General features: G+C 46.3%; 3 protein-coding genes across 3 annotated transcripts; all 3 read right to left on the bottom strand.

Moving 5' to 3' along the window:
• Nucleotides 1-5,612: 5,612 nt before the first annotated feature.
• On the bottom strand, nucleotides 5,613-39,012 carry LOC133381515 (zinc finger protein 420-like). The gene is made up of 6 exons (XM_061620704.1): nucleotides 38,969-39,012; nucleotides 36,748-36,921; nucleotides 35,375-35,519; nucleotides 30,162-31,934; nucleotides 23,785-23,789; nucleotides 5,613-9,896 (listed from the first exon to the last, which is right to left on the bottom strand). The coding sequence occupies exons 2-6, from the start codon at nucleotides 36,820-36,822 to the stop codon at nucleotides 8,382-8,384; spliced, it is 3,513 nt and encodes a 1,170-aa protein (XP_061476688.1). The 5' UTR covers nucleotides 36,823-36,921; nucleotides 38,969-39,012; the 3' UTR covers nucleotides 5,613-8,381.
• LOC133381513 (KRAB domain-containing protein 1-like) lies at nucleotides 14,021-19,032 on the bottom strand. Its single transcript, XM_061620703.1, has 3 exons — nucleotides 19,015-19,032; nucleotides 15,707-15,880; nucleotides 14,021-14,481 (listed from the first exon to the last, which is right to left on the bottom strand). The coding sequence occupies exons 2-3, from the start codon at nucleotides 15,779-15,781 to the stop codon at nucleotides 14,314-14,316; spliced, it is 243 nt and encodes an 80-aa protein (XP_061476687.1). The 5' UTR covers nucleotides 15,782-15,880; nucleotides 19,015-19,032; the 3' UTR covers nucleotides 14,021-14,313.
• A 12,453-nt stretch (nucleotides 39,013-51,465) lies between the features above and the next one.
• On the bottom strand, nucleotides 51,466-56,411 carry LOC133381508 (zinc finger protein 3-like). Its single transcript, XM_061620695.1, has 3 exons — nucleotides 56,242-56,411; nucleotides 54,871-55,015; nucleotides 51,466-52,308 (listed from the first exon to the last, which is right to left on the bottom strand). Exons 1-3 carry the CDS (start codon nucleotides 56,314-56,316, stop codon nucleotides 51,740-51,742), a joined length of 789 nt encoding a protein of 262 aa, XP_061476679.1. The 5' UTR covers nucleotides 56,317-56,411; the 3' UTR covers nucleotides 51,466-51,739.
• Between the last annotated feature and the right edge of the window lie 9,901 nt (nucleotides 56,412-66,312).

Here is a 66,312-nt window from a genome sequence, read left to right as displayed (position 1 = left end):
GATCCAGGAGGGCCCCACTCATACAGCGGGTTACGTTCCGGACCCCCGCTGTAAAGCGAAAACCGCTGTAAAGTGGATCCCATTGACTTACATTGACCAAAATGGCGCCCGGTGGCAAAAAACCGCCGTAAAAGCGGAACAAGCGCTGTAAAGCGGGGCCTGTCTACAATTCACAACTGCTGTATTAGCGGAACGCTGTAAAGCGAAGCGCTGTAAAGCGGGGCCCTACTGTACAGGCTCTTGGTTAGCCATCCTTCCTTAAAGGATTAGACCAGCCCTTTGAATTGGTCCTGGAAAGGAATATGCTGGCAACAGCACAATTAAGTGAGACTCAATTCAGCATTAACATTTTGATTTGCTGAGGAGATCTCACCTGAGGGTAAATGGCTGGAGAATTCAGTTTCTGGTGAGCCCAGGAGAGAAGAAGCAAGAATGGGCCACAAGTTGGATATACATGCAGGATATTCTGCAACAGGATATTTTAAAATGCTGTCTATCCCCCCCTATTCCAACCCCCAGGGTGTATAACTATCCTCCCATGGTGGGTTGGTGGCCACGAGTCACCTATTCTATCCCACTGTCTGCAGGCCAAAGGTGGACCCTCTGTTAAGGGTTAATTTCTTTAGCAGTATAGCACCTCCATGAGGGCTATCTACTTTAATATTTAGCATCTCCATTTACAATGGATGTCCTGAATCTGCCATCTCAGCAATGTAAGCTGATCATGCTCTCAGGAAGTGACCAGGCCAAGGCCGGGGACTGACCAGAAGCGTGACTCAGGGAATGATCTGGGAGAAACCGGATGTGTGCCATGCCTGCAAAACTGTAGTATTACCTTATTTGGAGTTCCTACTGTAAGCTTCCTGTAAGTTGTTTACCAATGGGTATAAAAGCCAGTGAACAAAGGCAGAGTTTTGGTCGACCCACCGATCCAGCATAGTGCTGAGGTGTTGAGTGCACTATTTCTTTTTGTAATAAAACTATTTTTTAGTTTTACTTCTAAACTGCTCTCCAGTGTTTTTCATTGACCAGAGCGAGAGACGGACAAGTTTCCCTTAACACCTCCATGCCCCAAATGTCCAAAGAGATGCAAAGGGAGGCCCGGTTGAGTCTCACTCATGCATACACGCACCAACGAGCCCATTGGCAGGTGAGGCAAGGAGGCCCCAAAGGGTTTCTCCCTCCCCCCACTGCACCCCTTTCTTTCTTGAACCAAGAAACAGATTATCTTCTCGATCATCCCAGAGTGCAGGACACGGAATAATGGGCTCAAGTTGCAGGAAGCCAGATTTCGGCTGAACATCAGGAAAAACTTCCTCGCTGTTAGAGCTGTACGACAATGGAGCCAATGACTGAGGGAGGTGGTGGAGTCTCTGACGCTGGAGGCATTCAAGAGGCAGCTGGACAAGTACCTGTCAGGAATGCAGGGGGTTGGACTCGATAGCCTTCTAGGCCCCTTCCAACTCTACTATTCTATGATTCTATCACTAAAAGGAGAGAGACAGTTGCAGAGCAGACCTCTTAAGAAACAGGATGGGAGGGACGGGTGTGTGCTGGGACAAGCAATGGCAAGAATCTACCCCGGAAAAGCACAGAGAAGGAAAGTCACGTGTGCTAAAGAAAGATGACAAAGATGGCTTTCTCAGCAAAACTGCTCTGTTTATCAATTCCTATACAGTCAAACAAGCAGCCTGATGGTTTGAAATTCCTTTGTTAGTTTGAAATTCAAGTGAAATGTAAGATTATTGTAGTTAAGTAAAGATTGTTTGCAGCACCATTTTTCTGATATGCAAAAATGAGGACAAAAGATTGAAAAGAAAGCAGAGCAAGGTTGGGCCCCATTGTGGGAACACAAGGAAAAAGGAAGCCGCCTTATGAGTCAGACTATTGGGCCTCTCCAATGGGGATTAAACCTGATAGCTTCTGCGTGCAAGTCGGATGCTCTGCCACTGAGCTGCGGTACCTTGAGACTTCCTCACTTCACACAGATGTTGACTGGGGCAGAGGCTGAGGGGGAAACTGTCTATGGTGGGAGCAAGAACCACACCAAGGATGGCTATTATGCCAGAATGAATTTTAGTCTTTCAGGGGCCACAAAACTCTTTTGTGTTTCTACATGATATCAGTATCAAAAGACGAATTGCTGGAGGGCCTGGATTCACTGGGAGATGGCGACACTTCCCGGGAGCCGATGTGGTGGGATAAAGGCCACATTCACATTGTACATTTATTCCACTATTAGTCTACTTTAAGCAGTCATAGTTCCTGTGACTAATATTAAGGGACTCTGCACTTCTGAATTTGCCACTGCACTACTGGTCTCAAGGAACAAAAGGCAGTAAAAGCAGCTGAAAAGCAGTTAAAAACAGCACAGAAAATAACAGCGGATCCATTTAAAAACAATAAGCAGGGCAGAGACTTGCTCATCAAGCTGGAAGACCTTGTTGGTGTGGTCGCCGTAGCGGTGAATTCCAGCGTTCCCTGCCTATCTGGTTGTACCCAGGTGTTAATGCCAGCCAGTAGGAAGAGAGAGACACTCAGACACAGGCCGTTAAGGTTTAAGAGTCTTTGACTAGACAGGTTTACAGACATGAACTTCTCTCTTAGCTTCTCCAATACAACCCCCACACTCTTGCTTTCGCTTTCAAGGTTTATGTACATGTTCACTGCCCATGCCAGCCACATCTGCTGTGCGCTGACCTTGACAGTCCTGGACACAGTTTAACCTCTTAAGTGTCAGTTCTTACTGTCTTTCTGGAAAAGTCCACACTTAGTCTCCTGAGCAGCCTACAGTTCCCACCTTTTCCATAAAGACATCACTTACATTTCAATTTCACTTTTCAACAATGTTTCATACATTACATTGTTTCACCACATGTACATTTCTTGTTACATTGCATTTCATGTCATTGCCTCATGTCAGCATGGGGAACAAGATGGTACCCTGTAGCACCCCACAGCACAACTGCCAGGGGACCGAAAGACAATCATCCAATTCCATTATCTGAGAGTGACCCTGGAGATAGGATCGGAACCACTGTAAAACAGTGCCTCCAGTACCCACCTCACCAAGTCATCCCAGAAGGATACCATGGTCAATGGTATCAAAAGCTGCTGAGAGATCAAGCAAGAGTAACAGGGTCGCACTCCTCCTGTCCTTCTCCCGATAAAAGTCATTCATCAGGGCAACCAAGGCCGATTCAGTCCCATAACCAGGCCTGAACCCAGACTGGGATGGGTCAAGATAATCTGTTTCATCCAAGAGTACTTGCAATTGCTGCGCCACAACCCTCTCAATCACCTTCCCTAAAAAGGGGGTATTTGCAACCAGTCGGTAGTTGTCATAAACCAATGGGTCCAGGGTGGGCTTTTTCAGGAGTGGTCGAATCAATGCCTCTTTTAAGGTGGCTTGAACTACTCCCTCCTGCAATGATGCATTGACCACACCCTGGATCCACTCGGTCAAGCCCCCTCAGCAAGCTTTCATAAGCCAAGAAGGGAAAGGGTCAAGAGGAAGTTGCTGGCCGCATCATCACAAGCACCTTGACTATGTCATCAGGCCGCATCAACTGAAACCGTTCCCAAGAAGTTGTTGCAGATGTTGCACTGGACACCTCATTGGGGACTACAGTAGATGTGGAGGGGGCATCAAGACTGCTATGGAGACGAGCAACTTTACCCTTAAAGTGCCTTGCAAACAATTCGCAGTGGGCCTCCAAAGGGTCTAAAACTCCATTTCCTGGAGTTGATGTCAACAGACCCCTGACAATACGGAAAAGCTCTACCAGACAGCTCCTTGAGGATGCAGGGAAGGATCAGAGCTACAAGTCTGAACTTCACCAGGAAGTGGTCTGACCATGGCAATGGGGTGACATGCACCCCCCAATCTTCTACTTTAATGCTTTTACAGACAGAAAAGGATGGGGGGGGTTAAACCATCCTTTCCTGTCATTTGCAAAGATCTTTGAAAAAAAGCACTTCAAATGAAGACTTCAATTCTCCACCAGGATTTTCTACTCACATATCATTGGTACACCAACCCCAGTAATGTCTACATTGACTGGCAGCAGCTGTCCAGAGTTTCAGGCAGGAGTCTCTCCCAGAAGGTCTCTCAGGTTCACTCCCTGATGGCATCTCTCCTACCTGGAGATGCCATTCAGGACTGAACCTGGGGGACCTTCCGCATGCAAGGCAGACGCTGCAATGGCCCTTTCCCTGCACTCACAACTTACTCAACTGTGCTGAGATATTAGGAGGCATTCCAGAATTAACCTTGAAACTTTTTATTGCCACATAGCACTGTTATATCAGAGCACCAGGGCAAGCCAAGGACAGAACAGTAGATTAAAGACTGGAAAAAGGGTCTTTCTAGGAACAAACTATTCATTTCTAAACATGCCATGTTACCAAATTAAAGAGACACATGATAAGTAAGACCTCCTGCCAGACTTGGTGTCAAATCCCTGCTCAGCCATGAAGCTTGCTGGGTAGCCTTGGGCAAGTAACTGTATCTTAGTCTAGCCTACCTCACAGGGGTGTTGAGAGCATACAACGGGGAGGGGAAGAACCACCTTTGAGCTCCTTTTAGAAAAAGCAAGGTATCAATGAGAATAATACTAGGAGGTTCCCAGCTACAACTGTGGTGGTGGCGGGGAGAGAGGGAATTCATATACAAAAGCTCCAGGACAGACCTGAACAATGGAAATTTGAATGTAAGAGGAGAGGGAAGCTCTAAACACTCTCTCTTCTCACTCTGACTGGTGGGGCAAAGGGAATGAGGGGGTGGGGAGGCAACAATTGTTGTGTAATTAAGGCTGCAATCCCATGAATTTACCGTGGAGTAAGTCCAATAGAACCCAATGGAGTTTACTTCTGAGTAGAAGTTATTAGGCTGCAGCCTAAACAATTCAGGACAGCCGTCTCACCTTTCTTCCTAGCCCCACAGCCCATTAGGCTCCAACTCTAACTAAATTTAGCTGGAAGCCCTTTTTCATTGCCTTCCTCTTCTCAGAAAGACAGGTTGAAAGCACTTCATAGCTGCGTAGGAGACAGAATGGAGACACACTGCTCTGCAACAGGATTTTTTTCTTTTGGTAACCCCCCCAACCACCCAAATTGAGTGTATGTCACTTGTGTTCTTCCAGTGCCTCTGTGTTCTTTATCCTTTTAGGTAATAATGATACTGAACAAATTAATGTGCATGCATGCAATAAGACACAAAACTTCCACATAAGCCACGTTCCATGCAATAATACATCTTTCTGAACAGAGCCCAGAACAACATCTGAGCCAGCCAAGTCAATCAAATGCACCAGTCATGCATAACTGGATGAGTCAATGCTCTGGGCCACAAGCTTTCACAGCAACCACTTTCACTTGCATACACACAAGCAAAGATTGGTGCTATGCGCTCCAATTGTTTTCAATGGTATATAGCCAAATATAACTTCAGTTAATTTAACAACAGAGACAAATTTCATTTGATGTCAAATTTAAATTGGTACTGCTGAAAGTTAAGGGCACACTTCTGTATTTTTGTCAATACTTTAATTCTCTTATGTTACTGTAATATATATTAAAGATGACCTTTCATTCCAACAATGAGCAGTAGTGTTTATTTATAAATTATACAGGCATCTACACAAAACATCTTGAATGAAATGTTGATAGTATGCAAATTTAACTGCAAAACAAATTGCTCCAATTAATATTATTACTTAGTTGGCAGCTCTAGTAATGATTAATGAGGTATGTGTGTGAAATGTGTATAGTACATTCTTGTTTTTCTTTCCTAGCAAGGTTTTTGTAGTAAGCTATACTAGTATTGAATGCAACTACAGGTAGCTTTTGGTGCTAGAGAATAGCTGCAGTTTACTCTTCTTCCCACTAGGAGCACTATAAGATCTGCTGGTCTCTGCAGAGACAGGATGATCCCTTCTTTTTTCAGACCAAAAAGGCAGCAGCCCAGGTATGCTATATTTACACTGGGGAGGGGGCTCAGTGGCAGCAAGTTGTGTCTTCTCTCATTACCTACAGCAGAAAGGCCATGAGTAAAAGGCAGCCGACTTGCCCCTCCAATCTCTCTCTCTCTCTCTCTCCCCAATTCACCAGCCCTTCGCAACCTGGTAGCAGCACCAATAGTGCTGCTTAGTGGACCTACAAACAGCAAGAAAGGGTATTGCTGATCACCCCAGAGGTTTCTGGGTCATCCTGTTATCTCCCATTTCTCAACAAAAGGAGAGGCAGCAACATGTGTGGTTGGTGAATTTGGTGGGTCCGGCTCGCTGGGAAGTCGCCATTCCAGGCTGTTTTACGTAAAAGCGTATTATAGCCTGGAACGGATATCGGAACGTGGTTTCGTGGACGTTTTGTGTCTTATCGCATGCATCCCATGTAGTCATGTGGGACTGGTGAATTTGGGAGGTCTGGCTCGCTGGGAAGTCGCCATTCCGGGCTGTTTCATTCTGTTCCGCAGGGCATTTTGGTTGTTAAAGGATTAATAAAAATCCCATCGGAATGGTTTTTGTTCCTAAATGTTGTTCTCAAGTGTCTCTAACACATCCCAGTGTTTTTGGCATCAATTTCTTTTATAAAGGGCCCATTCCATTTTCAGTCATTGGTGAGGATGCCCCTGGAAGGAACGTCTGCCTGTTCCCTCTGCTAGAGGTTAATGTAGAATATGCAAAAAGGATCAATATCCCCTAACAAAGGAGGAGGAAGAAATAAATAACCCCATCCTTTGAGGAAGTTACATCATGGTAAACAAACATATAGAGATATCCCCAATACTGGTTAGAGGGAACATCTCCCTATCAAAGGGGGGGCATGCAAGCTTGCTTAAATCCAGCAAGAATTGCTTCCATCTATAATGTGAGTAACTGTTGGATATGCTCCCTACTCCCTGTCCATGGGGAGGGAGGCGTTCCCCTTGTACCAATCCCTTTGACTGGAGAGGACATCACTGACACTGCCCCCATTTTTATTTATTTATTTGATTTATATCCCGCCATTCCGCCCAGAATGAGCCCAGGGCAGCAAACAAAAGCACCAAAAACTCTAAAACATCATAAAACAGACTTAAAATACATTATAACAAAACATCTTTAAAAACGTTTCAGCTGCAAGTCTGGCTTTTAGAACACTGACAGCTGGTTCTTACTGAGCATGCCCGACATTATCATTCAGAACAATGTAAAATTTCTTAAATTAATTAAAAATCAGCCAGGCATTTTATTTTTAAAACTGCAGAAGATGAAGTTCAGAGAATGGGGCAATGTCAGGAAAAGGATTACAGGTACTCTGTGAACATGGCTGATTTTTAATTAATGTCATCAAATTATGAGATCTCTGACAGAAAAAAGTCCAGGTCTTTTTTTTTCCTCATTTCATATTTTGAACTCTTGATTCTCTGACTGTTTTGTGTATTGCCATGAAAACTTAAAGGATTGTTAAGCAAGCGTTTCTGAGTTCAGGACTATAAGTTATGTAAGGTTTTGTTTTGAAATGAACTTATGGGAAGCATCAGAATGACGTGGGGGATATTTTCAATTTATCATTGCGGAATGCGAAAAATCCATGCTGGTTATAGTATACAGCCACTCTCATGGCTATATAATAATGTGGCAGGCGAATTAATACCTGCCTTTTTATAGTATAGAATTATGGGGAAAGCTTCACCTGTTGATATTCTTTCTGTTGGATATCTTATTATTGGAATGTTGAAATGGAAATGGACTGCCTTCTAGTCGATCCCAACTTATGGCGACCCCATGAATAGGGTTTTCATGATAAGCGGTATTCAGAGGGGGTTTACCATTGCCTCCCTCTGAGGATAGTCCTCCCCACTGCACAAGCCAGCCCCTTCCTTGTCCACAACTGCCAGCTGGGGGGCCACTGGGCTCCGTGGGACTATGCAGCTTGCCCACGGCTGCACAGGTGGCAGGGCACATAACCCCTGAGCCACTCCCTGTGGGGTGATCTTTAGCTGGCCCTTGACACCCAGGAGACACAAGCGGGGATTTGAACTCAGAGACTCTGGACTCCCAGCCAGGCTCTCCTCCCCACTATGCTATACCAGCTGTTATTTGAGTGTTCCCACTGGATTATTTTTCATCCTCCACTCACATCTGCAAAAGAGGCTAGGAATGTGCATTTGACACGAAGCGTATGTACATTTTATGCAAATTTGTGTCTTTGAGGAGAGCAGCAGAGGGCCCAATCTGCATAGAGTACTGAGCCCAGAAAATCCTGTTGGTAGCTTTGCTTCCCTGTGTGGATCCTTTGATGCACAGAAAGAGTTGAACTCTGCTTAAGCTCCTTCCACACTCCAAGCATTTTAAGGTTTGTCCCCTGTGTGAGTTTTGTGATGCAAAGTAAGGGTGTTACTCTGACTGAAGCTCTTTCCACACTCCAAGCATATATAAGGTTTGTCCCGTGTGAGTTCTTTGATGTACCGTAAGGGCGCTACTCCACTTGAAGCTCTTTCCACACTCAAAGCATGTATAAGGTTTGTCCCCTGTGTGAGTTCTTTGATGCAAAGTAAGGTCGCCACTCTGACTGAATCTCTTTCCACACTCCAAGCATGTATAAGGTTTGTCCTCTGTGTGAGTTCTTTGATGCAAGGTAAGGTGGCCACTCCGACTGAAGCTCTTTCCACACTCCAAGCATGTATAAAGTTTGTCCCCTGTGTGAGTTCTTTGATGCAAAGTAAGGTGGCCACTCTGACTGAAGCTCTTTCCACACTCCAAGCATGTATAAGGTTTGTCCCCTGTGTGAGTTCTTTGATGCGAAGTAAGGTTGCCACTCTGACTGAAGCTCTTTCCACACTCCAAGCATGTATAAGGTTTGTCCCCTGTGTGAGTTCTTTGATGCAAAGTAAGGTTGCCACTGTGACTGAAGCTCTTTCCACACTGCAAGCATGTATAAGGTTTGTCCCCTGTGTGAGTTCTTTGATGCAAAGTAAGGTGGCCACTCCGACTGAAGCTCTTTCCACACTGCAAGCATGTATAAGGTTTGTCCCCTGTGTGAGTTCTTTGATGTGAAGTAAGGTCACCACTGTGACTGAAGCTCTTTCCACACTCGAAACATTTATAAGGTTTGTCTCCTGTGTGAGTTCTGTGATGCAAAATAAGGGCGCTACTCTGACTGAAGCTCTTTCCACACTCCAAGCATATATAAGGTTTGTCCCCTGTGTGAGTTCTTTGATGCAAAGTAAGGTTGCCACTGTGACTGAAGCTCTTTCCACACTCCAAGCATGTATAAGGTTTGTCCCCTGTGTGAGTTCTTTGATGCAAAGTAAGGGTGCCACTCTGACTGAAGTTCTTTCCACACTCCAAGCATGTATAAGGTTTGTCCCCTGTGTGAGTTCTTTGATGCGAAGTAAGGTGGCCACTCCGACTGAAGCTCTTTCCACACTGCAAGCATGTATAAGGGTTGTCCCCTGTGTGAGTTCTTTGATGTGAAGTAAGGTCGCCACTGTGACTGAAGCTCTTTCCACACTCCAAGCATGTATAAGGTTTGTCCCCTGTGTGAGTTCTTTGATGCAAAGTAAGGTCGCCACTGTGACTGAAGCTCTTTCCACACTCCAAGCATGTATAAGGTTTGTCCCCTGTGTGAGTTCTTTGATGCGAAGTAAGGTTGCCACTGTGACTGAAGCTCTTTCCACACTGCAAGCATGTATAAGGTTTGTCCCCTGTGTGAGTTCTTTGATGCAAAGTAAGGTTGCCACTCTGACTGAAGCTCTTTCCACACTCCAAGCATGTATAAGGTTTGTCCCCTGTGTGAGTACTCTGATGTACCGTAAGGGCACTTCTCCACTTAAAGCTCTTTCCACACTCGGAACATTTATAAGGTTTGTCCCCTGTGTGAGTTCTTTGATATGAAGTAAGGTTGCCACTCTGACTGAAGTTCTTTCCACACTCCAAGCATTTATGGGGTTTGTCCCCTGTGTGAGTCTGTCTCTCCTCTTGTCTCTTTGCTCCATCTTGACTCCTCAGTTTCTGCTCCTGCACCTGCTCCTCAGCTTTTCCCAGTGATACTTCGGATGGTTCTTCCTCAGCCTTGACCCCCCAGATGTATCCTGATGGAATGAAAAGGAAAGGTGATAAAATGCTGTGGAGAAATCCTGTGAATATATTATGATTTGTACTTTGAAAACATATTTCTGGGAGCTCTGTTGATATCAAACTGTCAAAGCTCCAAGCCTTGTACAGAGTTATTTTAGCAATAGGTACTTGGTCAGAGGTTGTGAAAAGAGATGCAGAGAGAGAGAATTGTAACAAAAAACTGCTCTCTTGTTCCTCCATTTAAGGTGAACAGCCAAGTACTTATGCACAGCTGGAATCTACAAACCTAGGATGGATCCTGTCTGACAGGAACATGGTCCTTTCCACTGCCCAGAGGGCACCTCGCATCCCCTCCCTCCCTCCCAAAATGTTACCTGAAACATGAGATAGTGCTGGAAGATGAGACCCCCAGGACAGATTTCACTCGGCAAGCTACTGGGGAAGAACAAAGGACAAGTACGAGTAGCGCTGTGACTAATCACGCAGCTGGGTCAAAGCCAAAAGGAAGCCCAGAGGCTGATGTGCACAGATGCAAAAGGAGAGTCCGGAGTTGTACGACGCACACAATAGGAACATGGAATGTGAGAAGCATGAACCAGGGAAAGTTAGAAATTGTCAAACAAGAAATGGAACCTATCAACATTACAATACGGCGTGAGTGAATTCAAATGGATGGGAATGGGACATTTTCAGGCAACTACAAAATACTTAATGCAGGAAATGACAAATTAAGAAGAAACGGGGTTGCTCTAATAGTGAGAAGTGACGTAGCAAAAGCAATTAGGAGCTATAATGCAAAGTCTGAGTGAGTGATATCAATGAGATTAAATGGGAAACCTGTGTGTGTGTGAGGGAGGGGAGACAGACAGAGAGAGAGAGAGAGAGAGAGAGAGAGAGAGAGAGAGAGACTGTGTTTTGGAAGCCGCCTTCTGGTCCTCACTGTCTAGCTGCACATGAGTGACTCACATGAGGAGTCCAGAGAGGACACACATGACTGTTAAAATACAGTCTTGGAGAGGTGGGATCTTTTTCGAAAGTCAGTCATGTAACACTTCAGTGGAGAATATATATCTATTGTGACAGTGGGGTTAAGTCAGCAACAATATACATAATATTTCTTTGGGTTGAGGGCATTAGCTAAATAATTATAACCACAACCAAGCTAATCACCAGTGTGCAAGACTGAGCACGCACAGAAGGCACAAGGTGAGATGGAGGGGGGTTGAGTACAGCTAACCTGTTGTTCCTCTCTGGACTCACACACACACACACACACACACTTAGCACAGGGAGAGAGAGAGAGAGAGAAAGCCCTTGGTTAGGACAGCAGCAACAAAAGAGGAGCAGGGGTGGGATGGGGCGAGGCGGGAAACGTGGGTCAGTCGCATCATCGCAATGTTTCCCACGCAAGAGATTCAGAATGCTCTGAGATATTATTATTATTATTTATTTTATTATTTTATTCGATTCATATACTGCCCACAGCCCGAAGGCTCTCAGGGCGGTGCACAACATAGGATAAAATACAATAAAATCACAAAAACAGTAGAGCGTAAATATTAAAACAATAAACAACCAAATATACATTAAAAGCTTAGAAGATAGATTAAAATGCCTGGGAGAATAAAAAGGTTTTCACCTGGCGCCGAAAAGATAAAAGTATAGGCGCCAGGCGAACCTCATCGGGGAGACTATTCCATAATTCGGGGGCTGTGACGTCCTTCCCTGGCTCTCCCTGTCAGGTTCCTACCTGCTCATGGCTACCACCTTTCCTTAGGCACCACCAGGGACTCCACCAGTCCGGACTGTCCTTTTTTATGGTTTCTCTCCCCGCTCTAGCACAGATCTCAATAGATCTCCCTGCTAGGCAGCACCACCAGTCATGTTCTACAACCAATGTTCCCAGAGACCTTGCCTGAGTCTCTCTATCCGGTTACATTCGTGACTGCGTGCCTATGCTGTTCCCAACCCCCTTGTATCAATGCAGATAACTCATAACTCGGGGTTGCTCTGGATACTTATAATGTTATCTTCTCCTCTTCACCGCTGCCACCATTTGTTACTGTTTCCCTTCAGCCTTCGTTATTACCTTACCCTCCCTTCTGGTCTGTGAAACCCCAGCCAAGGATCAGGCCTTCACTAAACCAAAATAGTATTTATTAAATAACATTAATAACAAGATAACTTTGATAATGATCTACAAGCTTATGGTTTCATCTATTCCTGTGATATTTGACTTATTACTAATCCGAACTCCACCTCCCTCTTTCTCCACACTCTCCTGACATACACCAACTCACACCCACCTCCCAACTCCACCAAAACAACCCACTCACGTCCACCCAGATTCAACTGTCATCCTTCCATTTATACTCTCAGCCATCCAAACACCCAGCCAATCATCCAGCATTCTACTGCTCATTTACTACCCCTCCTCTTTCATTCCACTTACCACATATCTTCTATACAAACAGCACTTACCATATATACATTAATACAGGAACATCACAGGGGCAACAACTGAAAAGGCCCTAGATCTTGTTACAACCCTCCGAGCTTCTCTGTGAGTCGGAACTCGGAGGAGGGCCTTAGATGTTGAACGTAGTGAACGGGTAGGTTCATATCGGGAGAGGCTTTCCGCTAGGTATTGTGGTCCTGCGCCGTGTAAGGCTTTATAAGTCAAATCTAGCACTTTGAATTTAGCCCGGAAACGAATAGGTAGCCAGTGCAAACGAGCCAGAGCAGGTGTTATATGTGCAGACCGCCTAGTCCCCGTCAGCAGTCTAGAAGCTGCGTTTTGCACCAGCTGTAGTTTCCGAACTGTCTTCAAAGGCAGCCCCACGTAGAGCGCATTGCAGTAATCCAATCTAGAGGTTACCAGAGCATGCACAACTGAGGCGAGGTCGTCGCTTTCCAGATAGGGACGTAGCTGGGCTACCAACCGAAGGTGGTAGAACGCATTCCATGCCACCGAGGCCACCTGCGCCTCGAGAGACAGGAATGGGTCAAAAAGAACCCCCAAGCTACGAACCTGTTCCTTCAGGGGGAGTGTAACCCCATCTAGAACAGGTTGAACATCCACCATCTGGTCAGAGAAGGCACTCACCAACAGTGTCTCAGTATCTTGTTTGAAAAACGTAACATTGCAGGATTTCACAATTAGCATGGAAGACATATATAGCCAATTTGTATTGCATTATATTGCGATGATCATGATTTTTTTGGTAATATATAATGGACAAAGGGAAATCCTGTGCTTGACACAGTATCTTAATTATGAAAAGATTACGTAAAATAGGGGGAGGATTTTAACAAAAATGTTGCCAATTGCAGTAATGGCTGCAGAATCCATGCCGATTACAGCAATGGCCCATCGCACGAGATCGGTGCCTCTCCAAAGGGATAGCAAATTAGTGAATTCAGTCGGGATCCAATGCCAGGTTTGATTTTGTCGGATATTCTCCCCCATCCGGAGTGCGCACAGGTTTACGGAGGAGGCTTGCTAATGGCGTTCTTGCAGCTATTTGCATGTCAGGCTGTTTAAAGCTTTAAATGCCAAAGTAAGCATCTTGAATTGGGCTCAGAAAACAACTGGCTGAGGCAAGCACAGTGGTGCGCACCTTGATTCTCCAAACTGCCACTGCTGTTCCTCCTGCTTCAAAGACAAAACCCGACATTTGGGCAGAGAAAGGAAGAGGGAGGAGGCAGTGGGTGCTCCCAGGCTCCTGGAGCATCTTTTCCCACTGGGGGTTTACAGTACAAGTCACAGCGTGTCGATTATCTGCTGAGGATGCAGGAAATGATGCTCTGCTGGGGTTTGGGAGCTCCTGCCCTCTCCTTCTCCGGATGCAAGGTAAGATTTTTCATCCTGGGGCATCGGAAGGTGGCAGGGAGGGGCACTTTTCACATTCAATCATCCAAAAGTCCAAAGAACAGAGGAAGCTACATTATACCAGATCAGGGAATTTGTCCGTCTAGCCCAGCTTTGTCTACTAGAACTAGCAATGGATCTCCAGGATCTCAGGCAGGACAAGACCTTTCCCAGCACCTCCTACTTGATCATTTCACCCCTCTCGGAGCTGCCAGGGATTGAATCTAGGACCTTCTACATGCGAAGCAGGTGTTCTCCCTCTAAGCTGCAGTCCCTCCCCAAATATCCAGGGCCCAGGCACCCATTTCCATAATAGCATCCCTGCAGTGGAAGGTTAAATAGCACAGCTGCTAAATTCATACCTTCAACATTTATCAGTCAAGGGGGGAGAATATATTTACCCAGAGAGGCCACCGTCTCATAATTCTCCTCCATGACTTCCCTGTGCAGAGCTCTTTGGCCAGGATCCAGCAGGGCCCATTCCTCCTCCGTGAAATACACAGCCACCTCCTCAAAGGTCACCAGATCCTGGAAGGGCAACAGATGCTGGAAAAAGAAGAAGAGGCAGTTTCTCCAACATGCACCATTCACCCAGCCTAAAGCTTGAACAGCTTTCAAAGAGGACTGGACAAATTATAGAATCCTAGAATAGTAGAGTTGGAAGGGGCCTACAAAGCCATCGAGTCCAACCCCCTGCTCAATGCAGGAATCAAATCACAGCATTCCTGACAGATGGCTGTCCAGCTGCCTCTCGAATGCCTCCAGTGTCGGAGAGCCCACTACCTCTCTATGTCATTGGTTCCATGGTCGTATGGCTCTAACAGTTAGGAAGTTTTTCTGATGTCCAGTCGAAATCTGGCTTCCTGCAACTTGAGCCCATTATTCCGTGTCCTGAACTCTGGACGATGGAGAAGAGATCCCGGCCCTCCTCTTATGTGACAACCTTTAAAGTACTTGAAGAGTGCTATCATATCTCCCCTCCATCTTCTGTTCTCCAGGCTAAACATGCCCAGTTCTTTCAGTCTCTCCTCATAGGGCTTTGTTTCCAGTCCCCTGATCATCTTTGTTGCCCTCCTCTGAATCCAATCCAGGAAGGATACGGACATCAGTGGCTACTAGGCACAATGACAATGCATTGCCTCCACTGCCAGAGGCAGTATGCTGGGAATTGTAACATAGCAGGACACTTGGCAGCTTCACTTTGGTCCATATTGGACTAATAGCCTGACCAGTGGGGCACGCTGGGATGACTCCCTTCTTGACCCCCTCTCATTGCATGACAGGAGTTCAATCCCAGAAACGGCTTGACTCTGGTTTCACACCATGGAACCAGCTCCACCCTCTTTCTCTTTGCATTTCCTTAGTACAGTTACCCTTTATTTAGCTTTTGTGGGGTGTGTGTGTGAGCATTTCTGGGTTTTAGACTGCTCAGACACAATTGCAGGGCAGAGCTTGACTGATGACCATAAAAGATCCCACCTCTCCAAGAGTGTATTGTAACAGCCACGTGTGTTCAAGCGAGTTCTGCCAGATATGTGTCACCGAATCACGTGGGGAGAGTGCGCTTGTATTCAGGTTCTGCCAGCGGCTTCCCACAGGCCTCTGGTCGGCCACTGCAAGAAACGGGTGCTGGAACAGACGGGCTATTGGCCTGATCCGGCAAGCTCTCCTTATGCAGCCTCAGAACTAGTGTTCTCCCAGAGCCCTCCCCACCACGCTCAGGGAGACGCAGCCGCGCTGTCCCGTCTTCCCCCAATGATCCTTCCCTTACCTGATGGGGCTGCCCAGCTGCTCTTTCCACTCTATCCCAGAGAAGAGACAATCCGGACGGTGCCTCTGAGGCCATGGTGCAGCCCCTGATGGAAGAGGAGTAAACCAGGCCAGCTCTGGGACTCCCACAGCTTTTGCCACGAGGCACGTTTCGTAGGGAGCAGCTCTCAAGGGCCTGCAGGAGAGAGACGGGGATGGGAGGAATTTCATCCTTTATACCAATATGGATTTCAGATGTTTGAATATTATAAGCAGCCTCAATCTAAATAAATAAATGGCACGTCCTTTCCCTGGGTTGTTTTCCCTCACAATGCTTGATCTGCAAAAGGCCTTAAAGGCCCCAAATGTCTTTCAGACCAATGTTTCTTCCAGACTCTTCTCCATGCTTGGGCACCTCTTGTGTCTTTAGCCACCCCCAGGAGTTTCACCCATCTCCGACCCCTCCCCTCTCATCTCTGCTTCTGCTTCCGCAAAGCCTTTAATTCCTGCTCACCACAGAGTTTCTTCTCCAAGTTGTGAACCATTTCAGGCTTCATTATTGGGCCCTTTTCACCATGCATATAATTAAAAACTTAATCTGCACAGAGATTAATTTCATGTCACGTCCCTGACAGTTGGCAAACAAAATAGGTTTTGCACACATTGCAAAGAAATGGGGAGGGTGAATTTGGTCTAATGACTCCAGCTTGGAGCTCCCTGGGGATGCAAAACTCCTCCACTCTTTCCATCAGAAATACGGGCTGAGGAACATTGACCTGCATTCAGTCTGGTCCAGCTCACTGGGCAATGAAAAGCGTATGAGGAACTACTTGCAATACATCCATGTCAAAATCAGCAGGACACATTGTTGGTACTGTAAGGTTCAAATTTAAGCCCCCTCCCCTTTAGAGAGGGCAAGCTAACGCACCCCTTTACCCTGGATAGGGGTGCAAGCTTTTAGCAATGTAATTTACCTGTTAGTGGCTCAGCCAGATACCAAAAGTAAAGCAGACACACACTCACAGATCAAGAAGGGATCTCTGAACTGCAGACAGAAGTCTGTCAGGGCAGAGAACCACGTTTATTGATTGCAGGTTCATTAAATAGGGTTCATAAGCAAAACAAGGTATTGTTACAAAATCATAACAAGAAGGGAATACAGGGTTACATAGATAAAGCAAGCGCATCTTCATCTCTTTGTTACATTACTCATAATTCTAAAAGGTGAGGAGGTGATAAGGAATTCATACACTTGTCAATCTAAGAAACTTAATGTGAGATAAGAACTGAGGAAAAGCGAGTATTAGAGTTACCTTGACACTTGGTGAAAGATAAACATGGGGCTAGTAAAAGTTATTTACTCAGCTGTGTGACGTAAAACTTATGAATAAGGAAGATATTTGGGAAGACTTCGTTCTTTGTGCTGGGTATGACATAAAGTTACAGTGTACAGGGTGTATAAAGTAAAACAAGGCAAGAGAAAATAATAACATTCCAGAGGGGGTACACTTTATCTTCTTTCCAAGATATTATTATTCCAACCAGAGAGGCGCCTATGGGTGTTATTTCTCATGGGAAGAAACGAAACTGGATCTGACTACAACTTAGCATCTCTGAACAACTTTTGGGGTCTAGCAATAAAATATTTCCTAACAGTACCATCCACTCGTATAATCCAAGTTAACCTTCAGATGTTTTTGAACCACAACTCCCATCAGCCCCAGCAAGTATGATCAAAGGACAAGGATGATGGGAGTTGTAGTTCAACAACATCTGGAAGACCAAAAGTTCCTCACCGCACAGGGTCGAGCGACTGAGGCAATAAGTTGATTTACTTATTATTATTTTTCTCCATACATTTTATTCTTATGTTTATATTGTTGGCCTACTATGCCTTCTGTGTTTCTCACAGAAAGAAGTTCTGCAGTTAAATGGTTAAAATGGTTTGGAACAGTTACCAGGCCTGTCAAGGCCAGCAGATGGTTGGCAAGGGCAACCGCTCAGATAAGAAGCAGAACTCACGGACAGGTCTGTGTGGGGGAAAGTGGATGGGAAGAGAACTGTGTCTAACCTTAATGTCAGTAAAAGACTCTTAAAAGTACTTTGCCTAGCCTGGATCATTTCTAACCGATTAGCATTGGCACCTCTTTATGGACCATACACACACGCACTGCCAACATATATTTCTACACAGGCCTGCCTCTAATGAGCTCTCAGTGGGAAACATATTTTGTCCCCCTCTACTTTGGTCTTCAGAACAACCCTGTCTCTGGGCCCAGGACACTACCTGAATTTAGACCGCTTAGTTTTTTGGGAGCAGGATCTCAGCATGGTCTCCAACATCCTGTGAGCCAATCAGGATGAAAGGAGAGTGTGTTAGCCACTGAGAAGAGTCTTCTAACATACTTCCTTGTTCTTTCCTGCTAATTAGGGTGAATCAAAGGAGGTGAGTCTGCCACTGAGAAGACGCAGTAGGCAACACTCTGCCCTTTCATGCTTATTGGCTCCTAGCTGTGGGAGAAGGCATTAACAAGGATCTAATTCTCAACCCAGCAGGGGGAAAAAAGAGGATGGAAGGGGGCATGGCTATCATGAAGGGACCCTGCACTTCTCAATTTGCCACTAAACTATTGTAGAGATGTGAAGGCCTATAACAAAAGTGGACAATGTTGGGGGGAAAGCAGTTTTTTTCTTGTCCCCCCCCAAGCACTCTGACCCCGCAGGGGGGAGGGTGGCCACGCCAGGAGAGAAAGACCCTCAGCAACCCCTCAGATGGACCAATCCTGCAAGAGCAGCTGGGATCCACCGCAAGCGGGCATTGAGCTTCCCCTCCCACAAACTCCCCTTCCCCTCGAGTCCAGCTGAGGAGGAGGAGGAGGCATTTATTCACCCATTCCCTCCATCCGCTGCCTTGAAAGCTTTGAGAAGCGCATTCAGAGCCTGGTCAGTTTCAGATTCCTTTCTCCATTTTCCTTGCCTGGCAGGAGGGAAACTGACCAGACCCTCCTCCAGTGGAGGAGATCCAAAAGGGGCGCTCCCTCCAGCTCTGGGGCAGAAGAGCAGCACAGCAAGCCCCTCCCCTCCAATGCGCCCCCCAACAAGGCTGTTTCTTTCCCCTGCATCAAGAGGGGCCCCCCTTTCCCCCCTGCCTGGGCTGCATCTCATCCCTGGGGAGTCTGGGGTGACCTGTAAGGGGGGGCAGCTTCAGCGCAGTTTTGTCCACGCTTTGCAGATCGACTGCGTGGTCCACCCCCTCCCCACACCCCCTTTGTATGGATCCCCGAAAGAAAACCCTCCTCCTCTTCCCCCCAGCCCCCAAACACGTCGCACCTCTTTGCTCTCTCTTCCTCCTCTTCCCGGATGATGAGACCCCTCCCCCCTTTCCCCATATATTATTCTGTCCTCCCACTTCCTTCCTCTCTAGGAACCAGAACTCGGTTCCTTTACCCACTGGAGGACCGACTCTCTCTTCTTCGCCACTCTCCTCTTCCTCTACCCGCCCCCCTGCTGTTGCGTTGGGGCTGCAGTTGCTCCAAGGGATGGGGGGGGCACTTTCCACGGGAGGCACAGCTTATTTGTAGTGTTCTGAGTTTATCTATTCTTACATTTTTTAAAAATGATATTTGCATCACGTTTTTAAGAGGACGGCTTGCTGCTCCAGTCATGCTAACAGTTATTTCTAATTTATTTATTTATTTATTTACTAAATTCATATCCCACCTTCCTCCCTGTAGGAGCCCAGGGTGGCAAAAAAAAACACTGAAAACTTCAAAAAAACAGACTTTAAAATATATTAAAACAAAACATCTTTAAAAACATATTAAAACAAAACACCTTTAAAATATCTTTTTTTAAAAAAAGCTTTAAAATGAGCTTCTATACATATATTGTTGTTGTTATTATTATTGTTGTTGTTATTTGTTGCATTTGTATACTGCCCCATAGCCAAAGCTCTCTGGGTGGCTTACAACAATTTATTTATTTATTATTTGATTTATATCCTGCCCTTCCTCCCAGCAGGGGCCCAGGGCAGCAAACATTTAAAAATAAAATAAATAAAAACATTAAAAATAAATATACAAAAACACATTTTTTAAAAAGCAATTTAAAAACACATGCTGAAATTCCTGGGAGAAGAGGAAAGTCTTGACCTGGCACTGAAAAGATAACAGTGTTGGCACCAGACACACCTCGTCAGGGAGATCATTCCATAATTTGGGGGCCACCACTGAGAAGGCCCTCTCCCTTGTTGCCACACTCCCAGCTTCCCTTGGAGTACGCACCTGCAGGAGGGCCTTGGATGTTGAGCGTAGTGTTCGGGTGGGGTCGTGTCGGGAGAGGCGTTCCATCATTTATTGTGGTCCCAAGCCATGTAAGGCTTTATAGGTTAAAACCAGCACCTTGAATCGGGCTCTGAAACATACAGGCAGCCAATGCAAGCGGGCCAGAATTGGTTTTATGTGTTCAAAGTGGCTAGTCCCTGTTACCAATCTGGCCGCTGCATTTTGCACAAGCTGCAGTTTCCAAACCGTCTTCAAAGGCAGCCCCACGTAGAGCGCATTGCAGTAATCTAACTTGGAGGTTACCAGAGCATGAACAACTGAAGCCAGGTTATCCCTGTCCAGATAGGGGCGTAGCTGAGCCACCAATTGAAATTGGCAAAAGATATTCCATGCCACCGAGGCTACCTGAGCCTTAAGTGACAGAGATGGTTTCTAGGAGAACCCCCAAGCTACGAACCTGCTCCTTCAAGGGGAGTGCAAACCCATCCAGGACAGGTTGGGCATCCACCATCTGGTCAAAAGAACCACCCACTAACAGCATCTTCATCCTGTCTGGGTTGAGCCTCAGTTTATTAGCCCTCATCCAGTCCATTGTCGCAGCCAGGCACTGGTTCATTGACAGCCTCACCTGAAGAAGATGAAAAGGAGAAATAGAGCTGTGTGTCATCAGCATACTAAGAACATAAGAACATAAGAAGAGCCTGCTGGATCAGGCCAGTGGCCTGTTCTCACAGTGGCCAACCAGGTGCCTGGGGGAAGCCCGCAAGCAGGACCCGAGTGCAAGAACACTCTCCCCTCCTGAGGCTTCCGGCAACTGGTTTTCAGAAGCATGCTGCCTCTGACTTGGGGGGCAGAGCACAGCCATCATGGCTAGTAGCCGTTGATAGCCCTGTCCTCCATGAATTTGTCTAATCTTCTTTTAAAGCCATCCAAGCTGGTGGCCATTACTGCATCTTGTGGGAGCAAATTCCATAGTTTGACTATGCTCTGTGTAAAGAAGTACTTCCTTTTGTCTGTCCTGAATCTTCCAACATTCAGCTTCTTTGAATGTCCACGAGTTCTAGTATTATGAGAGAGGGAGAAGAACTTTTCTCTATCCGCTTCCTCAATGCCATGCATAGTTTTATACACTTCTATCATGTCTCCTCTGACCCGCCTTTTCTCTAAACTAAAAAGCCCCAAATGCTGCAACCTTTCCTCGTAAGGGAGTCGCTCCATCCCCTTGATCATTCTGGTTGCCCTCCTCTGAACCTTTTCCAACTCTAGAATATCCTTTTTGAGTTGAGGTGACCAGAACTGTACACAGTATTCCAAATGCGGCCGCACCATAGATTTACACAACGGCATTATGATACCGACTTTTTTATTTTCAATATCTTTCCTAATTATCGCTAGTATGGAATTTGCCTTTTTCACAGCTGCCGCACACTGGGTTGACATTTTCATCGTGCTGTCCACTACAACCCCGAGGTCTCTTTCCTGGTCGGTCACCGCCAGTTCAGCCCCATGAGCGTATATGTGAAATTAAGATTTTTTGCTCCAATATGCATAATTTTACACTGGTTTATATTGAATTGCATTTGCCATTTTTCTGCCCATTCACTCACTGATGGCAACACACTCCAAAGCTCCGGATGACGGCACCCAACAGTTTCATGTAGATGTTGAACAGCATGGGGGACAGAACTGACCCCTGCGGAACCCCATACTGGAGAGTCCAGGGTGCCGAGCAATGTTCCCCAAGCACCACCTTCTGGAGCCAACCTGCAAAGTAGGAGTGGAACCACCGCCATGCAGTCCTTCCCACTCCCAACTCAGCCAGTCTCCCCAGAAGGATACCATGGTCGATGGTATCGAAAGCCTGTGAGACGTCAAGGAGAATCAACAGAGTCACACTCCCCCTGTCTCTCTCCCAACAAAGGTCATCATACAGGGCAACCAAGGCTGTTTCCCTGCCAAAACCAGGCCTGAAACCCGACTGAAATGGATCCAGATAATCGGTCTCATCCAAGAGTGTCTGGAGCTGGCCTGCCACCACTCTTTCAAGGACCTTGCCCAGGAATGGAACATTTGCCACCAGCCAATAGTTATTAAAATTTTCTGGGTCCAGGGAGGGTCTCTTCAGGAGTGGTCTCACTACTGCCTCTTTCAAGCAGCCAGGGACTAGCCCCCCTCTCAGGCATTAATCACTTCCCTGGCCCACCCAGCTGTTCCATCCCTGCTAGCTTTTATTAGCCAAGAAGGGCAAGGACATAAATTAGTATTCACAATGTTTACGCAAATATCTGTTATCTTTTATCCACTTTTTTGGTGATACATAACTTGGCACTTGGGAGCAAGTATGGTGTAGTGGTTAAGGTGCTGGACCAGGATTCGAATCCCCACACAGCCATGAGCTTCCTGGGTGACCTTGGGCCAGTCACTGCCTCTCAGCCTCAGAGGAAGGCAATGGTCAACCCTCTCTGAATGCCGCTTACCATGAAAACCCTCTTCATAGGGTTGCCATGAGTCGGGATCGATTTGAAGGCAGTCCATTTCCATGTCAACTGGGCACTGTAATTTCTCAAGAGGGAGGAGGGGGAGGGTTGTCAGGTTCGGCAAGAACGGAGCTGGACTCATGCCTGACTGAATGAACTGGACTGACGCGTCAGTTAAGCAGCAGAACATATTCTGCACATTTTGTTGTGAAACTGGATATTGTTGACTTTCACCCCCAACTGTGCATATTTACTGTCAAAGGGTACCCCTTCTTTGTGGCCAAGGAGGCCAGCACTGCAGGGATAGTTTTTCCCAAGTCAGAAGAGACGGCGACTGAGAAGATGACGCTGAAGGCTGTTGGTTGCAGAAGGCGGGTCACTTCCCTTGGCCATCCGATGAAGAGGAAGGAGGACCAAAAGGGAAGCAGGCGGGAGTGTTCTGCTGGTGAGCGTGGGTGTATAGATGTGTGTGAATGGCTCTGACTGGTATGAAGCCCCCAGAAGGTTATCCACGAGGGAATCCGGCAGCCCTCCGGCTGCAAAATGTCCCCCACCCCCGCCTTCGGCTCTGGACCTTCTGGCCATTGCCCCATGCGTGGCAAACCACCTCAAGCCCACCTGCCTTCAAGGCCACTGTCTGAGGAAGAGCTGTGTGGCAGGAGGACACAGGAGCACTTCCAGTCAGGGGGGAAATGGATGGGTGGGTGGGAGCGAGTGGAAGGCGGTGCCACTTCTCATCAGGGTCTCTCCATCACGCTGACGCAGGAGGATAAAGAGACAAATCAACACAGTGGCAAACTGGGAATAAGGTGGAAGTGGGGCGATGGGATCCTGAGAGAACTGGAAAAGGTCCTCAAATGCAAAAGGTCTCTCTGAACACTCAAGTCAGGATCATTCAGACCATGGTATTCCCCAGCTCTGCGTATGGATGTGAACGTTGGACAGTTAAAAAGCAGATAAGAGAAAAATCAACTCCTTTGAAATGTGGTGCTGGAGGAGAGCTTTGCAGATACCATGGACTGTGAAAAAGACCAATAATCAGGTGTTAAACCAGAACTATCATTAGAAGCTAAAATGATGAAACTGAGGTGATCCTACTTTGGACACATCATGAGAAGACATGATTCACCAGAAAAGACAATAATGCTGGAAAAAAGAGAAGGGAGTAGAAAAAGAGGAAGGCCAAACAAGAGATGGATTGATTCCATAAAGGAAGCCACAGACCAGAACCTACAAGATCTGAGCAGGGTGGGTTACAACAGATGCAATTGGAGGTCGGTGATTCATAGGGTCGCCATAAGTCGTAGTTAACTTGAAGGCACATAACAACGAAGCGTGACTGATGCTCTCTGTGCACCTCTGGGCTGGTAGGCCTCTTCCCCAGCGTAAGAAGTGGGTCTTTCTGCATCATAAATTCTACTGTCCCCTGCGGGGATGTCTTCAATCCCTTTGAATTGCCCGGTATACTCGGGATCACTTTGGACTGTAGAGAGCCAAATTCCTGGGTCATCCAGTGAGTTGCGTGGGAAGGGGTAGGACTCTCTCTCCTGCATCTGGTTTCCTTGATGGTGAGGCCAGGCCTACGACAGGGTGGTGTAGTCATTTGGAAAGTGTCAACTAGGACTAGGGAGACCCTGGTTCAAATCTCTACTCGCCCATGAAGCTCATTGGATGACCCCGGGTATATCACTGTCCCTTAGCCTAACCTACCTCACAGGGCTGTTGTGAGGAGAGAATACTTGTTTCCAGGGGTGACAGGAATATCTTGCTGGAGAAGTGGTGGGCAGGGCAGTCCTGGAGCGAGAGAGAAAGGGGAACCTGTGTCTCTTGCAGCTGAACTGTCTCCCTCTACCTCCAAGAGCTTCAGATGTGATTTCCTTCTGCTCTAGGCGGCCTGCTTGCTTTCGGGTGAAGCGTGTGCTGCGTGGCGCATCTGTTGTGTTTTTATATGTGCTGCGAGCCACGTTGAGGACCGTAGTTGAAAAGCAGGGCCTAAATCTGCTCCAGAAAGGAAGTGCAGGAAGAGACGTCTCATGTTGGGAAAGAGCAACGGGAGGGGAAACTGGTGGGAGATGGAGGAGGAGGAGGGAGGGAAGCAGAAAAATAAGATGTCAGGAAGAAGAAAATGAGGAGGAAGAAGAAACACGTTTCTCAGCAGAAGCTGAGTGTGCACTTGAGTGCCACAATAAAGAGAAAATCCTGATGTTTCTTCTAGAAAATGACACTTTCAAACTTGTATTTATTATTTTCAACAGTGTCATTGATAGACCAGCATTGGAGAGAAAACAACGATATAATATAGACTTCATATATATATAAATGTAATGGTACAAACCATTTTACTTTAAATGTTAGTAATAGGCCTCACAAAAAAGCCTTTTTGCATCAATGTGGAGGACTCACAGGAGCAGTAAATTATTTTTTTAAAATAGGGCAATGGTGGAGGCAAAAGACCCTTTGTGGGCTGGATGCAGGAGGGCCCCGCTCATACAGCGGGTTACGTTCCGGACCCCCGCTGTAAAGCGAAAACTGCTGTAAAGTGGATCCCATTGACTTACATTGACCAAAATGGCGCCCGGTGGCAAAAAACCGCCGTAAAAGCGGAACAAGCGCTGTAAAGCGGGGCCTGTCTACAATTCACAACTGCTGTATTAGCGGAACGCTGTAAAGCGAAGCGCTGTGAAGCGGGGCCCTACTGTACAGGCTCTTGGTTAGCCATCCTTCCTTAAAGGATTAGACCAGCCCTTTGAATTGGTCCTGGGAAGGAATATGCTGGCAACACCACAATTAAGTGAGACTCAATTCAGCATTAACATTTTGATTTGCTGAGGAGATCTCACCTGAGGGTAAATGGCTGGAGAATTTAGTTTCTGGTGAGCCCAGGAGAGAAGAAGCAAGAATGGGCCACAAGTTGGATATACATGCAGGATATTCTGCAACAGGATATTTTAAAATGCTGTCTATCCCCCCCTATACCACCCCCAGGGTGTATAACTATCCTCCCATGGTGGGTTGGTAGCCATGAGTCACCTATTCTATCCCACTGTCTGCAGGCCAAAGGTGGACCCTCTGTTAAGGGTTAATTTATTTAGCAGTATAGCACCTCCATGAGGGCTATCTACTTTAATATTTAGCATCTCCATTTACAATGGATGTCCTGAATCTGCCATCTCAGCAATGTAAGCTGATCATGCTCTCAGGAAGGGACCAGGCCAAGGCCGGGGACTGACCAGAAGCGTGACTCAGGGAATGATCTGGGAGAAACCGGATGTGTGCCATGCCTGCAAAACTGTAGTATTACCTTATTTGGAGTTCCTACTGTGAGCTTCCTGTAAGTTGTTTACCGATGGGTATAAAAGCCAGTGAACAAAGGCAGAGGTTTGGTCGACCCACCGATCCAGCATAGTGCTGAGGTGTTGAGTGCACTATTTCTTTTTGTAATAAAACTATTTTTTAGTTTTCCTTCTAAACTGCTGTCCAGTGTTTTTCATTGACCAGAGCGAGAGACGGACAAGTTTCCCTTAACACCTCCATGCCCCAAATGTCCAAAGAGATGCAAAGGGAGGCCCGGTTGAGTCTCACTCATGCATACGCTCACCAACGAGCCCATTGGCAGGTGAGGCAAGGAGGCCCCAAAGGGTTTCTCCCTCCCGCCACTGCACCCCTTTCTTTCTTGAACCAAGAAACAGATTATCTTCTCGATCATCCCAGAGTGCAGGACACGGAATAATGGGCTCAAGTTGCAGGAAGCCAGATTTCGGCTGAACATCAGGAAAAACTTCCTCACTGTTAGAGCTGTACGACAATGGAGCCAATGACTGAGGGAGGTGGTGGAGTCTCTGACGCTGGAGGCCTTCAAGAGGCAGCTGGACAAGTACCTGTCAGGAATGCAGGGGGTTGGACTCGATAGCCTTATAGGCCCCTTCCAACTCTACTATTCTATGATTCTATCACTAAAAGGAGAGAGACAGTTGCAGAGCAGACCTCTTAAGAAACAGGATGGGAGGGACGGGTGTGTGCTGGGACAAGCAATGGCAAGAATCTACCCGGGAAATTCACAGGGAAGGAAAGTCACGTGTGCTAAAGAAGGATGACAAAAAGATGGCTTTCTCAGCAAAACTGCTCTGTTTATCAATTCCTATACAGTCAAACAAGCAGCCTGATGGTTTGAAATTCCTTTGTTAGTTTGAAATTCAAGTGAAATGTAAGATTATTGTAGTTAAGTAAAGATTGTTTGCAGCACCATTTTTCTGATATGCAAAAATGAGGACAAAAGATTGAAAAGAAAGCAGAGCAAGGTTGGGCCCCATTGTGGGAACACAAGGAAAAAGGAAGCCGCCTTATGAGTCAGACTATTGGGCCTCTCCAATGGGGATTAAACCTGATAGCTTCTGCGTGCAAGTCGGATGCTCTGCCACTGAGCTGCGGTACCTTGAGACTTCCTCACTTCACACAGATGTTGACTGGGGCAGAGGCTGAGGGGGAAACTGTCTATGGTGGGAGCAAGAACCACACCAAGGATGGCTATTATGCCAGAATGAATTTTAGTCTTTCAGGGGCCACAAAACTCTTTTGTGTTTCTACATGATATCAGTATCAAAAGACGAATTGCTGGAGGGCCTGGATTCACTGGGAGATGGCGACACTTCCCGGGAGCCGATGTGGTGGGATAAAGGCCACATTCACATTGTACATTTATTCCACTATTAGTCTACTTTAAGCAGGCATGGTTCCTGTGACTAATATTAAGGGACTCTGCACTTCTGAATTTGCCACTGCACTACTGGTCTCAAGGCAAGGAACAAAAGGCAGTAAAAGCAGCTGAAAAGCAGTTAGAAACAGCACAGAAAATAACAGCAGATCCATTTAAAAACAATAAGCAGGGCAGAGACTTGCTCATCAAGCTGGAAGACCTTGCTGGAACAAATATGTCTGTTGTTGTTTCCAGAAAGTGCCTGTTATATTTCGGCAGGGAAGACCTGGCCAATCCTCCAGATGTTTTGGGCAGCCATGGTGGCTGGGGCTGATGGGAGTTGTGGTCCAAAATATCTGGAGGGCACCGGGTTGGTGAAGGCTGCCCTACATCAAACTCGCTCTCCGCACGCTGGAAAGGGAATCTTCTCTGCCGCAACCCAAATGTCTGAAGCCAAGAACACACCATACCTTTAAAGCACATTGAAAGCATGTTACTCCCCCCCCCCAAAAAGAATCCTAGGAATTGTAGTTTGTTACGGGTACTATGGAGACGAGCAACTTTACCCTTAAAGTGCCTTGCAAACAATTCACAGTGGGCATCCAAAGGGTCTAAAACTCCATTTCCTGGAGTTGATGTCAACAGACCCCTGACAATATGGAAAAGCTCCACCAGACAGCTAGTTGTGGATGTGATGGAGGCAGAGAAGTGGGCCTTCTTTGCTGCCCTCACCGCCACACAGTAGGCACAGTTATGTTTTTCTCATGCCCGATCAGCCTCACAGCACGTCTTTCGCCACTTGCACTCTAGCCGTCGTCCAGCCTGTTACATTGTCCTTAGCTCACTGGTGTACCAAGGTGCAAGCTGGGTTCCACAATGCCGGAGAGGGCACTCAGGAGCAAACGTGTCAAGAGCCCAACGTGCCTTGTTGTTCCAAAGTGTGACAAGGGCTTCAACAGGGTCACCTGCTTTATCTACTGGGAACTCCCCCAGGGCATTCAGGAATCCAATGGATTCCATTAGGCTCCGAGGGCGGACCACCTTAATCTGGCCACCACCCCTGCAGGGAAGGATCGGAGCTACAAGTCTGAACTTCACCAGGAAGTGGTCTGACCATGGCAATGGGGTGACATGCACCCCCCAATCTTCTACTTTAATGCTTTCACAGACAGAAAAGGATGGGGGGGGTTAAACCATCCTTTCCTGTTATTTGCAAAGATCTTTGAAAAAAAGCACTTCAAATGAAGACTTCAATTCTCCACCAGGATTTTCTACTCACATATCATTGGTACACCAACCCCAGTAATGTCTACACTGACTGGCAGCAGCTGTCCAGAGTTTCAGGCAGGAGTCTCTCCCAGTAGGTCTCTCAGGTTCACTCCCTGATGGCATCTCTCCTACCTGGAGATGCCATTCAGGACTGAACCTGGGGGACCTTCCGCATGCAAGGCAGACACTGCAATGGCCCTTTCCCTGTACTCACAACTTACTCAACTGTGCTGAGATATTAGGAGGCATTCCAGAATTAACCTTGAAACTTTTTATCACCACATAGCACTGTTATATCAGAGCACCAGGGCAAGCCAAGGACAGAACAGTAGATTAAAGACTGGAAAAAAGGGTCTTTCTAGGGACAAACTATTCATTTCTAAACATGCCATGTTACCAAATTAAAGAAACACATGATAAGTAGGACCTCCTGCCAGACTTGGTGTCAAATCCCTGCTCAGCCATGAAGCTTGCTGGGTAGCCTTGGGCAAGTAACTGTATCTCAGTCTAGCCTACCTCACAGGGGTGTTGAGAGCATACAACGGGGAGGGGAAGAACCATCTTTGAGCTCCTTTTAGAAAAAGCAAGGTATCAATGAGAATAATACTAGGAGGTTCCCAGCTACAACTGTGGTGGTGGCGGGGAGAGAGGGAATTCATATACAAAAGCTCCAGGACAGACCTGAACAATGGAAATTTGAATGTAAGAGGAGAGGGAAGCTCTAAACACTCTCTCTTCTCACTCTGACTGGTGGGGCAAAGGGAATGAGGGGGTGGGGAGGCAACAGTTGTTGTGTAATTAAGGCTGCAATCCCATGAATTTACCGTGGAGTAAGTCCAATAGAACCCAATGGAGTTTACTTCTGAGTAGAAGTTATTAGGCTGCAGCCTAAACAATTCAGGACAGCCGTCTCACCTTTCTTCCTAGCCCCACAGCCCATTAGGCTCCAATTCTAACTAAATTTAGCTGGGAGGAAGCCCTTTTTCATTGCCTTCCTCTTCTCAGAAAGACAGGTTGAAAGCACTTCATAGCTGCGTGGGAGACATAATGGAGACACACTGCTCTGCAACAGGATTTTTTTCTTTTGGTAACCCCCCCCCAACCACCCAAATTGAGTGTATGTCACTTGTGTTCTTCCAGTGCCTCTGTGTTCTTTATCCTTTTAGGTAATAATGATACTGAACAAATTAATGTTCATGCATGCAATAAGACACAAAACTTTCACATAAGCCACGTTCCATGCAATAATACATCTTTCTGAACAGAGCCCAGAACAACATCTGAGCCAGCCAAGTCAATCAAATGCACCAGTCATGCATAACTGGATGAGTCAATGCTCTGGGCCACAAGCTTTCACAGCAACCACTTTCACTTGCATACACACAAGCAAAGATTGGTGCTATGCGCTCCAATTGTTTTCAATGGTATATAGCCAAATATAACTTCAGTTAATTTAACAACAGAGACAAATTTCATTTGATGTCAAATTTAAATTGGTACTGCTAAAAGTTAAGGGCACACTTCTGTATTTTTGTGAATACTTTAATTCTCTTATGTTACTGTAATATATATTAAAGATGACCTTTCATTCCAACAATGAGCAGTAGTGTTTATTTATAAATTATACAGGCATCTACACAAAACATCTTGAATGAAATGTTGATAGTATGCAAATTTAACTGCAAAACAAATTGCATGTATAAGGTTTGTCCTCTGTGTGAGTTCTTTGATGCAACGTAAGGTGGCCACTCCGACTGAAGCTCTTTCCACACTCCAAGCATGTATAAGGTTTGTCCCCTGTGTGAGTTCTTTGATGCGAAGTAAGGTTGCCACTCTGACTGAAGCTCTTTCCACACTCCAAGCATGTATAAGGTTTGTCCCCTGTGTGAGTTCTTTGATGCAAAGTAAGGTTGCCACTATGACTGAAGCTCTTTCCACACTTCAAGCATGTATAAGGTTTGTCCCCTGTGTGAGTTCTTTGATGCAAAGTAAGGTGGCCACTCCGACTGAAGCTCTTTCCACACTGCAAGCATGTATAAGGTTTGTCCCCTGTGTGAGTTCTTTGATGTGAAGTAAGGTCACCACTGTGACTGAAGCTCTTTCCACACACGAAACATTTATAAGGTTTGTCTCCTGTGTGAGTTCTGTGATGCAAAGTAAGGGCGCTACTATGACTGAAGCTCTTTCCACACTCCAAGCATATATAAGGTTTGTCCCCTGTGTGAGTTCTTTGATGCAAAGTAAGGTTGCCACTGTGACTGAAGCTCTTTCCACACTCCAAGCATGTATAAGGTTTGTCCCCTGTGTGAGTTCTTTGATGCGAAGTAAGGTGGCCACTCTGACTGAAGTTCTTTCCACACTCCAAGCATGTATAAGGTTTGTCCCCTGTGTGAGTTCTTTGATGCGAAGTAAGGTCGCCACTCCGACTGAAGCTCTTTCCACACTCCAAGCATGTATAAGGTTTGTCCCCTGTGTGAGTTCTTTGATGCAAAGTAAGGTTGCCACTCTGACTGAAGCTCTTTCCACACTCCAAGCATGTATAAGGTTTGTCCCCTGTGTGAGTTCTTTGATGCGAAGTAAGGTGGCCACTGTGACTGAAGCTCTTTCCACACTCCAAGCATGTATAAGGTTTGTCCCCTGTGTGAGTTCTTTGATGCGAAGTAAGTTCGCCACTGTGACTGAAGCTCTTTCCACACTCCAAGCATGTATAAGGTTTGTCCCCTGTGTGAGTTCTTTGATGCGAAGTAAGGTGGCCACTCTGACTGAAGTTCTTTCCACACTCCAAGCATGTATAAGGTTTGTCCCCTGTGTGAGTTCTTTGATGCGAAGTAAGGTCGCCACTCCGACTGAAGCTCTTTCCACACTCCAAGCATGTATAAGGTTTGTCCCCTGTGTGAGTTCTTTGATGCAAAGTAAGGTTGCCACTCTGACTGAAGCTCTTTCCACACTCCAAGCATGTATAAGGTTTGTCCCCTGTGTGAGTTCTTTGATGCGAAGTAAGGTGGCCACTGTGACTGAAGCTCTTTCCACACTCCAAGCATGTATAAGTTTTGTCCCCTGTGTGAGTTCTTTGATGCGAAGTAAGTTCGCCACTGTGACTGAAGCTCTTTCCACACTCCAAGCATGTATAAGGTTTGTCCCCTGTGTGAGTTCTTTGATGCGAAGTAAGTTCGCCACTCTGACTGAAGCTCTTTCCACACTCCAAGCATGTATAAGGTTTGTCCCCTGTGTGATTTCTTTGATGTGAAGTAAGGTCGCCACTGTGACTGAAGCTCTTTCCACACTCCAAGCATGTATAAGGTTTGTCCCCTGTGTGAGTTCTTTGATGCGAAGTAAGTTCGCCACTCTGACTGAAGCTCTTTCCACACTCCAAGCATTTATGGGGTTTGTCCCCTGTGTGAGTCTGTCTCTCCTCTTGTCTCTTTGCTCCATCTTGACTCCTCAGTTTCTGCTCCTGCACGTGCTCCTCAGCTTTTCCCAGTGATACTTCGGATGGTTCTCCCTCAGCCTTGACCCCCCAGATGTATCCTGATGGAATGAAAAGGAAAGGTGATAAGATGCTGTGGAGAAATCCTGTGAATATATTATGATTTGTACTTTGAAAACATATTTCTGGGAGCTCTGTTGATATCAAACTGTCAAAGCTCCAAGCCTTGTACAGAGTTATTTTAGCAATAGGTACTTGGTCAGAGGTTGTGAAAAGAGATGCAGAGAGAGAGAATTGTAACAAAAAACTGCTCTCTTGTTCCTCCATTTAAGGTGAACAGCCAAGTACTTATGCACAGCTGGAATCTACAAACCTAGGATGGATCCTGTCTGACAGGAACATGGTCCTTTCCACTGCCCAGAGGGCACCTCGCATCCCCTCCCTCCCTCCCTCCCAAAATGTTACCTGAAACATGAGATAATGCTGGAAGATAAGACCCCCAGGAAAGATGGCACTCGGCAAGCTACTGGGGAAGAACAAAGGACAAGTACGGGTAGCGCTGTGACTAATCACGCAGCTGGGTTAAAGCCAAAAGGAAGCCCAGAGGCTGATGTGCACAGATGCAAAAGGAGAGTCCGGAGTTGTACGACGCACACAATAGGAACATGGAATGTGAGAAGCATGAACCAGGGAAAGTTAGAAATTGTCAAACAAGAAATGGAACCTATCAACATTACAATACGGCGTGAGTGAATTCAAATGGATGGGAATGGGACATTTTCAGGCAACTACAAAATACTTTATGCAGGAAATGACAAATTAAGAAGAAACGGGGTTGCTCTAATAGTGAGAAGTGACGTAGCAAAAGCAATTAGGAGCTATAATGCAAAGTCTGAGTGAGTGATAGCAATGAGATTAAATGGGAAACCTGTGTGTGTGTGAGGGAGGGGGGAGAGAGAGAGAGAGAGAGAGAGAGAGAGAGAGACTGTGTTTTGGAAGCCGCCTTCTGGTCCTCGCTGTCTAGCTGCACATGAGTGACTCACATGAGGAGTCCAGAGAGGACACACATGACTGTTAAAATACACTCTTGGAGAGGTGGGATCTTTTTTGAAAGTCAGTCATGTAACACTTCAGTGGAGAATATATATCTATTGTGACAGTGGGGTTAAGTCAGCAAGAATATACATAATATTTCTTTGGGTTGAGGGCATTAGCTAAATAATTATAACCACAACCAAGCTAATCACCAGTGTGCAAGACTGAGCACGCACAGAAGGCACAAGGTGAGATGGAGGGGGGTTGAGTACAGCTCAACCCATTGTTCCTCTCTGGACTCACACACACACACACATACACACACACATTTAGCACAGGGAGAGAGAGAGAGAGAGAGCCCTTGGTTAGGACAGCAGCAACAAAAGATGGGATGGGGCGAGGCGGGAAACGTGGGTCAGTCTCATCATCGCAATGTTTCCCACGCAAGAGAGTCAGAATGCTCTGAGATATTATTATTATTATTTATTTTATTATTTTATTCGATTCATATACTGCCCACAGCCCGAAGGCTCTCAGGGCGGTGCACAACATAGGATAAAATACAATAAAATCACAAAAACAGTAGAGCGTAAATATTAAAACAATAAACAACCAAATATACATTAAAAGCTTAAAAGATAGATTAAAATGCCTGGGAGAATAAAAAGGTTTTCACCTGGCGCCGAAAAGATAAAAGTGTAGGCGCCAGGCGAACCTTATCAGGGAGACTATTCCATAATTCGGGGGCAACCACTGAAAAGGCCCTAGATCTTGTTACAACCCTCCGAGCTTCTCTGTGAGTCGGAACTCGGAGGAGGGCCTTAGATGTTGAACGTAGTGAACAGGTAGGTTCATATTGGGAGAGGCGTTCCGCTAGGTATTGTGGTCCCGCGCCGTGTAAGGCTTTATAAGTCAAAACTAGCACTTTGAATTTAGCCCGGATACGGATAGGTAGCCAGTGCAAACGAGCCAGAGCAGGTGTTATATGTGCGGACCGCCTAGTCCCCGTCAGCAGTCTAGAAGCTGCGTTTTGCACCAGCTGTAGTTTCCGAACTGTCTTCAAAGGCAGCTCCACGTAGAGCGCATTGCAGTAATCCAATCTAGAGGTTACCAGAGCATGCACAACTGAGGCGAGGTTGTCGCTTTCCAGATAGGGACGTAGCTGGGCTACCAACCGAAGGTGGTAGAACGCATTCCGTGCCACCGAGGCCACCTGCGCCTCGAGAGACAGGAATGGATCGAAAGAACCCCCAAGCTACGAACCTGTTCCTTCAGGGGGAGTGTAACCCCATCTAGAACAGGTTGAACATCCACCATCTGGTCAGAGAAGGCACTCACCAACAGTGTCTCAGTATCTTGTTTGAAAAACGTGACATTGCAGGATTTCACAATTAACATGGAAGACATATAGAGCCAATTTGTATTGCATTATATTGCGATGATCATGATTTTTTTGGTAATATATAATGGACAAAGGGAAATCCTGTGCTTGACACAGTATCTTAATTATGAAAAGATTACATAAAATAGAGGGAGGATTTTAACAAAAATGTTGCCAATTGCAGTCATGGCTGCAGAATCCATGCCGATTACAGCAATGGCCCATCGCACGAGATCGGTGCCTCTCCGAAGGGATAGCGAATTAGTGAATTCAGTCGGGATCCAATGCCAGGTTTGATTTTGTCGGATATTCTCCTCCATCCCGAGTGCGCACAGGTTTACGGAGGAGGCTTGCTAATGGCGTTCTTGCAGCTATTTGCATGTCAGGCTGTTTAAAGCTTTAAATGCCAAAGTAAGCATCTTGAATTGGGCTCAGAAAACAACTGGCTGAGGCAAGCACAGTGGTGCGCACCTTGATTCTCCAAACTGCCACTGCTGTTCCTCCTGCTTCAAAGACAAAACCCGACATTTGGGCAGAGAAAGGAAGAGGGAGGAGGCAGTGGGTGCTCCCAGGCTCCTGGGAGCATCTTTTCCCACTGGGGGTTTACAGTACAAGTCACAGCGTGTCAAATTATCTGCTGAGGATGCAGGAAATGATGCTCTGCTGGGGTTTGGGAGCTCCTGCCCTCTCCCTCTCTGGATGCAAGGTAAGATTTTTCATCCTGGGGCATCGGAAGGTGGCACGGAGGGGCACTTTTCACATTCAATCATCCAAAAGGCCAAAGAACAGAGGAAGCTACATTATACCAGATCAGGGAATTTGTCCATCTAGCCCAGCTTTGTCTACTAGAACTAGCAATGGATCTCCAGGATCTCAGGCAGGGCAAGACCTTTCCCAGCACCTCCTACTTGATCATTTCAGCCCTCTCGGAGCTGCCACGGATTGAATCTAGGACCTTCTACATGCGAAGCAGGTGTTCTCCCTCTAAGCTGCAGTCCCTCCCCAAATATCCAGGGCCCAGGCACCCATTTCCATAATAGCATCCCTGCAGTGGAAGGTTAAATAGCACAGCTGCTAAATTCATACCTTCAACATTTATCAGTCAAGGGGGGAGAATATATTTACCCAGAGAGGCCACCGTCTCATAATTCTCCTCCATGACTTCCCTGTGCAGAGCTCTTTGGCCAGGATCCAGCAGGGCCCATTCCTCCTCCGTGAAATACACAGCCACCTCCTCAAAGGTCACCAGATCCTGGAAGGGCAACAGATGCTGGAAAAAGAAGAAGAGGCAGTTTCTCCAACATGCACCATTCACCCAGCCTAAAGCTTGAACAGCTTTCAAAGAGGACTGGACAAATTATAGAATCCTAGAATAGTAGAGTTGGAAGGGGCCTACAAAGCCATCGAGTCCAACCCCCTGCTCAATGCAGGAATCAAATCACAGCATTCCTGACAGATGGCTGTCCAGCTGCCTCTTGAATGCCTCCAGTGTCGGAGAGCCCACTACCTCTCTAGGTCATTGGTTCCATGGTCGTATGGCTCTAACAGTTAGGAAGTTTTTCTGATGTCCAGTTGAAATCTGGCTTCCTGCAACTTGAGCCCATTATTCTGTGTCCTGCACTCTGGACGATGGAGAAGAGATCCCAGCCCTCCTCTATGTGACAACCTTTAAAGTACTTGAAGAGTGCTATCATATCTCCCCTCCGTCTTCTCTTGTCCAGGCTAAACATGCCCAGTTCTTTCAGTCTCTCCTCATAGGGCTTTGTTTCCAGTCCCCTGATCATCTTTGTTGCCCTCCTCTGAATCCAATCCAGGAAGGATACGGACATCAGTGGCTACTAGGCACAATGACAATGCATTGCCTCCACTGCCAGAGGCAGTATGCTGGGAATTGTAACATAGCAGGACACTTGGCAGCTTCACTTTGGTCCATATTGGACTAATAGCCTGACCAGTGGGGCACGCTGGGATGACTCCCTTCTTGACCCCCTCTCATTGCATGACAGGAGTTCAATCCCAGAAACGGCTTGACTCTGGTTTCACACCATGGAACCAGCTCCACCCTCTTTCTCTTTGCATTTCCTTAGTACAGTTACCCTTTATTTAGCTTTTGTGGGGTGTGTGTGTGAGCATTTCTGGGTTTTAGACTGCTCAGACACAATTGCAGGGCAGAGCTTGACTGATGACCATAAAAGATCCCACCTCTCCAAGAGTGTATTGTAACAGCCACGTGTGTTCAAGCGAGTTCTGCCAGATATGTGTCACCGAATCACAAGTGGGGAGTGCGCTTGTATTCAGGTTCTGCTAGCGGCTTCCCACAGGCCTCTGGTCGGCCACTGCAAGAACCGGGTGCTGGAACAGACGGGCTATTGGCCTGATCCGGCAAGTTCTCCTTATGCAGCCTCAGAACTAGTGTTCTCCCAGAGCCCTCCCCATCACGCTCAGGGAGACGCAGCTGCGCTGTCCCCTCTGTCTTCCCCCAATGATCCTTCCCTTACCTGATGGGGCTGCCCAGCTGCTCTTTCCACTCTATCCCAGAGAAGAGACAATCTGGACGGTGCCTCTGAGGCCATGGTGCAGCCCCTGAGGGAAGAGGAGTAAACCAGGCCAGCTCTGGGACTCCCACAGCTTTCGCCACGAGGCACGTTTCGTAGGGAGCAGCTCTCAAGGGCCTGCAGGGGAGAGACGGGGATGGGAGGAATTTCATCCTTTATAACAATATGGATTTCAGATGTTTGAATATTATAAGCAGCCTCAATCTAAATAAATAAATGGCACGTCCTTTCCCTGGGTTGTTTTCCCTCACAATGCTTGATCTGCAAAAGGCCTTAAAGGCCCCAAATGTCTTTCAGACCAACCCCCCATTTATTCCAGACTCTTCTCCATGCTTGGGCACCTCTTGTGTCTTTAGCCACCCCCAGGAGTTTCACCCATCTCCGACCCCTCCCTTCTCATCTCTGCTTCTGCTTCCGCAAAGCCTTTAATTCCTGCTTACCACAGAGTTTCTTCTCCAAGTTGTGAACCATTTCAGGCTTCATTATTGGGCCCTTTTCACCATGCATATAATTAAAAACTTAATCTGCACAGAGATTAATTTCATGTCATGTCCCTGACAGTTGGCAAACAAAATAGGTTTTGCACACATTGCAAAGAAATGGGGAGGGTGAATTTGTCTAATGACTCCATCTTGGAGCTCCCTGGGGATGCAAACCTCCTCCACTCTTTCCATCAGAAATACGGGCAGAGGAACACTGACCTGCATTCAGTCTGGTCCAGCTCACTGGGAAATGAAAAGCGTATGAGGAACTACTTGCAATACATCCATGTCAAAATCAGCAGGACACATTGTTGGTACCATCCACTCGTATAATCCAAGTTAACCTTCAGATGTTTTTGAACCACAACTCCCATTAGCCCCAGCAACTATGATCAAAGGACAAGGATGATGGGAGTTGTAGTTCAACATCTGGAAGACCAAAAGTTCCACACCGCACAGGGTCAAGCGATTGAGGCAATAAGTTGATTTACTTATTATTATTTTTATCCATACATTTTATTCTTATGTTTATATTTCTACACAGGCCTGCCTCTAATGAGCTCTCAGTGGGAAACATATTTTGTCCCCCTCTACTTTGGTCTTCAGAACAACCCTGTCTCTGGGCCCAGGACACTACCTGAATTTAGACCGCTTAGTTTTTTGGGAGCAGGATCTCAGCATGGTCTCCAACATCCTGTGAGCCAATCAGGATGAAAGGAGAGTGTGTTAGCCACTGAGAAGAGTCTTCTAACATACTTCCTTGTTCTTTCCTGCTAATTAGGGTGAATCAGAGTGAAAGGAGGTGAGTCAGCCACTGAGAAGACGCAGTAGGCAACACTCTGCCCTTTCATGCTTATTGGCTCCTAGCTGTGGGAGAAGGCATTAACAAGGATCTAATTCTCAACCCAGCAGGAAAAAAAAAGAGGATGGAAGGGGGCATGGCTATCATGAAGGGACCCTGCACTTCTCAATTTGCCACTAAACTACTGTAGAGATGTGAAGGCCTATAACAAAAGTGGACAATGTTGGGGGGAAAGCAGTTTTTTTCTTGTCCCCCCCCAGCACTCTGACCCCGCAGGGGGGAGGGTGGCCGCGCCAGGAGAGAAAGACCCTCAGCAACCCCTCAGATGGACCAATCCTGCAAGAGCAGCTGGGATCCACCGTAAGCGGGCTTTGATCTCCCCCCCCCACAAACTCCCCTTCCCCTCGAGTCCAGCTAAGGAGGAGGAGGCATTTATTCACCCATTCCCTCCATCCGCTGCCTTGAAAGCTTTGAGAAGCGCATTCAGAGCCTGGTCAGTTTCAGATTCCTCTCTCCATTTTCCTTGCCTGGCAGGAGGGAAACTGACCAGACCCTCCTCCAGTGGAGGAAATCCAACAGCGGCGCTCCCTCCAGCTCTGGGGCAGAAGAGCAGCACAGCAAACCCCTCCCCTCCAATGCGCCCCCCAACAAGGCTGTTTCTTTCCCCTGCATCAAGAGGGGCCCCCCTTTCCCCCCTGCCTGGGCTGCATCTCATCCCTGGGGAGTCTGGGGTGACCTGTAAGGGGGGGCAGCTTCAGCGCAGTTTTGTCCACGCTTTGCAGATCGACTGCGTGGTCCACCCCCTCCCCACACCCCCTTTGTATGGATCCCCGAAAGAAAACCCTCCTCCTCTTCCCCCCAGCCCCCAAACACGTCGCACCTCTTTGCTCTCTCTTCCTCCTCTTCCCGGATGATGAGACCCCTCCCCCCTTTCCCCATATATTATTCCGTCCTCCCACTTCCTTCCTCTCTAGGAACCAGAACTCGGTTCCTTTACCCACTGGAGGACCGACTCTCTCTTCTTCGCCACTCTCCTCTTCCTCTACCCGCCCCCCTGCTGTTGCGTTGGGGCTGCAGTTGCTCCAAGGGATGGGGGGCACTTTCCACGGGAGGCACAGCCTGAGGGGCCTTTGCTCACAGCTTCAAGAGCCTGGAAAAGTTACTTTGTTTGAACTACAGCTCCCATCAGCCCAATCCATTCGTTGTAGTTCAAAAAAAGTAGCTTTTCAAAGCTCCTTCGTTTCTCAGCGCTCTGACGTCACCCTGTTTCGACACAAATGGGAACTAAGTTCCTGCTCCCTGTGATGTAAGACATCAGCGCTGTCCTTTTGTTGGATTTTGTTGAATTCAGCAAAGTTTTAAGTTCTTTTGGCTTCAGTGAAAAATCTCAGCCTGGGTGTAAACGTTTGCTTCAACATCTTTTTAATTTTTTATTATTATTGACTTCCGGGAAGGGTGACTTAGCCTGTGCCTGCTTTTGAGACGGGCTCCTGCCTCAAAAGAAGCTTATTCAGATATATCAGTCAGTTTTTTTTTTTTTTTTGACTGATTAAACTTCTCCCGGGTAGGGAGAAACGAAGAGATTAACCTCAAAGCCTATTTTTGTTGGGACGACCAGATCTCATTAATTTATGGGACGAGGTCCAGCCGACGAAGGTGGGACGGATTTTCAACAACAAGCTCTATCTGATAAAGCGAACGTTCATCTTATCTTCTAAGAGAGAACGCACTAACAGGCAAGCACCCTTCTTTCTATATTTTTCTTTTACTTGACTTAAATTGTTGCTGTTTAAAAGAGATTTGCCAGATTGATCGGTTTTTGACATCTCACTGGGGAGCCATAACTTCTCTCTGCTACTCACTAATTAATAGCTTATCTCTGTTTTTGTTGCAAAAAGCTGTCCTGGATTTGCATTCTAAAGATATACACAGAAGAGGGATTTCTATTCCAGATTTTTATTTTGAAGAATATTATATTGTCTGAGACTACTCTCTTTTTGGTCTATTTTATTTTGACGAATCTGTTTCCTGACGACCGCCATTAATTGTTTCGATCCTGGGAACTGCATTTTGTTTACTTAAGCATGGAGAGATAAGGCTGTCTGCTCTGTTTATACTGTGATGTCACCAAGTTTGGAGTATTAACCCAATTGTTGCTGAAATAAGAAGTGGTTTTCCTATATTTTTCTTTTAAAATGGCAATTAAGAAAGTGGCTGAGAATCTGGAAATAACTATGTTTTAGAAAATAATGGATGAGATTGAGATAACGAAACAAAACCTGCGACAGGGTTGTAAGGAGCTGAAAATTGAATTGAGTAAAATGAAGCAGGAGATTAAAGATATAGGGGTCCCTGTGAGAGAGGTGACCCTGGAAGGGGTCCCTGTGAGAGAGGAGACCCCGGAGATTGGAACAAACGTGGAACAGGAAAAAGATTTGGAGTCTATGGACTTTAGAAACAAAATCTATTGTTTGGAGACACAGGAGATTAAAGGGGTCCCTGTGAGAGAGGAGACCCTGGAGACTGGAACAGGGGTCCCTGTGAGAGAGGAGATCCCGGAGATTGGAACAAACGTGGAACAGGAACAAGATTTGGAGTCTATGGACTTTAGAAATAAAATCAATTGTTTGGAACTCAATGTTATCTCTGAAGAAATTAATGAAGATTCTAGAGATAAAGTTATCAATGGCATGGATAATCTTCTGGACTGGAATGATGTGATGGAGCCCAATATAGAGAAAATCTATGGAATTAACTGCAGCCATGTGACAATGGAAAAACTTTCAAGAGATGACCCAGTGTATTTTGAAAAAAAGAACAGAGATATGATTTTACAGCAGTATTTCAGCAACCTATTCAGAATGGATGGCAAGAAAATATTTGGGATAGAGGTAATTCCCATCAGACTCTTACTATATGACTATGGCTTTGACAGCAAGATTATTATGGAATACTGATAATGGAAGATTGGATACTGAAATTACTGGACTTAACAAGACTACTGAAGATGGAAGATGGAAAATGGAACTAATAGGGATAATAGAACAATGGCTACTGAAATTACTGAACCTAACAGATTCTGATGTGATGGATTAATTGAAATGTTTATTTTGACTATGGTTATGACAATAAGATTATCATAATTAGTAATGAGATGGATTAATCGATATGCTTATCTGGAAAAAAAAATTGATAGATATATTTCTTAAAGAATTGAAACCTCTCTTTGACTTTTTGTGGAAAGAATAAAGTAATGTTTATGAGATTTGATGATTAAGTAAGATAACTACTGGAGGAAAGTGATTTTATAATATGACTTAAGAGACAGGATTGTTATATATTATAGACTTATAACTGATTTGATCTTTGACAAATGGGAAGTCAATATTTTACTCTTTATTTTTTATTTTTGTTTTTTTTTTCTTTTTTTCTTTTTGTTTAACTATTTTTGATTTTGTTTTTTGTCTTTGAATGTTTTATGATTTCGTCTTGTATGTTTTATGAAAATCTGAATAAAAATTATTGAAAAAAAAAATTTTTTTTATTATTATTAAAGAACAAAATTAACAAAAACTTGGCATTGCATCTGGTATGATACAAAGTGTAATTGGAACATGAATGATGATATGGAGTCATGCTCCCCATATGACCATTTCCCCACCAGCACCACCTGAGAGACCACAGGACTGGACAATATTACGATCCAAGTATGCAGAAAGAGAAAAACATTTAATTCAACCATATCTACATTTTGCTACTGCTGACAGTTGTCCATGCAAGTCATGTTCCAAAGGATATATGATAAATCCTCATTTTTCCATCCCTCGAATAAGGAGATGTTCCAAACATTTCTCAGCCAAGTCAAGATGTTCAAGTCGTTGAGTTCTTTCCATTGTTGAACCATGTTGTAAACTGCCCAGTGAGCTTCGGCTATGGGGTGGTATACAAACCCAATAAAAAAACAAACCACGGTCTGGCACCAAAAGCAGGAATGATACAAAGTCTTTAAATTTAACGTCCTCATTCTGACCTTCGTATGCTGATAGCAAAAATAGTTCAGTGGCACAAGCAAATACTAATAACCCGTGAAATCTGGAGGAGTTGTCTGTGTACCTCCCCCCCCCCCAAAAAAACCCAAATTCGGGGACAGGTCCACCAGAGAGGAAAATATTGGATCCCCCCATTGAGCACCTGACTGCAAGCCATTTCTTAAAAGTCATTTTGTATTTTCTATGCTTATTTGTAGTGTTCTGAGTTTATCTATTATTACATTTTTTAAAAATGATATTTGCATCACGTTTTTAAGAGGACGGCTTGCTGCTCCAGTCATGCTAACAGTTATTTCCAATTTATTTATTTATTTACTAAATTCATATCCCACCTTCCTCCCAGTAGGAGCCCAGGGTGGCAAACAAAAACACTAAAAACACTCTAAAACTTCATAAAAACAGACTTTAAAATATATTAAAACAAAAAATCTTTAAAAACATATTAAAACAAAACACCTTTAAAATATCTTTTTTTAAAAAAGCTTTGAAATGAGCTTCTATGCATATATTGCTGTTGTTGTTGTTGTTGTTGTTATTATTGTTATTTGTGGCATTTGTATACTGCCCCATAGCCAAAGCTCTCTGGGTGGTTTACAACAATTTATTTATTTATTATTTGATTTATATCCCGCCCTTCCTCCCAGCAGGAGCCCAGGGCAGCAAACATTTAAAAAATAAAATAAATAAAAACATTAAAAACAAATATACAAAAACACATTTTTTAAAAAGCAATTTAAAAACACATGCTGAAATTCCTGGCAGAAGAGGAAAGTCTTGACCTGGCACTGAAAAGATAACCGTGTTGGCACCAGACACACCTCGTCAGGGAGATCATTCCATAATTTGGGGGCCACCACTGAGAAGGCCCTCTCCCTTGTTGCCACACTCCCAGCTTCCCTTGGAGTACGCACCTGCAGGAGGGCCTTGGATGTTGAGCGTTGTGTTCGGGTGGGGTCGTGTCGGGAGAGGCGTTCCATCAGGTATTGTGGTCCCAAGCCGTGTAAGGCTTTATAGGTTAAAACCAGCACCTTGAATTGGGCTCTGAAACATACAGGCAGCCAATGCAAGCGGGCCAGAATTGGTTTTATGTGTTCGAAGTGGCTAGTCCCTGTTACCAATCTGGCCGCTGCATTTTGCACAAGCTGCAGTTTCCAAACCGTCTTCAAAGGCAGCCCCACGTAGAGCGCATTGCAGTAATCTAACTTGGAGGTTACCAGAGCATGAACAACTGAAGCCAAGTTATCCCTGTCCAGATAGGGGCGTAGCTGAGCCACCAATTGAAATTGGCAAAAGACATTCCGTGCCACCGAGGCTACCTGAGCCTTAAGTGACAGAGATGGTTTCTAGGAGAACCCCCAAGCTACGAACCTGCTCCTTCCAAGGGAGTGCAAACCCATCCAGGACAGGTTGGGCATCCACCATCCGGTCAGAAGAACCACCCACTAACAGCATCTTCATCTTGTCTGGGTTGAGCCTCAGTTTATTAGCCCTCATCCAGTCCATTGTCGCAGCCAGGCACTGGTTCATTGACAGCCTCACCTGAAGAAGATGAAAAGGAGAAATAGAGCTGTGTGTCATCAGCATACTAAGAACATAAGAACATAAGAAGAGCCTGCTGGATCAGGCCAGTGGCCCATCTAGTCCAGCGTCCTGTTCTCACAGTGGCTAACCAGGTGCCTGGGGGAAGCCCGCAAGCAGGACCCGAGTGCAAGAACACTCTGCCCTCCTGAGGCTTCCGGCAACTGGTTTTCAGAAGCATAAGAACATAAGAAGAGTCTGCTGGATCAGGCCAGTGGCCCATCTAGTCCAGCATCCTGTTCTCACAGTGGCTAACCAGGTGCCTGGGGGAAGCCCGCAAGCAGGACCCGAGTGAAAGAACACTCTGTCCTCCTGAGGCTTCCGGCAACTGGTTTTCAGAAGCATGCTGCCTCTGACTAGGGTGGCACAGCACAGCCATCACGGCTAGTAGCCATTGATAGCCCTGTCCTCCATGAATTTGTCTAATCTTCTTTTAAAGCCGTCCAAGCTGGTGGCCATTACTGCATCTTGTGGGAGCAAATTCCATAGTTTAACTATGCGCTGAGTAAAGAAGTACTTCCTTTTGTCTGTCCTGAATCTTCCAACGTTCAGCTTCTTTGAATGTCCACGAGTTCTAGTATTATGAGAGAGGGAGAAGAACTTTTCTCTATCCACTTGCTCAATGCCATGCATAATTTTATATACTTCTGTGATGCGTCCTTCCCTGGCTCTCCCTGTCAGGTTCCTTCCTGCTCATGGTTACTGCCTGTCTCTAGGCACCACCAGGGACTCCACCAGTCCGGACCGCACTCTCTTATGGTTTACCTATCCGCTCTAGCACAGATCTCAAGAGATCCCCCTGCTAGGCAACCACCAGTAACGTCCCAATACTAGTATTCCCAGAGACTCTGAATACTGGTATTGTTACTCTCTTCACCGCTGCCACCATTTGTTACAGTTCCTCTTCAGCCTTGGTCATTACCTTACCCTCCCTTCTGGTCTGTGAAACTCCAGCCAAGGATCAGGCCTTTGGTAAACCAAATTAAGTATTTATTAAAGATAACAAAGCTAACAAGATTAACAAGATTTCTTCTTAAGGCACATAAGCATATGGTTTTACTCAATACTAATCCGAACTCCACCTCCCTCCTTCTTCACACTCTCCTGGCAAACAACTCTCTCAAACCCCACCAAGCAATCCACTCTTTCTCTTCTCCCCCTCAGATTCCACTCTCACTCTTCCTTTCATACATTCAGCCATTTTAAACACTCAGCCAATCATCTCGCATTCTACTGCCCAGTCACTCGCCCTCCTCTTTCACTCCACTTACCATGTATCTTCTAAAACAACAACACTTACCATATATACATTAATATAGGAACATCACATTTCCCCCCCTTAAACAACAGCAGAGTATTATTCCTGTCCCAGGATTTATCACTTCTATCATGTCTCCTCTGACCCGCCTTTTCTCTAAACTAAAAAGCCCCAAATGCTGCAACCTTTCCTTGTAAGGGAGTCGCTCCATCCCCTTGATCATTCTGGTTGCCCTCTTCTGAACCTTTTCCAACTCTATAATATCCTTTTTGAGATGAGGCGACCAGAACTGTACACAGTATTCCAAATGCGGCCGCACCATAGATTTATACAACGGCATTATGATATCGGCTGTTTTAATTTCAATACCTTTCCTAATTATCGCTAGCATGGAATTTGCCTTTTTCACAGCTGCCGCACACTGGGTCGACATTTTCATCGTGCTGTCCACTACAACCCGAGGTCTCTCTCCTGGTCGGTCACCGCCAGTTCAGACCCCATGAGCATATATGTGAAATTCAGACTTTTTGTTCCAATATGCATAATTTTACACTTGTTTATATTGAATTGCATTTGCCATTTTTCCGCCCATTCACTCAGTTTGGAGAGGTCTTTTTGGAGCTCTTCACAATCCCTTTTTGTTTTAACAACCCTGAACAATTTAGTGTCGTCAGCAAACTTGGCCACTTCACTGGTCGCTCCTCATTCTAGGTCATTAATGAACAAGTTGAAAAGTACAGGTCCCAATACCGATCCTTGAGGGACTCCACTTTCCACAGCCCTCCATTCGGAGAACTGTCCGTTTATTCCTACTCTCTGCTTTCTGCTTCGTAACCAATTCCTTATCCATAAGAGGACCTCTCCTCTTATTCCATGACTGCTAAGCTTCCTCAGAAGTCTTTGGTGAGGTACCTTGTCAAACGCTTTTTGAAAGTCTAAGTACACTATGTCCACTGGATCACTTCTATCTATATTCTTGTTGACACTCTCAAAGAGTTCTAATAGGTTACTGAGACAGGATTTTCCCTTGCAGAAGCCATGCTGGCTCTGCTTCAGCAAGGCTTGTTCTTCTATGTGCTTAGTTAATCTAGCTTTAATCATACTTTCTACCAGTTTTCCAGGGACAGAAGTTAAGCTAACTGGCCTGTAATTTCCGGGATCCCCTCTGGATCCCTTTTTGAAGATTGGCGTTACATTTGCCACTTTCCAGTCCTCAGGCACGGAGGAAGACCCGAGGGACAAGTTACATATTTTAGTTAGCAGATCAGCAATTTCACCTTTGAGTTCTTTGAGAACTGTCGGGTGGATGCCATCCGGGCCCGGTGATTTGTCAGTTTTTATATTGTCCATTAAGCCTAGAACTTCCTCACTCGTTACCACTATTTGTCTCAGTTCCTCAGAATCCCTTCCTGCAAATGTTAGTTCAGGTTCAGGGATCTGCCCTGTATCTTCCACTGTGAAGACAGATGCAAAGAATTCATTTAGCTTCTCTACAATCTCCTTAACATTCTGTAGTACACCTTTGACTCCCTTATCATCCAAGGGTCCAATTGTCTCCCTAGATGGTCTCCTGCTTTGAATGTATTTATAGATTTTTTTGTTGTTGGTTTTTATGTTCTTAGCAATGTGCTCCTCAAATTCTTTTTTAGCATCCCTTATTGTCTTCTTGCATTTCTTTTGCCAGAGTTTGTGTTCTTTTTTATTTTCTTCATTTGGACAAGGCTTCCATTTTTTGAAGGAAGACTTTTTGCCTCTAAGAGCTTCCTTGACTTTGCTCGTTAACCATGCTGGCATCTTCTTGGCCCTGGCGGTACCTTTTCTGATCTGCGGTATGCACTCCAGTTGAGCTTCTAATATAGTGTTTTTAAACAACTTCCAAGCATTTTCGAGTGATGTGAGTTCTATTCAGGGGGAGAGGACATTTCGGAGCCACCCGGTCTATTGCCCTGGTGACCTTCCTATTCCACTCCATCACCAGGGTGTCGACCGGGTGACCTTCAGGCAACTCCAAATCCCCCAGCACATTCAGGAATCCCTTAGGCTCCATCATGCATCTGGGATGGACCATCCTAGTAGGTCCCTGTCCCCTGCGGAGGGTGTGCGGCATTGAGAAGTCCATGTTTACCAGATAGTGATCTGACCATGAGACGGGGTTAAAAGAAACAGCTCCCATTCTCAGAGCACTCCCTCCCCCTCCCGAGACAAACACATGGTCAAGAGAATGACCAGCTACATGGGTGGGCTCAATATTACTAAGGTGCAGTTCCCAAGAAGTCATGGTTTCGATGAAATCCCGAGGAGCTCCTATGAGAGCTGCCTCGGCGTGCAGGTTAAAGTCCCCCAAAACCAATAGGTTGGGGGAGAGTACCTGCATGCTCGAAATAACCTCGAGCACCTCGGTCAGGGAGTCTGCCGTGCAGCGGGGTGGGCGGTACACAAGCAGAATCCCTAAACTGCCCTTTGGGCCCAACCTCCAGTACATGCAGTCAACAAACTTGGTCTCGTGGAGAGGGGGTCTGGCAAAAATCAAAGACTCCCGATAGATTACCGCCACTCCCCCTCCCCGCCTACCAACCCTCGGCTGCTGCACGTACTGGAAACCGGCTGGACACATGGCCTCAAGTACAGGAGCCGAGGCCTCATCCAGCCAGGTTTCCGTAATGCACATCAGGTCTGCGTTCTCATCCACGATCATATCATGGATGAGTGTTGTTTTCTGTACCACAGACCTGGCATTACACAACAGCAGTCGAACGTTGGATGGAGTCGCACTTCCCCCAGTTGTCTTCTGGATATGAACAGGCCCGGAACAGGGAATGGATATTATGCATCTATCACTTGTTCCCCTAAACTGGCATGGCCTGCCACTAACGCCTTTCCAACATCTGCCGCCTAGTCTCTTAATATTGTGGCTTCCCACCCTCCCCACAGTTGCCCTTTCTGGTATGCACATGTCCCCCTCTCCGCCTAACACCCAGGCAGGTCTCCCTACTCCCAAACAAGTTCACATGAGTAGTTCTCGCAGTAGATTTTCTTTGCTGCAAGTCAGCTCGTTTACAGCAGTAGGCCGTTTGTCTCCTTTCGCACCTGGGCCTCCCGCACGGTTCTTGGCCCTCGTCACTCTCTCGACATGTCCAACAGCTCCCTCTCTTCAACAGGGTCAAAATGTCACCTCGTCCTCCTCCTCTCATAGGCCTGGTCTTCTGGAACCGCTGGAGCGGCTGGCGAAGGATGGGCCGCGTCACACTGATGGCACCGCGGTCTCTCTTCCTCTTCCCCACATACACACCACCGAGGGACAGAGCAGGCCACATAGGCAACGCCCCGGCCCGCCGCTCTATGCCCTCAGCCAGCCAGCATCCGCATCCAGGCGGAAGAGCCCCGAGGCCACCAGGAAAACTCCGTCCCGGCAGCAGCCAACGCAATCACAGCGTCAGGCCGGAGAACGCCGGCGGCTTGGACCAGGCTCGGGCTTGGGCGGCTTGGGCTAGGCTCGGGCTCGGGCCAGCCACCACTACAGGTCTCGTCCGCTCTCCGGCCGTTCTCCGCACCGTCCTCCGGCCGTTTTTCTCGGCATTCTCCACGGCGCCTCTCCGTGGCCACCGCTCCTGCCGCAATATCACGCTCCGGAGCAAGGTAGGAAGGTAACCGCCTCAATTTACAGAGGGGGGTGACGACTGCTATCCTCTGCTCATTCATGTGAGCCCCCAAAAAGATGTTAAATAAGTGGTAAAAATTTCAAGGCGGAGCTGCAAAAATGACGTCCGCCTACGCCGCCATCTTGATTGCCAATTAATATTATTACTCAGTTGGCAGCTCTAGTAATGATTAATGACGTATGTGTGTGAAAACAATATAGTACATTGTTGTTTTTCTTTCCTAGCAAGGCTTTTGTAGTAAGCTACACTAGTATTGAATGCAACTACAGGTAGCTTTTGGTGCTAGAGAATAGCTGCAGTTTACTCTTCTTCCCATAGGGGCACTATAAGATCTGCAGGTCTCTGCAGAGACAGAATGATCCCTTCTTTTTTCAGACCAAAAAGGCAGCAGCCCAGGTATGCTATATTTATACTGGGGAGGTGGCTCAGTGGCAGCAAGGAGTGTCTTCTCTCATTACCTACAGCAGAAAGGCCATGGGTAAAAGTCAGCCGACTTCCCCCTCCAATCTCTCTCTCTCTCTCTCTCCCCAATTCACCAGCCCTTCGCAACCTGGTAGCAGCACCAATAGTGCTGCTTAGTGGACCTGCAAACAGCATGAAAGGGTATTGCTGATCACCCCAGAGGTTCCTGGGTCATCCTGTGTTATCTCCCATTTCCCAACAAAAGGAGAGGCAGAAACATGTGTGGTTGGTGAATTTGGGAGGTCTGGCTCGCTGGGAAGTTGCCATTCCGGGCTGTTTTACATAAAAGCGTATTATAGCCCGGAACGGGTATCGGAACGTGCTTTTTGTGGAAGTTTTGTGTCTTATTGCATGCATCCCATGTAGTCATGTGGGACTGGTGAATTTGGTGGGTCTGGCTCGCTGGGAAGCCGCTGTTCCGGGCTGTTTTACGTAAAAGCGTATTATAGCCCGGAACGGGTATCGGAACAAGGTTTGCATGGAGGTTTTGTGTCTTATTGCATGCATCCCATGTAGTCATGTGGGACTGGTGAATTTGGGAGGTCTGGCTCGCTGGGAAGTCACCATTCCGGGCTGTTTCATTCTGTTCCACAGGGCATTTTGGTTGTGAAAGGATTAATAAAAATCCTATTGGAATGGTTTTTGTTCCTAAATGTTGTTCTCAAGTGTCTCTAACACATCCCAGTGTTTTTGGCATCAATTTCTTTTATAAAGGGCCCATTCCGGCCTGTTCCGTTCAGTGGAATGAGAATAAACCAGTCCCACACCTTCCTCCCACACACACTAGTTAATCAAAGAAGTCACAGAGACAATCTTCTTAGGTAAAAAGAATAAAGAGTATTTACTCACAACCTTCATATGTTTAAGACAACATAGGCTCTAGCTTAGATAGAAAATAATCTGTAGTCTCAGTCCATTTTCAGTCATTGGTGAGGATGCCCCTGGAAGGAACGTCTGCCTGTTCCCTCTGCTAGAGGTTAATGCAGAATATGCAAAAAGGATCAATATCCCCTAACAAAGGAGGAGGAAGAAATAAATAACCCCACCCTTTGAGGAAGTTACATCATGGTAAACAAACATATAGAGACATCTCCAATACTGGTTTGAGGGAGCATCTCCCTATGAAAGGGGGGGCATGCAAGCTTGCTTAAATCCAACAAGAATTGCTTCCATCTATAATATGAGTAACTGTTGGATATGCTCCCTACTCCCTGTCCATGGGGAGGGAGGCGTTCCCCTTGTACCAATCCCTTTGACTGTAGAGGACATCACTGACACTGCCCCCATTTTTATTTATTTATTTGATTTATATCCCGCCATTCCTCCCAGAACGAGCCCAGGGCAGCAAACAAAAGCACCAAAAACTCTAAAACATCATAAAACAGACTTACAATACATTATAACAAAACATCTTTAAAAACGTTTCAGCTGTGAGTCTGGCTTTTAGAACACTGAGAGCTGGTTCTTACTGAGCATGCCCGACATTATCATTCAGTTCAATGTAAAATTTCTTAAATTAATTAAAAATCAGCCAGGCATTTTATTTTTAAAACTGCAGAAGATGAAGTTCAGAGAATGGGGCAAGGTCAATAATAGGATTACAGGTACTCTGTGAACATGGCTGATTTTTAATTAATGTCATCAAATTATGAGATCTCTGACAGAAAAAAGTCCAGGTCTGTTTTTTTCCTCATTTCATATTTTGAACTCTTGATTCTCTGACTGTTTTGTGTATTGCCATTAAAACTTAAAGGATTGTTAAGCAAGCGTTTCTGAGTTCAGGACTATAAGTTATGTAAGGTTTTGTTTTGGAATGAACTTATGGGAAGCATCAGAATGACGTGGGGGGTATTTTCAATTTATCATTGCGGAATGTGAAAAATCCATGCTGGCTATAGTATACAGCCACTCTCATGGCTATATAATAATGTGGCAGGCGGATTAATACCTGCCTTTTTATAGTATAGAATTATGGGGAAAGCTTCACCTGTTGATATTCTTTCTGTTGGATATCTTATTATAGGAATGTTGAAATGGAAATGGACTGCCTTCTAGTCGATCCCAACTTATGGCGACCCCATGAATAGGGTTTTCATGATAAGCGGTATTCAGAGGGGGTTTACCATTGCCTCCCTCTGAGGATAGTCCTCCCCACTGCACAAGCCAGCCTCTTCCTTGTCCACAACTGCCAGCTGGGGGGCAACTGGGCTCCATGGGACTATGCAGCTTGCCCACGGCTGCAGAGGTGGCAGGGCACATAACCCCTGAGCCACTCCCTGTGGGGTGATCTTTGGCTGGCCCTTGACGCCCAGGAGACACAAGCGGGGATTTGAATTCACAGACTCTGGACTCCCAGCCAGGCTCTCCTCCCCACTGTGCTATACCAGCTGTTATTTGAGTGTTCCCACTGGATTATTTTTGGTCCTCCACTCACATCTGCAAAAGAGGCTAGGAATGTGCATTTGACATGAAGCGTATGCACATTTTATGCAAATTTGTGTCTTTGAGGAGAGCAGCAGAGGGCCCAATCTGCATAGAGTACTGAGCCCAGAAAATCCTGTTGGTAGCCTTGCTTCCCTGTGTGGATCCTTTGATGCACAGAAAGAGTTGAACTCTGCTTAAGCTCCTTCCACACTCCAAGCATTTTAAGGTTTGTCTCCTGTGTGAGTTTTGTGATGCAAAGTAAGGGTGCTACTTCGACTGAAGCTCTTTCCACACTCCAAGCATGTATAAGATTTGTCCCCTGTGTGAGTTCTTTGATGCGAAGTAAGGTTGCCACTGTGACTGAAGCTCTTTCCACACTCCAAGCATGTATAAGGTTTGTCCCCTGTGTGAGTTCTGCGATGCAAAGTAACGTGGCTACTCCAACTGAATCTCTTTCCACACTCCAAGCATTTATAAGGTTTGTCCCCTGTGTGAGTTCTTTGGTGCAAAGTAAGGTGGCTATTCTGATTGAAGGTCTTTCCATACTCCAAGCATTTATAAGGTTTGTCCCCTGTGTGAGTTCTTTGATGCGAAGTAAGGGTGCCACTCTGACAGAAGCTCTTTCCACACTCCAAGCATTTATGGGGTTTGTCCCCTGTGTGAGTCTGTCTCTCCTCTTGTCTCTTTGCTCCATCTTGACTCCTCAGTTTCTGCTCCTGCACCTGCTCCTCAGCTTTTTCCAGTGATACTTCAGATGGTTCTCCCTCAGCCTTGACCCCCCAGATGTATCCTGATGGAATGAAAAGGAAAGGTGATAAAATGCTGTGGAGAAATCCTGTGAATATATTATGATTTGTACTTTGAAAACATATTTCTGGGAGCTCTATTGATATCAAACTGTCAAAGCTCCAAGCCTTGTACAGAGTTATTTTAGCAGTAGGTACTTGGTCAGAGGTTGTGAAAAGAGACGCAGAGAGAGAGAGAATTGTAACAAAAAACTGCTCTCTTGTTCCTCCATTTAAGGTGAACAGCCAAGTACTTATGCACAGCTGGAATCTACAAACCTAGGATGGATCCTGTCTGACAGGAACATGGTCCTTTCCACTGCCCAGAGGGCACCTCGCATCTCCTCCCTCCCTCCCAAAATGTTACCTGAAACATGAGATAGTGCTGGAAGATGAGACCCCCAGGACAGATGGCACTCGGCAAGCTACTGGGGAAGAACAAAGGACAAGTACGAGTAGCGCTGTGACTAATCACGCAGCTGGGTCAAAGCCAAATGGAAGCCCAGAGGCTGATGTGCACAGATGCAAAAGGAGAGTCCGGAGTTGTACGACGCACACAATAGGAACATGGAATGTGAGAAGCATGAACCAGGGAAAGTTAGAAATTGTCAAACAAGAAATGGAACCTATCAACATTACAATACGGCGTGAGTGAATTCAAATGGATGGGAATGGGACATTTTCAGGCAACTACAAAATACTTTATGCAGGAAATGACAAATTAAGAAGAAACGGGGTTGCTCTAATAGTGAGAAGTGATGTAGCAAAAGCAATTAGGAGCTATAATGCAAAGTCTGAGTGAGTGATATCAATGAGATTGAATGGGAAACCTGTGTGTGTGTGAGGGAGGGGAGAGAGAGAGAGAGAGAGAGAGAGAGAGAGAGAGAGACTGTGTTTTGGAAGCCGCCTTCTGGTCCTCACTGTCTAGCTGCACATGAGTGACTCACATGACGAGTCCAGAGAGGACACACATGACTGTTAAAATACACTCTTGGAGAGGTGGGATCTTTTTCGAAAGTCAGTCATGTAACACTTCAGTGGAGAATATATATCTATTGTGACAGTGGGGTTAAGTCAGCAACAATATACATAATATTTCTTTGGGTTGAGGGCATTAGCTAAATAATTATAACCACAACCAAGCTAATCACCAGTGTGCAAGTCTGAGCACGTACAGAAGGCACAAGGTGAGATGGAGGGGGATTGAGTACAGCTCAACCTATTGTTCCTCTCTGGACTCACACACACACACATACACACACACATTTAGCACAGGGAGAGAGAGAGAGAAAGCCCTTGGTTAGGACAGCAGCAACAAAAGAGGAGCAGGGGTGGGATGGGACGAGGCGGGAAACGTGGGTCAGTCTCATCATTGCAATGTTTCCCACGCAAGAGATTCAGAATGCTCTGAGATATCTTGTTTGAAAAACGTGACATTGCAGGATTTCACAATTAACATGGAAGACATATAGAGCCAATTTGTATTGCATTATATTGCGATGATCATGATTTTTTTGGTAATATATAATGGACAAAGGGAAATCCTGTGCTTGACACAGTATCTTAATTATGAAAAGATTACGTAAAATAGGGGGAGGATTTTAACAAAAATGTTGCCAATTGCAGTCATGGCTGCAGAATCCATGCCGATTACAGCAATGGCCCATCGCACGAGATCGGTGCGTCTCCAAAGGGATAGCGAATTAGTGAATTCAGTCGGGATCCAATGCCAGGTTTGATTTTGTCGGATATTCTCCTCCATCCCGGGTGCGCACAGGTTTGCGGAGGAGGCTTGCTAATGGCGTTCTTGCAGCTATTTGCATGTCAGGCTGTTTAAAGCTTTAAATGCCAAAGTAAGCATCTTGAATTGGGCTCAGAAAACAACTGGCTGAGGCAAGCACAGTGGTGCGCACCTTGATTCTCCAAACTGCCACTGCTGTTCCTCCTGCTTCAAAGACAAAACCCGACATTTGGGCAGAGAAAGGAAGAGGGAGGAGGCAGTGGGTGCTCCCAGGCTCCTGGGAGCATCTTTTCCCACTGGGGGTTTACAGTACAAGTCACAGCGTGTCAAATTATCTGCTGAGGATGCAGGAAATGATGCTCTGCTGGGGTTTGGGAGCTCCTGCCCTCTCCTTCTCCGGATGCAAGGTAAGATTTTTCATCCTGGGGCATCGGAAGGTGGCAGGGAGGGGCACTTTTCACATTCAATCATCCAAAAGGCCAAAGAACAGAGGAAGCTACATTATACCAGATCAGGGAATTTGTCCATCTAGCCCAGCTTTGTCTACTAGAACTAGCAATGGATCTCCAGGATCTCAGGCAGGACAAGACCTTTCCCAGCACCTCCTACTTGATCATTTCACCCCTCTCGGAGCTGCCAGGGATTGAATCTAGGACCTTCTACATGTGAAGCAGGTGTTCTCCCTCTAAGCTGCAGTCCCTCCCCAAATATCCAGGGCCCAGGCACCCATTTCCATAATAGCATCCCTGCAGTGGAAGGTTAAATAGCACAGCTGCTAAATTCATACCTTCATCATTTATCAGTCAAGGGGGCAGAATATATTTACCCAGAGAGGCCACCGTCTCATAATTCTCTTCCATGACTTCCCTGTGCAGAGCTCTTTGGCCAGGATCCAGCAGGGCCCATTCCTCCTCCGTGAAATACACAGCCACCTCCTCAAAGGTCACCAGATCCTGGAAGGGCAACAGATGCTGGAAAAAGAAGAAGAGGCAGTTTATTCAACATGCACCATTCGCCCAGCCTAAAGCTTGAACAGCTTTCAAAGAGGATTGGACAAATCATAGAATCCTAGAATAGTAGAGTTGGAAGGGGCCTACAAAGCCATCGAGTCCAACCCCCTGCTCAATGCAGGAATCAAATCACAGCATTCCTGACAGATGGCTGTCCAGCTGCCTCTTGAATACCTCCAGTGTCGGAGAGCCCACTACCTCTCTAGGTCATTGGTTCCACGGTCGTATGGCTCTAACAGGAAGTTTTTCTGATGTCCAGTCGAAATCTGGCTTCCTGCAACTTGAGCCCATTATTCCGTGTCCTGCACTCTGGACGATGGAGAAGAGATCCCGGCCCTCCTCTATGTGACAACCTTTAAAGTACTTGAAGAGTGCTATCATATCTTCCCTCCGTCTTCTCTTCGCCAGGCTAAACATGCCCAGTTCTTTCAGTCTCTCCTCACAGGGCTTTGTTTCCAGTCCCCTGATCATCTTTGTTGCCCTCCTCTGAATCCAATCCAGGAAGGATAAGGACATCAGTGGCTACTAGGCACAATGACAATGCATTGCCTCCACTGCCAGAGGCAGTACGCTGGGAATTGTAACATAGCAGGACACTTGGCAGCTTCACTTTGGTCCATATTGGACTAATAGCCTGACCAGTGGGGCACGCTGGGATGACTCCCTTCTTGACCCCCTCTCGTTGCATGACAGGAGTTCAATCCCAGAAACGGCTCGACTTTGGTTTCACACCATGGAACCAGCTCCACCCTCTTTCTCTTTGCATTTCCTTAGTACAGTTACTCTTTTTTTAGCTTTTGTGGGGTGTGTGTGTGAGCATTTCCGGGTTTTAGACTGCTCAGACACAATTGCAGGGCAGAGCTTGACTGATGACCATAAAAGATCCCACCTCTCCAAGAGTGTATTGTAACAGCCACGTGTGTTCAAGCGAGTTCTGCCAGATATGTGTCACCAAATCACAAGTGGGGAGAGTGCGCTTGTATTCAGGTTCTGCCAGCGGCTTCCCACAGGCCTCTGGTCGGCCACTGCAAGAACCGGGTGCTGGAACAGACGGGCTATTGGCCTGATCCGGCAAGTTCTCCTTATGCAGCCTCAGAACCAGTGTTCTCCCAGAGCCCTCCCCATCACGCCCAGGGAGACGCAGCCGCGCTGTCCCCTCTGTCTTCCCCCAATGATCCTTCCCTTACCTGATGGGGCTGCCCAGCTGCTCTTTCCACTCTATCCCAGAGAAGAGACAATCTGGACGGTGCCTCTGAGGCCATGGTGCAGCCCCTGAGGGAAGAGGAGTAAACCAGGCCAGCTCTGGGACTCCCACAGCTTTCGCCACGAGGCACGTTTCGTAGGGAGCAGCTCTCAAGGGCCTGCAGGGGAGAGACGGGGATGGGAGGAATTTCATCCTTTATACCAATATGGATTTCAGATGTTTGAATATTATAAGAAGCCTCAATCTAAATAAATAAATGGCACGTCCTTTTCCTGGGTTGTTTTCCCTCACAATGCTTGATCTGCAAAAGGCCTTAAAGGCCCCAAATGTCTTTCAGACCAACCCCCCATTTCTTCCAGACTCTTCTCCATGCTTGGGCACCTCTTGTGTCTTTAGCCACCCCCAGGAATTTCACCCATCTCCGACCCCTCCCCTCTCATCTCTGCTTCTGCTTCCGCAAAGCCTTTAATTCCTGCTCACCACACAGTTTCTTCTCCCAGTTGTGAACCATTTCAGGCTTCATTATGGGGCCCTTTTCACCATGCATATAATTAAAAACTTAATCTGCACAGAGATTAATTTCATGTCATGTCCCTGACAGTTGGCAAACAAAATAGGTTTTGCACACATTGCAAAGAAATGGGGAGGGTGAATTTGGTCTAATGACTCCAGCTTGGAGCTCCCTGGGGATGCAAAACTCCTCCACTCTTTCCATCAGAAATACGGGCAGAGGAACGCTGACCTGAACTCAGTCTGGTCCAGCTCACTGGGCAATGAAAAGCGTATGAGGAACTACTTGCAATACATCCATGTCAAAATCAGCAGGACACATTGTTGGTACCATCCACTTGTATAATCCAAGTTGACCTTCAGATGTTTTTGAACCACAACTCCCATCAGCCCCAGCAACTATGATCAAAGGACAAGGATGATGGGAGTTGTAGTTCAACAACATCTGGAAGACCAAAAGTTCCACACCGCACAGGGTCAAGCGACTGAGGCAATAAGTTGATTTACTTATTATTATTTTTCTCCATACATTTTATTCTTATGTTTATATTTCTACACAGGCCTGCCTCTAATGAGCTCTCAGTGGGAAACATATTTTGTCCCCCTCTACTTTGGTCTTCAGAACAACCCTGTCTCTGGGCCCAGGACACTACCTGAATTTAGACCGCTTAGTTTTTTGGGAGCAGGATCTCAGCATGGTCTCCAACATCCTGTGAGCCAATCATGATTAAAGGAGAGTGTGTTAGCCACTGAGAAGAGTCTTCTAACATACTTCCTTGTTCTTTCCTGCTAATTAGGGTGAATCAGAGTGAAAGGAGGTGAGTCAGCCACTGAGAAGACTCAGTAGGCAACACTCTGCCCTTTCATGCTTATTGGCTCCTAGAGCTCGGAAAAGTTACTTTTTTGAACTACAGCTCCCATCAGCCCAATCCAGTGGTCATGCTGGCTGGGGCTGATGGGAGTTGTAGTTCAAAAAAGTAACTTTTCCAAGCTTGTCCTAGCTGTGGGAGAAGGCATTAACAAGGATCTCAACCCAGGAGGGAAAAAAAAGAGGATGGAAGGGGGCATGGCTATCATGAAGGGACCCTGCACTTCTCAATTTGCCACTAAACTACTGTAGAGATGTGAAGGCCTATAACAAAAGTGGACAATGTTGGGGAGAAAGCAGTTTTTTTCTTGTCCCCCCCCAGCACTCTGACCCCGTAGGGGGGAGGGTGCCCGCGCCAGGAGAGAAAGACCCTCAGCAACCCCTCAGATGGACCAATCCTGCAAGAGCAGCTGGGATCCACCGCAAGCGGGCTTTGAGCTTCCCCTCCCACAAACTCCCAAGGGGATATCCGGAGAAGCCCCTTCCCCTCGAGTCCAGCTGAGGAGGAAGAGGCATTTATTCACCCATTCCCTCCATCCTCTGCCTTGAAAGCTTGGAGAAGCTCATTCAGAGCCTGGTCAGTTTCAGATTCCTCTCTCCATTTTCCTTGCCTGGCAGGAGGGAAACTGACCAGGCCCTCTTCCAGTGGAGGAAATCCAAAAGGGGCGCTCCCTCCAGCTCTGGGGCAGAAGAGCAGCACAGCAAACCCCTCCCCTCCAATGCGCCCCCCAACAAGGCTGTTTCTTTCCCCTGCATCAAGTGGGGCCCCCCTTTCCCCCCTGCCTGAGCTGCATCTCATCCCTGGGGAGTCTGGGGTGACCTGTAAGGGGGGGCAGCTTCAGCGCAGTTTTGTCCACACTTTGCAGATGGACTGCGTGGTCCACCCCCTCCCCACACCCCCTTTGTATGGATCCCCGAAAGAAAACCCTCCTCCTCTTTTCCCAGCCCCCAAACACGTCGCACCTCTTTTCTCTTTCTTCCTCCTCTTCCCGGATGGTGAGACTCCTCCCCCCCTTTCCCCATATATTATTCTGTCCCCCCACTTCCTTCCTCTCTAGGAACCAGAACTCGGTTCCTTTATCCACTGGAGGACCGAGTCTCCCTTCTTTGCCACTCTCCTCTTCCTCTACCCACCCCCCTGCTGTTGTGTTGGGGCTGCAGTTGCTCCAAGGGATGGGGGGCACTTTCCACGGGAGGCACAGCCTGAAGGGCCTTTGCTCACATCTTCAAGAGCTTGGAAAAGTTACTTTGTTTGAACTACAGCTCCATCAGCCCAATCCAATCGCCATGCTGGCTGGGGCTAGGGTTGCCAGGTCTCCGGTTTTCTGCCGGAGACTCCGGCAAAAGGGGGCCGTCTCCAGCCTCCGGCTATACTTCAATTTAAAAGGTGGATCTCTGGCTTTTTATTGGCCCCCTCAGCCACGCATGCGTGATTGACCACGCATACGTTGGGCTGCGGCTGGCCGACTTCCGCTCTTTACAATTTCAGGCAGGCAGGACTTGAGCAGCCGACACAGTGAGGGGGACTCCTCCAGCAGCAGCCCCTGCCCGCTCCCGCGGCCCGCCACCACCACAGAGAGAATATACAGGTGAGGCCGGGCATGTGAGGGTGATCTGATGGCCCATGGGTGGGTGGAGGCAAGCGGTGGCAGCGGAGGCTAGGCTGGGCTGGCCTCGCTCCGTCTTAGCCCCGGCCGGCCCGGAGCCAGTTCCCCTGGGGCTCAGGCTGCTGAAGTCTCTGGTTGGGGGAGGGATCGCGGCCGCTGCCATGGGTGGAGGCGAGTGGTGGCAGTGGAGCCCAGGCTGGGCCGGCTCCCTCTTAGCCCCGGCCAAGACGGGGCCCATGCGGCTTGCAGCCTGCCTGGCAGCCTCAGCGCAGGAGCCGTGGAGGGCAGGCCGGGGTGGCTCCTCCTCCTTAGTCCAGACTCCAGCCGGTTCTCCGGCTCCGGAAAGGACAGCCAGCCACTTCACCCCTACTGCTGTTGGCGCTGCTGGGGGGCCCCATCGCTGCCGCTGCCACCCAGGGGTGCCCACAGCAGGAGGGGTGAAGCCGGCGGCTGTCCTTTCCAGAGCAGAGGAACCGGCTCCGGGGCTAAAAAGGAGCCGGCCCGGCCTGCCCTCCATGGCTCCTGCTGCGGCTGACAAGCCGCGACGCCCGTCTCCTAGCAACTGCTGCCGAGACAGGGCCGACGCGGCGGCCTGCAGGCTCAGCCTCAGCAGGAGCCGTGGAGGGCAGGCCTGGCCGACTCCTCCTCCTTAGTCCAGCCGGTTCTCCTGCTCTGGAAAGGACGGCCGGCCGCTTCACCCCTCCTGCTGTTGGCGCCGCTGGGGGGGCCCATCGCGGCCGCTGCCACCCAGTGGTGCCCACAGCAGGAGGGGTGAAGCCAGCGGCCATCCTTTCCGGAGCAGAGGACCCGGCTCCAGGGCTAAAAAGGAGCCGGCCCGGCCTGCCCTCCACGGTTCCTGCTGAGGCTGACAAGCCGCGTCGGACCCATCTCCTAGCAACCATTAACCTTAGACAGTTAATCTATGGAATTTGCTAGCGCAGGATGTGGTGATGACCACCAATTTAGAGCTCTTTAAAATTTGAATTGAGAAACTAATGGAGGTTAAGTCACTCACTGCTTGTAATGCTGGCTGTTACCTCTGAACACCAGTCACCATGGAACAACACTTGGAGAGTGTTATTGCCTTCACATCATTCTTGTGGACTTCTCAAAAGTATATTGTTCTCAACTGTTCTCTGCTGTGTGAGATACATGTATATGAGAAACCTGGCAGCATTTGAAAGTGAATGGATGCATGGAAACTATTAATGAAATAAAATGTTGGCTGTTGAGAAGCTGCCTCTTTCAAAATTGAATATCTATTTTGCCAGGTGCCCTACTTCCTAGTGGAGACTGTTTTCTTTGTGTTAACTAAAACCTTACCTGAACCACTATTTCTATCAGGAAATGTGATCCTCTTTGGAGAGCCTGATTCTCTTTGAAGTTATCTAATAATCCAATTTACAGAGCATATGTACTTGTGGCTCTGATGTTCTTTTGTCCGAGGTTTGCAGCTGAACTACACCAGACAACTTGATACAAGTTTCTGTGGGTGGGACCCATTAAAATGGATGAAGTATCCCTTGTTTCAACATACCTAGTTTTGTGTTTTTTCCTTGCCACACAGATGCTGTGTGACAACTAGTCAGTCTGATTAATGTGTACTCCAGATAATAGCTCTTTTGCGTCTGATTGATTTATTTTGCCAGTCTAATTCAGCGTTGCTACTGTGTAAATAATGAAAGAGTAATTTAATGAAAGCACCTCATCCCATCTCCTCCTGCCTTCCAAATTCATTTGAAACTTTGCATCTTGATTTAAGTAAGCTTTTAATGAAGCTTAAGCACTCACCAAGTACATTACAGAAAATTTACTGAACAACCTACTGCTTCCACACATTCAAATTAAGTCATTATTTCAGCATGTTTCTAATTTTTCCTATGTGAATCGCCTAGGGAGAGGGCTGCATAACCTCGGGGGGGCAGAGAGAGCGATGGGCTGCATAACCTCAGAGAGAGGGGGGGCGGCTGTGTGCTGAACAATTCTGAGCGCTGATGTGCCTGTCCCTCCACATTTATCTTGCTGTATGTAGATAGCCGGGACGAGGACCAGAACATCCAGGAAGCACGCACAGCAGGATCTTGGTAGGCATGCCTTTATGGAATCATATGGCTTCATTTATGGAATCAATCCATGTCTTGTTTGGCCTTCCTCTTTTTCTACTCCCTGCTATTTTCGCAAGCATTATAAAAAATTATTCTTATTTCGTATAATCTTTTATAAGATGTTTCATCTTGATGCAATTTAAAACCATTCAATTGCTTCAGCAGGCAAAGCAGTCATTAAGTGGTCTGCCAAGACCCTCAGAAATGCTCAAGTAGTGGTGGTGGTGAGTTTGCAAATCCTTGGTCTATCGCCTTGCTTTCTGGTTGTGAACTTACAGGATGCATTTGACTGGCCAGGGTTGGATGCTGGGTTTGAAGAACATAAGGAGAGCCCTGCTGGATCAGCCAAAGGTCCATTTAGTCCAGCGTTTTGTTTGCACAGTGACCACCTAGATGCCTGTGGGAAGCCCACAAACAGGACCTGAGTGCAGCAGCGCTGTCCCCACTTGTGATTCCCAGCAAATGGTACACAGAGCCATATAGCTTGTGATATGAAGGGCCTTTACTCTGATCCAACAGGGCTCCTCCAGCAGCTTTGTGGCATACTCCTACAGGTCTACAAGAAAGTTTGGGTTCTACAAAATAAGTTAATTAATGCAAATTATTGTGTGATGTAGCAGTTTAATAGTGAATTAAATGTGTGGTGTGAATGTGGCCTGAGTTTCAGCAAGTGGAGGAAAGCTGAATGACGCAGAGGAAGCCAAGGTTCTGATGGAACGCCTCTCCCGATATGAACCTACCCGTACACTGTGCTCCACATCGAAGACCCTCCTCCGGGTGCCTACTCAGAGGGAAGCTCGGAGGATGACAACGAGAAAAGGGGCCTTCTAAGTGGTGGGCCCCGAATTATGGAACGATCTTCCTGATGAGGTACGCCTGGCGCCAACACTACTATCGTTTTGGCACCAGGTTAAAACCTTCCTCTTCTTCCAGGCATTTTTGCATTTCAGCATTTTAGTATGTGTTTTAAAATGTTTTATTAATCTTGAAATTTTTCTATGTTATGTTTTAAATTGTTTAATTATGTGTTTTAATTGTATACTGAAGTTTTAGTTGGCTGTGAACCGCCCAGGTAGCTTTGGCTATGGGGCGGTATATAAATCTAATAAATAAATAAGTAAAGGTTGGTTGATTTAGTCCCTACTTCCTGTTTAGTTATTTAACACCAGTTCCTACAGTGAAAGCACCTTGTTCATTCTTTCTGTTTTTCTTTTATAAAGAGTAATACTGTTTATAATGTTTATAATGGTTGAAAACATCCCTTGGATGTCATACACTTCTCTTGTGTTAGAGAGATAAATGTCTAAAACCAGCTGCAATTTCATTGCTTCAGTGGGTCTCTACTCTAGTTGCCTTTGTTCTCTTAAAGATAGTGTTTGTTAATAAAAAAATTGTTTGTAACCTGGTGCTATTGGTTTTATTTCTGTCACATTTTTACCTTTACCTTAATACTAGAGGTAATTGTATAATTGTATAATTGTGATTGCCAACTGCTTGCCTAGAATGCCCTCCCTTGTCCTTAACGTGGCTGCAACCGTATCTACTCAGAAGTAAGTCCTATTTAGTTCAGATCTTGTAAGTTCAGGTCTGTGGCTTCCTTTATGGAATCAATCCATCTCTTGTTTGGCCTTTCTCTTTTTGTACTCCCTTCTGTTTTTCCCAGCATTATTGTCTTTTCTAGTGAATCGTGTCTTCTCATGATGTGTCCAAAGTATGATAACCTCAGTTTCATCATTTTAGCTTCTAGTGATAGTTCTGGTTTAATTTGTTCGGACACCCAATTATTTGTCTGTTTTGCCTAGAATGTCCTCCCTTGTCCTTAACATGGCTGCAACCGTATCTACTCAGAAGTAAGTCCTATTGAGTTCTATGGGGCTTAGTTCCTTAATAAGCATGTTTACAGTTGCTGCCTTCAGGGGCATCTATCTGTGCTCCCATCTAACATCTCTGCAACACTAAACTCCTTTCTTCCAATAATGGCCAAGTCTGAGGGCACGTAAACCCTTCTTGCCAGAAGCAAGTAAACTAGAAGGCATCAGAACTGCACCTCCCAAGAAATGTCCCTAATGTCCTAGTAAGAGTTCTACCCAGAAGTTGAAGGGTTACGCTGACCCTTTGGTATGTGTTGCTGTGGTTGGTATGGTATTGCATTTAGGGAAGCATCACTGTCTTTTTTCATTTTCTGTCAGCATTTCATGTACCTTTGACCCTCCTCCCTTACATCCATAGAAGCAACAACAGTGGTTCCATGTGGTCAATTAAACCCCTAAAACCCATTGATGATGTGCCTTGTTGGTTGCATGATGGTTTGTTTTTTGCCCACTAATGGTAAAAGAGAATTCACATATTTGAAAGTGTGGCTGCAGTTGTTGTTCCCAAGCTGCTGCCTGTGAAGGTAGACCAAACCATGGGTGTTTTTTCTCTGTCAATTATTACTCACTGGAATTGGATTGGCTGTCCAAGTGAGTTTATAGCACCCCACAGAGTAAACAGAAAGGGTAGAGAATCTTCTTTCTCTTTCACATTTCTCAGACCACTTTCTGAAGTGAAGGGTCAAATCTGTAAAGAAGTTTGGAGCAGCCACATTAAAAGATAAGGGCAGGGCATTCCAGGCAGGGGGTTGTCAATCCTGCTTGGATATGGATGTCTTTGCAGAGGATCCCTAGTCAAGCATTACTAACAGCACAATCCAAACTATCTACTCAGAAGTAAGTCCTGTTGAGTTCTATGGGGCTTAGTTCCTTAATAAGCATGTTTATAATTGCTGCCTTCAGGAGCATCCATCTGTGCTCCCATCTAACATCTCTGCAACACTAGGCTCCTTTCTTCCAATAATGGCCTGGCCTGAGGGCACGTAAACCCTTCTTGCCAGAAGCAAGGAAGCTAGATTAAATGTTCCCTAAAGGTGTTGAACTGTGACCTGGGAGACCAGGGTTCAAATCCCCACACAGCCATGAAGCTCACTGGGTGACCTTGGGCCAGTCACTGCCTGTCAGACTCAGAGGAAGGCAATAGTAAACCACCTCTGTCTGAATACTGCTTACCATGAAGACCCTATCTGGGACCAGCTTGAAGGCAGTCCATTTCCATTTTGCATCACCATAAGCTTGTGAGAAAGAATGACCTTATCACTTCAGATGGACCTAGGAACACCCTATTTTAGGTAAGATTTCTATTTTAATCTCCAGAGAATTTTTTTTGAATGGCATGCTCCAAGCAACTGTGGTTGATACAATGTATCATGCGTAATGATATCACTAGGGCCCGCCCCATGACATCACTAGGGCCCGCCCCATGATGTCACTAGGGCCCGCCCCATGACATCACTAGGGCCCGCCCCCATTTTCTCAGGTTTTTGGATGGCTCCGACCTGGTAACCCTAGCTGGGGCTGATGGGAGTTGTAGTTCAAAAAAAGTAGCTTTTCAAAGCTCCTTCGTTTCTCAGCGCTCTGACGTCACCCTGTTTTGACACAAATGGGAACTAAGTTCCTGCTCCCTGTGATGTAAGACGTCAGCGCTGTCATTTTTGTTGGATTTTGTTGAATTCAGCAAAGTTTTAGGTTCTTTTGGCTTCAGTGAAAAATCTCAGCCTGGGTGTAAACGTTTGCTTCAACGTCTTTTTAAATTTTTATTATTATTATTAAAGAACAAAATTAACAAAAACTTGGCATTGCATCTGGTATGATACAAAGTGTAATTGGAACATGAATGATGATATGGAGTCATGCTCCCCATATGACCATTTCCCCACCAGCACCACCTGAGAGACCACAGGACTGGACAATATTACGATCCAAGTATGCAGAAAGAGAAAAACATTTAATTCAACCATATCTACATTTTGCTACTGCTGACAGTTGTCCATGCAAGTCATGTTCCAAAGGATATATGATAAATCCTCATTTTTCCATCCCTCGAATAAGGAGATGTTCCAAACATTTCTCAGCCAAGTCAAGATGTTCAAGTCGTTGAGTTCTTTCCATTGTTGAACCATGTTGTAAACTGCCCAGAGAGCTTCGGCTATGGGGCGGTATACAAACCCAATAAAAAAACAAACCACGGTCTGGCACCAAAAGCAGGAACGATACAAAGTCTTTAAATTTAACGTCCTCATTCTGACCTTCGTATGCTGATAGCAAAAATAGTTCAGTGGCACAAGCAAATACGAATAACCCGTGAAATCTGGAGGAGTTGTCTGTGTACCTCCCCCCCCCGCAATAAAACCCCTGAATTCGGGGACAGGTCCACCAGAGAGGAAAATATTGGATCCCCCCATTGAGCACCTGACTGCAAGCCATTTCTTAAAAGTCATTTTGTATTTTCTATGCTTATTTTTAGTGTTCTGAGTTTATCTATTCTTACATTTTTTTAAAATGATATTTGCATCACGTTTTTAAAAGGACGGCTTGCTGCTCCAGTCATGCTAACAGTTATTTCCAATTTATTTATTTATTTACTAAATTCACATCCCACTTTCCTCCCTGTAGGAGCCCAGGGTTGCAAAAAAAACCACTGAAAACTTCATAAAAACAGACTTTAAAATATATTAAAACAAAACATCTTTAAAAACATATTAAAACAAAACACCTTTAAAATATCTTTTTTTAAAAAAAGCTTTAAAATGAGCTTCTATGCATATATTGTTGTTGTTATTATTATTGTTGTTGTTATTTGTTGCATTTGTATACTGCCCCATAGCCAAAGCTCTCTGGGTGGCTTACAACAATTTATTTATTTATTATTTGATTTATATCAAATGTCAAATTTATTGTGTAGTCATAGACCCGTTATACATATAAAAGATTAAAACAAACAAGATAAAATAAAAGATTAAAAGATATACATCAAGTACATCTATCAACACAGGATGTTAGAAATGTATTTGCTACGTGAGGATAGGGCCTTGTGGAGGAATTTAGCAACCCCAAGCGAAATTAATTTATCAGTGCCGCATAAGAGGAACT

This window comes from Rhineura floridana, chromosome 3, assembly GCF_030035675.1.
Source record: "Rhineura floridana isolate rRhiFlo1 chromosome 3, rRhiFlo1.hap2, whole genome shotgun sequence".
In the NCBI taxonomy this organism is placed as follows: Eukaryota; Metazoa; Chordata; class Lepidosauria; order Squamata; family Rhineuridae; genus Rhineura; species Rhineura floridana.
Note: the sequence above shows the minus strand (reverse complement) of the source record. Positions and strands in the feature narration are given on the sequence as shown.

Coding starts and splice junctions, on each gene's coding strand:
- LOC133381513 (XM_061620703.1), bottom strand. CDS start 15,781: ATGGCCTCAGAGGCACCGTCCGGATTGTCTCTTCTCTGGGATAGAGTG. Junction 14,482..15,706: donor CAGCTGGGCAGCCCCATCAG/GTAAGGGAAGGA, acceptor TTCTTTTTCCAG/CATCTGTTGCCCTTCCAGGA.
- LOC133381515 (XM_061620704.1), bottom strand. CDS start 36,822: ATGGCCTCAGAGGCACCGTCCAGATTGTCTCTTCTCTGGGATAGAGTG. Junction 35,520..36,747: donor CAGCTGGGCAGCCCCATCAG/GTAAGGGAAGGA, acceptor TTCTTTTTCCAG/CATCTGTTGCCCTTCCAGGA. Junction 31,935..35,374: donor TGAGACGGTGGCCTCTCTGG/GTAAATATATTC, acceptor TCATTCCATCAG/GATACATCTGGGGGGTCAAG.
- LOC133381508 (XM_061620695.1), bottom strand. CDS start 56,316: ATGGCCTCAGAGGCACCGTCCAGATTGTCTCTTCTCTGGGATAGAGTG. Junction 55,016..56,241: donor CAGCTGGGCAGCCCCATCAG/GTAAGGGAAGGA, acceptor TTCTTTTTCCAG/CATCTGTTGCCCTTCCAGGA. Junction 52,309..54,870: donor TGAGACGGTGGCCTCTCTGG/GTAAATATATTC, acceptor TCATTCCATCAG/GATACATCTGGGGGGTCAAG.